At 43.8% G+C, this 71267-nt stretch overlaps 1 protein-coding gene, 2 long non-coding RNA genes and 3 pseudogenes across 43 annotated transcripts; 4 read left to right on the top strand and 2 right to left on the bottom strand.

Annotated features, from left to right (window-relative positions):
- Positions 1-6562: 6562 nt before the first annotated feature.
- On the top strand, positions 6563-10616 carry Gm46451. Its single transcript, XR_001781251.1, has 3 exons — positions 6563-6828; positions 9229-9308; positions 10585-10616. It is a non-coding gene; the product is annotated as a predicted gene, 46451 (long non-coding RNA).
- Positions 7062-7716, bottom strand: Ear-ps2 (eosinophil-associated, ribonuclease A family, pseudogene 2; annotated as a pseudogene).
- A 5711-nt stretch (positions 10617-16327) lies between the features above and the next one.
- Gm3287 lies at positions 16328-41154 on the top strand. Of its 40 annotated transcripts, none has more exons than XR_003951042.1 (10): positions 16328-17310; positions 17711-19878; positions 19968-20096; positions 20497-22879; positions 23294-23414; positions 24013-28468; positions 28892-28980; positions 37708-37856; positions 39641-39734; positions 40623-41154. It is a non-coding gene; the product is annotated as a predicted gene 3287 (long non-coding RNA). The 40 variants fall into 40 exon arrangements; XR_003951068.1 differs by lacking the exons at positions 28892-28980; positions 37708-37856; positions 39641-39734; positions 40623-41154 and having other exon boundaries at positions 20497-20687; positions 22751-22879; positions 23294-23382; ... (2 more) ...; positions 26086-26174; positions 28340-28695; XR_003951064.1 differs by lacking the exons at positions 28892-28980; positions 37708-37856; positions 39641-39734; positions 40623-41154 and having other exon boundaries at positions 23294-23382; positions 24013-24119; positions 25543-25671; ... (1 more) ...; positions 26805-26911; positions 28340-28695.
- Positions 32211-33138, top strand: Gm8194 (predicted gene 8194; annotated as a pseudogene).
- Positions 41155-43208: 2054 nt separating the features above from the next.
- Ang6 (angiogenin, ribonuclease A family, member 6) lies at positions 43209-53033 on the top strand. 2 transcript variants are annotated; one of them, XM_006519348.1, is made up of 2 exons: positions 43209-43230; positions 52410-52943. In XM_006519348.1, exon 2 carries the CDS (start codon positions 52428-52430, stop codon positions 52869-52871), a length of 444 nt encoding a protein of 147 aa, XP_006519411.1. In that variant the 5' UTR covers positions 43209-43230; positions 52410-52427; the 3' UTR covers positions 52872-52943. The 2 variants fall into 2 exon arrangements, with proteins under 2 accessions (XP_006519411.1, NP_001011876.1); NM_001011876.2 differs by lacking the exon at positions 43209-43230 and adding an exon at positions 48279-48368 and having other exon boundaries at positions 52410-53033.
- Positions 62517-62983, bottom strand: Ear-ps10 (eosinophil-associated, ribonuclease A family, pseudogene 10; annotated as a pseudogene).

Here is a 71267-nt window from a genome sequence, read left to right as displayed (position 1 = left end):
TATCATCCTGAGTGAGGTAGCCCAAGTGCAAAAGAAGTCACTTGATATGCACTCACTGATAAGTGGATATTAGCTCAGAAACCTAGGATACCCAAGATACAACTTCCAAAACACAAGAAAATCAAGAAAGAAGACCAATGCATGGATACTTCATTCCTCCCTAGAATAGGGAACAAAATATCCATGGAAGGAGTTGCAAAGAGAAAGTTTGGCGCTAAGACGAAAGGATGGACCATCCAGAGACTGCATAGCGGGGGGTCCGTCCCATAATCAGCCACCAAACCCAGACACTATTGCATATGCCAGTAAGATTTTGCTGACAGGACCCAGATAAAATTGTCTCCTGTGAGGCTTTGCCAGTTCCTGGCAAATACAGAAGTGGATGCTCACAGTTATCTATAGGATGGAACACAGGGCCCCCAATGGAGGAGCTAAAGAAAGTATCCAAGGAGCTGAAGGGGTCTGCAACCCTATAGGTGGAACAACAATATGAACTAATCAGTACCCCCGGAGCTGGTGTCTCTAGCTGCATATATAGCAGAAGATGGCCTAGTCAGCCATCATTGGGAATAAAGAACCCTTGGTCTAGCAAAGTTTATATGCCCCAGTACAGGGAAAAGCCAGGGCCAAGAAGTGGGAGTGAGTGGGTAGGGGAGCAGGGCGGGGGAAGGGTATAGGGGACATTTGGGATAGCATTTGAAATATAAATGAAGAAAATATCTAATATAAAATCTAAAAAAATATTTAAAACATGTCTAGTTTATGTTATTCTCTCATTAAGCTTTTTAGTTTATTGAGTGAAATTTGGCAGCTGTGGAGTGTTAAGGAAGTTATAGAAAGATTTTTTTTCCCATTCTCCAACCAGATTTCTTTTAAGTATAAGAGCTATGAATAAACCTAGCTTGCTGGGTGCTGTCAGATGCACAGGCTCAGTAGGTAATGCCCTGTTAGCAAAGGTTTATGAACACATGCCTAGGTATTTTATTTAGAAAACAATTGCTAGAGGCAAAACCACCAAAGCCCTGCTTTCCCTGTGCTCAAGCCATAGCCAGTACCCGAGTGAGCCCAGCCTTCCTGAGTATTCAGATTTAGGAAGGGTTTGAGAAGTGGGCTGCGGGTACCTGCTCAGCACAGGAAGAGCCATCTTTACTTCAGAAAACAGGCAGAGGGTTTTCAAATGCCCCTCATTAGAAAAGTTTCCCTAAGATGCTTGCCACCAAGACCGATAACCCAAGTTTTTGTTTGTTTTTTTGGTTCTTTTGTTTGTTTGTTTTTGTTTTTGTTATTTTGGCTTTTTGAGACAGGGTTTTTCTGTGTAGCCCTGGCTGTCCTGGAACTCACTTTGTAGACCAGGGTAGCCTCGAATTCAGAAATTCCCCTGCCTCTGCCTCCTGAGTGCTGGGATTAAAGGCATGTGCCACCACACCCAGCATGACGCAACTTTTATCTGGGGACTCACTTGGTAGAAGGAGACAACCTACTCCTACAAATCAATCATCCATCAATCATCAATCAATCAATCAATCAATAACATGAGTGGATGGTGCTGCAGTTTGAATTCAGTCCTGATATTTTTTGTACCAAGTCTGTTTGCTCTGTCATAAAACACGAAGCTGTTTAGAGTGAATCATCAAATTTCAGATAAAGCCTAGTGTCTCAGCAATAAACCATTCGAGAAATTGAAGACAAAGCTATCTGTGATTGCTGACTGTGCAAGGGCAAGACAAGAAAATCTCCCAGATCAAGGAATGGTGGCATGTAAGGAAGAAGATGACAGGCAATGTGAGGGGAACTTTGCCTGGAACACAGACCTTCAACTCTTTGAGAGTGTAATTCACTCTTCAAATTAAAGAGAGTAAGCAGCAATACCTAACAATACACATTGTAGTCATTTGCTATGAAGAAAGCAGAGGAAAACAAGAAATAGCAAGTTGGTGAGCAGCTTCCAAGGCGAGCTGCTCTGACGACCACACCTTCCTCTGATCTGTAAGAGTCAACCCCTGCGTGCGTCAGCACTGCCTGATTCTTCTCCTTCTCCTACGCACTGTTAGTAATGCTGCCTTCTGGGAGAAGGAGACCTGCCTCCCTTCACTTCAAGGTGACTGTGCTTTCAATGCCTTTCGCCTTTCCTCACAGCTACACACTCAAGGACATAATGGACAAATGGGAAACAATTGCCACCCTTTACTGACCACTTAAATCAGGGGTGACCCTGTGAACTTACATCAGGGGTGGCCCTGTGATAAGACCTTGATTAAGTTTTTAAAAATCTACTTCTTATAATATTTCTACAAAAAGGTGCTGCTGTAGTTCGGTAGCTTATATGGAAGTCCACTATGAGAGGCTAAGGAATCTCTCCAACTACACGCTGTACTAGTATTCTTCCCATTATTGTGAAAAAATGTTGAAACTAATCCACTTAAAAAAGAGGAAAGGTTTTGTTTTGATCCATTACTTTGGTACCTATGGAGGGGTGTTAAATTAATGCAGGAGAGCATGGCAGAGCAGGTACTCACATCATGGTATTAGGAAACAAAGAAGAACCAAGAAGCTGAGGTCATTTTAAGGACTCCCTGTGGTCATCCCTTCAGTGATCTCCTTGTTTGTCTGAGTCACCCTGCTCCCAGGCAGAAAAGCTGTGGCTATGGCTGGAGCATGTGACTGGAGAGGTTGGAAATGGCAGGCAGAAAGTGACCACAGATTTCATGCCATGGCCCACAGGGTTGGTGGTGGTGTTTGGTTGGTTTGTATTTTGCTTTTGCTTTTGTTTTTGATAGGGTTTCAGGGATTCAGTGTAGCCTCAAGTTAACAGTGTAGGGCAGGCTGGCTTCACACTTCCCATCCTCTGTCTCTACCTCAAGATACCAGAATTATGGGATGCTCTGTCTATGCAGTGCTAGGCACTGGACCCAGGATTCTGTACAGGGTAGGCAAGCACTGCAAACTGAGCTATGTTCCAAGCCCCCACATATCTGTTGTAACTCTGGACCACCATGCCTGCTCTAATCTATTGCATGGATCCAAGTCTTATTAGGCTTGGAGAATGAATTCCTGATTGGAACCCACAGTTCCAGTCCTGCCTCCCAACAGTCACATTCTGTACAACAGAGTGTGGACCTTAGGTTGTATCTGCCTCTGATTAACACTCTTCCTCTGAGCACTGCCAGGAAACCATTGCTTCTTAACCTCCCTAAGCAAGGGTCTGAACTTCATGGATTCCTGTCATTTACACAGTTGGTTCTGTCATATGCGGGCCTGGGAGATGCTTTCTGTACAAAACACACATTGGTTCCCCTATGTGTTATTATTTCTTTTCTGGCCCCTCACACACTGCAGAAAGCTTGACTTCTGAGTTTCTTGCTGTTTAAGTTCTGTTGGTAAATAGATAATTTAGCACACATTGATAGCTCTGTTCCTCCATTGTTATTTTTGCTATGCTTGATGGTAAATCTAACCATGACCTACCAGGAGAATTAAAGTAATTTTAAGATCTATACCAGACCTGAATGATTCTTGAACAAACAAAAACTTGTTTCTTACCAGGTCTTGAAAATAGCCTTAGGTAACAAAATTATCAGTAAAAATTGAAAAGTTTTTTTGTGAGTTCAAAACCAGCCTGGTCTACAAAGTAAGATCCAGGACATCCAGAGCTACATAATGAAGACTCTTAGACTGTACCCAATTTCATCTCAAATAACTACATTATGTCAATCCCTGAAGTTCCCCAAATGTAGTTTTATGTGAAAAGTGCAGATTCTGCCAAGGACCAGCCTCAGGTTGGTGATGGGTTCTGAGACAAAGAGTGTCTGAGAGCAGCAAAAACAAACCCCTCAAAGTCAAATCTTGGGTCTAAGCTGGCATCCTATGTTCTGCTGGAGACAGTTTTCCAACCTGCTTCCTCTCTGTTCTGATTTTTCTCTCTCTCTTAGATCTGCTTTCTCTGGAGATCTCTAGACAGCTCTCTAAGTTTTCTTTTGATTATACCATGATTCAGCATCCTGTGACCCCAGGACCTTAATTCTTAGGAAACAGCAAGAGCAAATTTTCTTTTAACACTGCAAAAGAATTCAGAGATCTGCCTGCCTCTGACAAACAGGATGGTAAACTAGCTGGGTGGGACCTGAAATTTCTAGTCTGAAAATTACCATTCTACCCCACCTGGGCCTAGACTTGCTGGGTCCCAGGCTGACTTTGAACTCTGGAATGTACCTGCCTTTGTGTCTTTCTGACAACCTGGTTTATAGTACAGCTGCCTTTGTTCCTTAGCATTCATGAAGGCCCTCATATAATTCATATTGCATCCTTAATATTCACATAGTTGAGAAATCATATAATATCACACTCATTTTTTAAGAATTCTTTTCTACAGCCTAAAACGCTGTACTAAATGTCCCAGCTTGTACCATTATGCTAAGACATTAGCCACACCTTAACTATCTCATGCTATCTCTGATCCTTATGGAGTCATTCAGGTTAACAGGGAGGACACTGGTCAAGGGAACATGAAAATATGTACATTATTATAAAAATAAGCCTTATGCCATGGCAGTCCACATCTGCTGGTCCTGTTCCAGGGGCAGGAACCCAGTCATTCTGTCCCCACTAAGGCCATGCCAGACTCAGCAAGGTTCCACACCAACCAGAAAGGCAGATTCCACAACAAATCCATTTGCTGCTCAAGAGTAGTGGCTTCCCTGCAGGCCTGACTGAGGAGAGGCTGAGTATTGCATCTGGGAGCCCAGGAAGGAACAGCCAAATGGAAGCTGGGAGTCCAGACTGAAAGTCAGAGGTATGGACCTGAGGATGTCACCCCTCTGTTCCATTCTGCATCTGACACTACAGGATGGCTCACGGCCACATCTGATGATGCCACGATCACCTATGTCCTTAAAGAGATGGCAACATCCTGTCTGAAACTGATTCCTGACTACAGTTCTGTCCTCAGGAGTCAGTGCAGGACCTCTCATTATTCTTCTCTTTTCTGTGTGGAATCCAGTTCCTCTATCTTGGAATCTGTCCTTCCTGGTTTGTGTTGAATGAGCTCACAATTAGCCTCTGAACACAGCTATGCAGGGAGAGGGCAAGGGAGAGCCTCACTAAGAGATCCCAGTTCCCTGGTCTCCTCTGCCAGCCACTTATTCCCATAGAGAAACTTCAGGGAAGATACCCATCTCCTCTCAGATTCATTTGTTTCTAGGGACTGCGAAGATGCCTCAAAAGGTATAAGACACTGCCTCAACACACACACACACACACACACACACACAAACACACACACACAAACACACACACACACACACACACACACACACACAGAGAGAGAGAGAGAGAGAGAGAGAGAGAGAGAGAGAGAGAAAGAGAGAGAGAGAATTGTCTTTGTGTTTGTCTCTCCCCCTTCCTCTCTCCCCACTTGTATCAGACACAGAGATACTACAGATGGAGATGAGTGTACAAAGGTATTTATTGCTAGAAAAATCTAGTTTAGCTAAATTAAAGGGAGTCGGGGACAGGTTTCATGAGGACAGGTTTCAAGCTAAAATCAGTGGCCTCAAAGCAGAGATGCCACCCGAGGACATAGAGGAATAATTCCCCACCTATGATCCAAGGAAGGCTCTCAAACTTCTCTCAATGGACCGATGAATTGACTCAGCAAATGAAAGCACTGCTGTCCCGAGTTTGAGCTGCAGAGTCCATGTGGTGGAAGAAGGGAACCAGATTCTTTAAGTTCTCCTTTGATACCCACATACATGACCACCACATACATGTCTTCCACATACGTGCTATGGTATGTGAGCCCCCACCAACACAATAAATATAAAGCATTAAAATAAAGCATCAAACAAAAACCTGGACAATAAACAAACAAATGAACAAACAAATCTCCAATCCCCCTGAAACGCCATCACCCCCTGTCCAGAATCAGATCATTGCCTGTAACATCATCTTCTCAGGGAGATGATAGTGTGGGAGAGCATGAGCCATGCTAGCTATACAGAGAAAATTGCCAACACCTATCTCAGAGACAAGAACTGTCACATGGATAAACATGACAAGGAATGTCTCTGTCTCCATTTCCCCTGCAATTTGTTAGCTTAATGGATAGAGGAAGACAAAACATTAGGATGCTGAGCCTCTGTCTTCTCAGATGGATGGGCCACCCCAGAAAGGACAGTTTGAAGATTTACTTCCTGCTTCTTGTCTGTGTAAAGGTTAGATACAAAGTACTGGTGTTCATCATGGACATTTCACTCACTTGTGTAATCATAATTTCTCCTTCATTCCTCTGCCTCTCTGAACTGTCTTGCACTTCCTCACCCTGTGTGGCTGGTTCTCTGGTTTCACACAGTCCCAGCTTCTGCTTTCCTATTCCATGTATTCTATTCCCCTATTTTACACTTTCCGTAAGATTTCATCTTTGCTTTTCATCTAAATCCATGTATGGTTACATATAAGTACACACACACACACACACACACACACACACACACACACACACACCACTTTTAAAAATCCATTGAGGTGGAGAGATATCTCAGCAGTTAAGAACTCTGACTGCTCTTGCAGAGGACCTGCTTGTTTCATTCCTAGTTCCCAAGTCGCTTACAATCATCTGTAACCCCAGGGCAGAACCTCTCATTATTCATCTCTTTCCTGTGTAGATTCCAGTTCCCTTATCTTGGAGTCTGTCCTTCTGGTTTCTGTTGAATGTTCTCACAATTAATATCTAAGGACAGCTATGCAGGGAGAGGGCAAGGGATAGCCTCACTGAGAGATCCCAATTCCCTGGTCTCCTCTGCCAGCCACTTCTTTCCCACAGAGAAACTTCAGGTAAGATGCTGTGTGGGAACTTTCGGGAAAGATGCCCATCTCTTCTCAGATTCATTTGTTTCCAGGGACTGGGAAGATGTCTCAATTGGTATAAGGCCCTGCCTCAACACACACGCGCACACACACACACACACACACACACACACACACACACACACACACTTCTCTGTGTGTGTCTCTTCCCCTTCCTCTCTTCAGAACACTATCAGACACAGAGATACCAGAGATCTAGATTTGTATGCAAAGGTGTTTATTAGTAAGTGAAGATCTGTTCAGCTAAATTAAAGGGAGTCAGGGACAGGTTTCAAGAGGACAGGTGCTGATATGGAGTGCAGACAGAGTAATAATCTCTTCAATACTATGTTCTCAGCAGTAGCAGATGAGCAAAGGTACAAAGTGCTGGCACTGGAGCTAAAATGTCCCATCCAAGTGAACTGGAACCACTGGATACATGGGACTGTCCTGTGGAGTTCTGGGGTCACAGGCAACTGTGTAGTACTCCAATGATCTTTTAGCTTGGTATCTGCATTGGGTTTAAGGTGTTCTCCTCCGACTGGTGATGTTACAGACAGTTATATGTACCCGAGATGAACTATTATGACAGTTTTGACTTATATTGTCACTGCACAAGCCACTTGGATTTCCACACACACCAACAGCATTAGCAAAACTTGTATGAAGAAAAGTATTTAAGCCCTTACATGTTCTTCTAGACCTGTTAATACGCAGCATTTCAACATTACATTGGAGGTTGGCATTATTATTGATATACTGGATGGCAAACCACTGGGAAGGGGTTTGTCCCAGGCATGAGGCAAGCATTAGGACAAGTCCTAGCAGCAGCAGGAGACAAATTCGGGACTCAAGCAGCTTTGGACCCATGTTTCCTGTGAGGACAGAAGAGAAGTGTCTGCTCCCACCTTGCCTTAGTTTTCCCTATATCTTCCTGAAGGCCCTTGCTGTCACTGTGGGTTCACAGTGCCACATTTCCTGGACACTGTCCCATCACCTGCCCACCCTGTCTCGGGCATAGACAGTCGGTGTCTTACCCTGTCTGCTTTGTTGCTCCTGTGGAAGTGAGTGCAGGATGTCCTGGAAATCAGAGATAAAGGGTGACTTCCACTTGGGGCCATAGATATACAGCAGGCTCTATGGGTGGTGTTGGTGCAGAACCCACACATTGGTACATTTTCTGCTTGTGCAACCAGCCTTCTGTTTCTTCACTTGGCCAAGCCATGGTGCTGCTGGCTCCATTGTAAGGAAGAAATTCCAAGCCCTCTTGTGCAGGGCAGTTTTAAGTCTGAATTGGAACTCTACACAGAAATCTCTGTATTGCCTTTTGATTGGCTGTAGGCTTTGCGACTGTTTTCAGTAAGGAACAGACAAGTTTATACCATAAGGGGCTATACACAGATGCAGGAAGTACTGCTGAGTTTTTGGTTCAGTTTTAAGGTTATGTGGGCACCTATACAAAGCATTTCTATTGCCTTTTATCATGATTTCCAAGGGCACAGAACATAAAAGAATATTTAATCAACTTGGCATGAGAAAGTTTTCTAGTTACAGCAGAAACAACACATGCGAAAGTTTCCTTATAATATTAGTAACAGCACAAAATAACAGGCTAGCCAGGAAACAGTTACCAAGGCCTGATATTTTCACTTAGGCCTTAACATTCCATCTTGGCTTTGCTATTATACCTGGGTCTTAACAATGTGAATCCTGCTACCAAGGAATATGGAGATAAGGATGAGGGTGGAGTGAGGTGGTGGAGCAACCAGCAAAGGCACTTGCTATTCCTGTCTTGCAACCCAAATTTGATTCCTAGAACCTATGTAAAGATAGAAAAAGAGAATAGATTCCACAAAGCTGACCTCTGTTTTCCACATCCCCCTATAACACTAAACAGACATTTAAGAGGGATTGGAGAGAGGACTCAGTGGTTAAGCGTAGTGGTAAATTGTTAATCTGCTCTGAGCTCCAAGTGGGAGCATTCATAGCTCTGTAGCTGCTCAAGAGACCTGGTTTCATGAATGAAAGATACACACATGCTGGCTGATTTTTGATATGCCTTACTAGCTCAGTGGCTGGGCACTTCCAAACCTCCCTGGGGCTAGCACACACTCCCTCTGGTATTCCTGAGTTAACAATTTCTATATCCCAACATCTCATCCTTACTGTTGGGAATTGGTTCTAATGCTTTGTCTTAATTAGGTTCCCCAAATCACACAGGAATCTGTGTGTCCAAACCCTGTGGGGGCACTGTCCCCAGTTGTTTTCAGAAAGTTGTGGAGGAGGTCTTTGAAGTTAAGTCTTGAGGCTCCATAGCTTATCCTCATGTCTGGCTCATTGTCTGTTTTCTGAGTGTGGATGTAATGTGACTAACTCTTTTCCTACTAGTGGGACATCCATGCCTGCTGTTGTAACTTTGACAGATGCTGGACTGTGTTCCAGTGTCTGCCTGGAGCTGTAAACCAAAGGTAACCCATTCTTATACAAGTTGGTTTTGCCTATTTTATCACAGCAGTGATAAAAGGCACTGCTAATGATCTGAATTTGAGCTTCAAAATCCATATGGCAGAAGGTGGGAACCAACTTCTGTAAGTTGTCCATTGACTTTCACATAAATGACCTCACACATTGTGCTGTGGTATGTGTGCACCCACCATAACAATAAACGTAAACCATGATAATAAAGCAAAACAGCAAACAAAAACATGGACAATAAACAACGAATCTCACCACCTCCCTTAAACCCCAAGAGCTCCTGCCCAGATTCAGATCATTGCCTGTAACATCTGCTTCTCAGAGAGTTTACAGTGTAGGAGAGCATAAGACACCCTAGATACATAGAAGAAAGAGAGCAAAGGGAGAAAATGCTAACACCTGTCTCAGAGATTAGCATCTCCACGGGGATAAACATGAGATGGAATGTCTATTTCTCACTGCCCCCCACACCATTTTTTTAAAATCTGTTGAGGTGGAGAGACAGCTTAGCAGTAAGAACACTGCTGACACTGGGCAACTTTCAGTCAGTAGGTCAATCATAGTCATGGCAAGAGGATCCCAGGGTTGAAGAAAATCCATGTTTTGGTCACAATCTCTCACCAATGGAATCTGCACAAATACATCTATCAATTGGGACAGAAAAATACTCAATGTAGCTTATAGGTCAAGTGTAGCACTATTTCTTGAGACAATACCATATTATATTCATCAAGTTTGGAAAGAAAAACCAAAGGACTTACTATTAGGGTATTACTCTGGCTGTACTTCACAGCAGAATTGTGAGCAGTTCTGGAGATGTGTCAGTAGATTGGAAAGCAAGGAAGGTTTGGATAACAAAAAACTTAATGAGGCATTTAAACTACTGAAGCCAAAACTCTTTATCTATCTGATGCTGTAAATGTAGCTCATTGACAGAGTACACAAGACTCCAGGTTCAAACTCCAGCACAAAGAAAAACAAATAAAAATTCTATTACATTTAGAATATCTTTTAAAACATTGGCTAATAGTAACTCTGGCATCTTAGATAAAGTGAAGTTCTCTTAAGGGTCCATGTTGTAAAACTAGACGATTAGTACTAGTTCTGGAGCAAATTGGGTTAGATGGAAATATAGAAAGGGATCTTTTACAGGAACAAATCAGAAAAATACTATGATCTATGCCATGAGTACAGTTTTTTTGTTATTGATTCTAAATGCAGTGTTTAAGGTTTATCTTTTAACTTTCTCATGTATGTGCACTCCTGTAGTCTCCCCTCCCCCAGCCTGAAACCTGCTTGCTCAGGGGTGGAGCTTCCCGCTCATCGCTCTGCCACGCCCACTGCTGGAACCTGCGGAGCCACACACGTGCACCTTTCTACTGGACCAGAGATTATTCGGCGGGAATCTGGTCCCCTCCCCCTTCCTTCATAACTAGTGTCCCAACAATAAAATTTGAGCTTTGATCAGAATGAATTTGTCTTGGCTCCGTTTCTTCTTTCGCCCCGTCTAGATTCCTCTCTTACAGCTCGAGTGGCCTTCTCAGTCGAACCGTTCACGTTGAGAGCTGCTGGTGGCTGCAACATTTTGGCGCCCAACGTGGGGCCTGAAGAATGGCAGAGAGATGCTAAGAGGAACGCTGCTTTGGAGCTCCACAGGAAAGGATCTTCGTATTGGACATCGGAGCAACGGACAGGTACACATGCTAGCGCTAACTTAAAATTTCAGTTTTGTAAAGTGTTGCTGAGGATGCGGTAGGATACGAATTAAGCTTAAATCAGTGCTAACCCAACGCTGGTTCTGCTTGGGTCAGCAGCGTGTTAATCGGAACTAGAAACGGAAACAGGCAGGTTAGCCGCAGCTTTTTAGGAAGCTGCTTAGGTGGAAGAAGAAAGGGTTTAAAGTCATGGATCAGGCGGTTGCCCATAGTTTTCAGGAGTTGTTTCAGGCCAGAGGAGTAAGGCTTGAAGTACAATTAGTAAAAAATTTTTTTAGGTAAGATAGATAGCTGTTGCCCATGGTTCAAGGAAAAAGAAACAGCCTCTTAGTTTTAGAGTAAAAAAGCTGATAAATGGTTCATGATTAATGTGTTTGACAATGGTAAAGTGTTTTTTATTCTATGATTGTAGCTACAAAAATTATTATTCTCTGATTGGTCTAAATGTAACTGCTTCATTTGGTTCTTTTTTAATTGATAATGTGCTCTGAGTGTTTTCACAATCAGCTCATAAGTTGTTGGTTAAGATTAATAATTGTTACATTGCTACAGATGGTTAGTGTTAAATTTGATAACTCAAGTTTAGAGTCTTTCTGACACGTGGCATAAGGCAGCCCAAGAGGCTGGGTCTCTAAAGATATTTCTAGGATAATAATTAATGTGGTTCTTATCCTAAATAGTAAAATTTAAGATAAGATTTAAAGCAATGTCTCTTTATTAAAGCAGTAAAGCTTGCTTTAATAGGTATTCATAGGTATTAATTGACATCCAAACTTCGTAATATGATAGTAATGCTTCTAATATTGATTTTAAAGATAATAAATTATTTTAAACTTGGGTTTTGCTTTCCCAAGGTTATAGGTATTATCCTAATCTTGCAAAAAACTTAAAAATTATGGTTAGAACTGCCATTATTCCATTGACTGCAGCTTGCAGTTTGATTACAAATTTAAGATCTTTAATTCACCTGTATACTGTAATTAAGATAATTACAAGAGTAATCATCTTATGAGTGCGCTCATACAGCTCACTTCATACAAAACTGTGACAGAGTTATCTAGTTATGTTTGTCTTTGTAAATAGATTAGACAAACAGTTTAACTATAGTTGCTGCCTGGCAGGAAACTGCAGTACGGACAATTTTTTCACAACACTAAAGTTGTGAAGAACGTTTTAACTGTAAGTCATCTTAAAAAAGAGTATCAAAATTTAGAGGCGTAGACAGTTATATTGTTTCTCTAAAATCGGTCCTTATTACAGGAGGGCCAGGATGCTCAGATTAAAAAGTATTTTACGTTTGAGTCAATGCAGGGCTCTGGGCAACCCCAGAGCGGCTTGTGGCCTTTCTTTTGTCTTCCAAACAGTGCCTGAAAAAGTTTTTTCCCTGTGTTCAAGAAAATTTCTTTTTAACAGTGTTACAGATCTATTCAGATGTTTAAAATAATGCTTAAATTCAAAGAGTTTTGCTTCTAGTGAACTGGTAATTACTAGAAAATTTTGCCTCTAGGTATGGCTAATATAGCTTTACATTATGTAAGAAAAATTTTTATTGTTTCTGCTTCTATACAAGAAGCCAAGAGTTTTAATCTTTCAGTGTATATTGTTTCCTAAGTAAAAAGTATTTTATTAACTAATGCTTCTTAAAGTTTACCATAAATTCTTGCTCTCACCCAAAAGATTCAAAGACAATATCCTTTTATTACTTAGGGTTTTAGTTTACTACAAAAGGTTTTACAAAAAATAAAGAAAGCTTTTATAATTGTTATTAATTGGTAATTAAAAATTGGTTGTGCCCAAAACAATTCTTTGGCCAGAAAAAACATTATTGTAAAGTCATTTTTCTCATCCTCCCAGCCGATCGTTGGCCCACGTGGGCCCAACTAGCTGCTATGGGGCAGAGTCTTAAGACACAGTTTCCCCTGTTCCAGCACAAATAATCTAGTTGTGTGCTGTAGATGGTGTTTTAAAATGCTAAGACCCCCTGACTAATGAATAAAAGGGTCCAGATCCAGTTCTAATTTGGGGTAGGGGCTCAGTTTGTGTTTTTTCACGAGATGAAGATGGAGCGCGGTGGCTGCCAGAAAGATTAATTCGTCAGATGAACACAGATTCTGACTCTTCTGGTAAGTATCATTCTAAAGACTAAAATTCCTTTTGTGCTTAAAATTCAGCTGAGAGCAACAGCTCTCAAAGCTGTTCTCCAGCTACTCTCTGAGCCAGACAGGAGGCCGGAGACTAGCCTCAGCTTTACAATTTGCATTTGAATAAAGTACCTAGACTTCCCCGAAAGAAGTTCTGCTTTCCTACTTTCTCACTGTCTTTCAAGATTTTGTCTTTCAAGCAGGTAAATCAACATTCTCGAGGCGGACCAGCGGATGTGCATCCCCGCCCCCCTAGAGCACGCAGGTGGCAGCTGTTATCCCCAGTCTCAGGACATTCCAGCATGTGGCCTTCGGTCTGAGTTAAAAATTAGGTTTACCCAGAGGACTAGAAAAGTAGATATTTCTATATTAATAAAGATTGGTTTTTATTTTGATAGACAGGCTTAGCCCCTTAGCTGACCTCTGGCTTTTCACCCTTGCTGTTACTGCAAGGTGTCTTTAGCTCAATAAGGCTGTGGAAAAAAACAGGGATGAGGAGGAACGACTTCCAGCTCCTATTTTAGCCACAATTCGTGGTGTTACTAACGACATAATTCTTGCTTAGGCTTTGCTAAATCTGAGGTTGATAATTCTCCTTTAGGAGCTGCACAGCGCTCAGAACTGTGCATACTGGTTTGTGATTGTACAAATTCAGTATGGGCATCGCTTGGTGCAGAGGTACTGCAAGAAAAGGTCCAGCTTGACCATTTCTGAGTTTCCTGTGAGATAAACCCGGTTTGAAAGAGGTTGGTACAAAATTTTGGCTAAAAATGAAAAATATTTTTCGGCTCTGCCTCACCTCCCCAAAAGGTACCAGAGCCACAGGTGTGGGTCTTAACAGCATCCACGGGATGAATCGGGTCCATGTCCACCCAAGCCAAGGTTAAAAGCCCACTCATCTACGGATGAGAAAATCATTTGATCACCTCAGTTAAGCGCTGCCTTATTTAACTTAATTAATAGGGGGGAGAGAGATTGGAGACGTACTATTGAAAGTGCAAGCCCTTCACTGCCTCCCACCCAAATAAAAAAGCCAATTGGCCTTGTACTACAGAACTGGCCGAACCCCCTTCTCCCTGTTTCCCACCAATCATCCAAAAATGCGGAGGAATATCAACTTAGTGTTATTCTTATTATAGTGTATTTCACATTTGTTCAATCAAACCTAGCCAGAGTTCCAACGCCCTACTTAAAATTCAACTAGAAAGTTACCTACCAAGTACTAATTAGCATCTTAAAGTCAGAGCCTGCAGCCCCAGGTTTTTCAGTTACTTGTTTACTAAGATTAGAAAGGACAGTCTTAGCCAGATACAGTTTACCATAATGAAAGTTAAAGAATCCCAGGGAAGCAAGTTTTTTCTTTTAGCCCTAGATTCCAGGCAGAACTATTGAACATAGATAATTTTTCCCCCTCAGGCCAGCTTTTTCTTTTTTTAAATTTTGTTAATGAAAGGGAGGAGATGTAGTCTCCCCTCCCCCAGCCTGAAACCTGCTTGCTCAGGGGTGGAGCTTCCCGCTCATCGCTCTGCCACGCCCACTGCTGGAACCTGCGGAGCCACACACGTGCACCTTTCTACTGGACCAGAGATTATTCGGCGGGAATCGGGTCCCCTCCCCCTTCCTTCATAACTAGTGTCCCAACAATAAAATTTGAGCTTTGATCAGAATGAATTTGTCTTGGCTCCGTTTCTTCTTTCGCCCCGTCTAGATTCCTCTCTTACAGCTCGAGTGGCCTTCTCAGTCGAACCGTTCACGTTGCGAGCTGCTGGCGGCCGCAACACACTCCCATGTGCCACGCATGTACAGGTCCTATAAAAACCAAACATGCATCTGATTTCTCTGGAGCTAGAGTTATCTGCAGTTGTGGACTCCCGGTGACAAACTGCTGTCCTCTGCAAGGGAAAGAATATGGAAGAGGGGAAGTTCTCTTAATCACTGACATCTCACTGACACCTAAGGCTTATTTCTAATAATGAGTCTCTGTGTGTCTGATCACATGTGTATGAACATGCCAACAGATGCTATTACACGAGACCAGGTGCCCTGGAATGGAGTTACAGGAAGTGAAAAGCTACCCAGCATAGGTGCTGAAACCAAACTTGATTCTCTGGAAGAGTACCATGTGGTTTTAACAACAGAGCCATCACTGCAGACACCAACACCATTTAATTTTAGAAATGAAATGCAGAAATATAAATATCTCTTATGATTGTGGATTTCCAAGACTTTGTTCCTAAGTATGTATCAAGGCTAACAGAAAACTTGGTCTGTTCCCTGAGGATGATGCTCACTTGTCCAGAAAAGACAGACCTTAGATGCTCTGTGGCCTAATGCTTCTGTCTGAGAAGAATATGCTTTAACAAAAAGAACAGCAACAATACAAAACACAAAGAGAGGGGGAGAGTGCCACATGTGTTTGTTCTGGCATTCAAGGGAAATGATGGCAGCCATGACTTTGAAGTAGGCTGTTTTCTTCTTTCAGGCCCACTGAGATCCATCTCCTGGCTTCTCCTCTGCCCACAAGCATGCAGTTGCATTTATCCCCCTGCTTCACACAGACTCATCAAGTCTCCCCAGGGTTTTTAAGGTGCTGAAATGATTCTCACACTTCCACAGAAAACATTTACACACACATACATACTGGGAGTGGGGAATAAAAAAAGTGAAAAAAGGAAGCAAAGAAGAAAAAAAGAAAAGGAAGGAAGGAAAAAGAGAAGGAAGAAAGGAAAAAAGGAAGGAAGGAAGCCCTAGGAAGGCAAATTCTTCAAGCACAACTCTTTCAGAAGACTTCCCAGGATGGTTCCATCTGGGAAATTAGATCTGGAGGACAGTGGGCAACCCCTAGTCACTGAACACCCTCCATCTACTGCATTCCTTCAGTTCACCATTAGCAAAATAGCAGCACAGAAGAGCTTCTTGCAAATGGAATGGAAGGCACTTGAGGCTGCAGCCACCTGAGGGGCTCAATGCAGAAGCACACAGAGAGCTCGCCTGGCTCCTTTGGTAACATGGATCCTTCTATTAAGCAATAACTTCAGTCTGGGCCATCTGTGCCCATAGCTGCTTTGAGCTTTAGAGTCCTGATAACTTTCCTTGTTTCTGTCCCCTGAGGATGACTCTCACTTCTCTAGAAAAATCAGTCCTCAGTTGCCCTGTGGCTTACTGCTTCTGTCTGAGGAAATCTCAAAATCTTCTCTCTCTTCCCTCTACCCTGCTAAAAACAAATAAGTTTGGGGTCACAATAAAAGAGACCACCACTCTAACTGAAGTTTCTGGACAAGGCAGTCCAAACATTTCTATGTAAACACTATCTAATGATTATAACAATACATAGAAAATCTTTCACTACAGCTCACCATAAAGAGTACGGAACAATTTCTGAGCAATAACACAACACATCAAGAGGACAAAGGGAAGGAGATGTGTGGGCATCTCCATCTTAACATCCCACCTTCTGAGAATTGATGCCCCTCTCCCTACCATTTCTGGTCTCAACAGTAATGGCATTCGGGGTAGATATAAGAGCTTTGACTTTTAGTCACTAAGAAGAATAGAGGTGGACCATTTTCTGTGGAAGTGTGAGAAGCATTTTGGTACCTCCAAAAGCTCTCTGGGGAGACTTGATGAGCCTGAATGAGAGGGACAAGAGGCCTGCAGGCCTGTGGGCAGGTGAGAACCCAGGAGATGGATCTCAGTGGGCCTCAAAGGAGCAAACAACCTACTTCAAATTCATGGCGGCCATCATCCCTCTTGATCACGCCCATCGAATAAGACTTCCCCCACCTCTCCTCTTAACCCTCTCCACCCCCTCCATCAACTCTGAGAAGAGATGGTTCAAACATCCAAGCCCTGGGTTGAGATCAAGCAGGCACACAGTCCCCTTTTTAGATGGTTGTTCTGAGATGCCTATGAGTTCAGGAGGTGCAGTCACAGCCCTATCTCCAAACACATGGGCCTTATCTCCTACCCCACCTCAGACTACTAACTCTATCAATTTTCTTCAATTCCAGCTGCAAGGTGCTCAGTGTTGTGACAAGCTGTGGGTCCTCAAAGCTGAGTACTGAAGGCTGATTTCTGCTTCTGTTTTCAAGCCTTTCTGGACCCACTGAGGGAAGACATTTTGTTGCTTGAATTCAGAGGTCAACGTTTGTTTGTCTTTTTTCATACTGACCTTTTTAAAATGACATTCCTGCACTGCAGTAAATTTCCTTTTCCTTTCTCATTAACACTCATCCCTGTCACATGCAGACATTTGATATGTGTTAAGTGTACAGTGCACATTGTGAGTGCTTCTTCTAACTTTTTCTGTCCAAATTCTCCTATCTTTGTCATTAAACTTTATTTTAAGTGTATAGGCATGTTCTTTTTCTGTGAAATTCTCCTCAACATGATTTGCTCTAAAATTTCCCCTGCTTCACTCGCTCTCCTTCTGCTTTTTAAGAGCTGTTATGGATTCTGCTCTAGCTCCCAACAAGGTCCAGTTGTGCTCTATTGCTTAGAATTCTCAACCTTATTAAGTCTTACATTCTGTCTTCTCAGGAGAAAGACAAGGGTGTTCCAGTGGCCAGCATCCTCCTTCCTCCTGATTTTTCATAACAAGTGGTCATTTCACACAGAAATCCTGGGAGGTGAGCTGTAAAGAATAAGCTTGGATGGACAAGTGAGTGGCCTCTCGGCTTTGGGTGGGGGACACTGGTCCCTACTCTGGAGGAAAAAGCTGACATAGACAGGTAAAATTTCCCTAAAGTGACTTAAAGAGAACTGGGAACATCTATGTTGAAAGATAATTTGGTCTGCTGTAGCATCAACAGCCGCAGCAGCAGCAGCAACAACAATACCATACACAAAGAGAGACAGAAGAGTGCCACATGTGTTTGTTTTGGCACACTGGGCAATATTTAATCCATTTAGGGAGACTCAGAACTGATAAAGTGGGAACGGGGATCTGGGGATTGAGACTCTTTCCTAGGAACTGAAGAAAACTGATAGTAGTCTGAGGTAGGGTAGGAGATAGGCCTGTGTGTTCTGGAGACAGGGCTGTGACTGCACCTGCTGGACTTGCCAGTCAGGTTGACCATCTGGAAAAGGTGACTGTGTGCCAGTTGATCTCAACCCAGGGCTTGGATGTTTGAACCATCTCTTCTCAGAGTTGATGTAGGAGTGGAGAGGGGCGAGAGGAGAGATGGGGAGTCTTACTAGATGGCGCATTCAAGGGAAATGATGGCAGCCATGACTTTGAAGTAGGCTGTTTTCTTCTTTCAGGCCCACTGAGATCCATCTCCTGGCTTCTCATCTGCCCACAAGCATGCAGTTGCATTTATCCCCCTGCTTCACACAGACTCATCAAGCCTCCCCAGGGAGTTTTTAAGGTGCTGAAATGATTCTCACACTTCCACAGAAAACATTTACACACACATACATACTGGGAGGGGGGAATAAAAAAAGTGAAAAAAGGAAGCAAAGAAGTAAAAAAGAAAAGGAAGGAAGGAAAAAGGGAAGGAAGAAAGGAAAAAAGGAAGGAAGGAAGGAAGCCCTAGGAAGGCAAATTCTTCAAGCACAACTCTTTCAGAAGACTTTGGAGGATGGTTCCATCTGGGAAACTAGATCTGGAGGAGAGTGGGCAACCCCTAGTCACTGCACACCCTCTGTCTCCTGCATTCCTTCACTTCACCATTAGCACCATGGCAGCACAGAAGTGCTTCTTGCAAATGGAATGGAAGGCACTTGAGGCTGCAGCCACCTGAGGGGCTCAATGCAGAAGCACACAGAGAGCTCAGCCTGGGCCTTTGGGAACATGGATCCTTCTGTTAACCAATAACTTCAGTCTTGGCCATCTGTGCCCATAGCTGCTTTGAGCTTTAGAATCCTGATACCTTTCCTTGTTTCTGTCCCCTGAGGATGACTCTCACTTCTTTAGAAAAATCAGTCCTTAGTTTCCCTGTGGCTTACTGCTTCTGTCTGAGGAAATCTCAAAATCTTCTCTCTCTTCCCTCTACCCTGCTAAAAACAAATAAGTTTGGGGTCACAATAAAAGAGACCACCACTCTAACTGAAGTTTCTGGACAAGGCAGTCCAAACATTTCTATGTAAACACTATCTAATGATTATAACAATACATAGAAAATCTTTCACTACAGCTCACCATAAAGAGTACGGAACAATTTCTGAGCAATAACACAACACATCAAGAGGACAAAGGGAAGGAGATGTGTGGGCATCTCCATCTTAACATCCCACCTTCTGAGAATTGATGCCCCTCTCCCTACCATTTCTGGTCTCAACAGTAATGGCATTCGGGGTAGATATAAGAGCTTTGACTTTTAGTCACTAAGAAGAATAGAGGTGGGCCATTTTCTGTGGAAGTGTGAGAAGCATTTTGGTACCTCTAAAAGCTCTCTGGGGAGACTTGATGAGCCTGAATGAGAGGGACAAGAGGCCTGCAGGCCTGTGGGCAGGTGAGAACCCAGGAGATGGATCTCAGTGGGCCTCAAAGGAGCAAACAACCTACTTCAAATTCATGGCGGCCATCATCCCTCTTGATCACGCCCATCGAATAAGACTTCCCCCACCTCTCCTCTTAACCCTCTCCACCCCCTCCATCAACTCTGAGAAGAGATGGTTCAAACATCCAAGCCCTGGGTTGAGATCAAGCAGGCACACAGTCCCCTTTTTAGATGGTTGTTCTGAGTTGCCTATGAGTTCAGGAGGTGCAGTCACAGCCCTATCTCCAAACACATGGGCCTTATCTCCTACCCCACCTCAGACTACTAACTCTATCAATTTTCTTCAATTCCAGCTGCAAGGTGCTCAGTGTTGTGACAAGCTGTGGGTCCTCAAAGCTGAGTACTGAAGGCTGATTTCTGCTTCTGTTTTCAAGCCTTTCTGGACCCACTGAGGGAAGACATTTTGTTGCTTGAATTCAGAGGTCAACGTTTGTTTGTCTTTTTTCATACTGACCTTTTTAAAATGACATTCCTGCACTGCAGTAAATTTCCTTTTCCTTTCTCATTAACACTCATCCCTGTCACATGCAGACATTTGATATGTGTTAAGTGTACAGTGCACATTGTGAGTGCTTCTTCTAACTTTTTCTGTCCAAATTCTCCTATCTTTGTCATTAAACTTTATTTTAAGTGTATAGGCATGTTCTTTTTCTGTGAAATTCTCCTCAACATGATTTGCTCTAAAATTTCCCCTGCTTCACTCGCTCTCCTTCTGCTTTTTAAGAGCTGTTATGGATTCTGCTCTAGCTCCCAACAAGGTCCAGTTGTGCTCTATTGCTTAGAATTCTCAACCTTATTAAGTCTTACATTCTGTCTTCTCAGGAGAAAGACAAGGGTGTTCCAGTGGCCAGCATCCTCCTTCCTCCTGATTTTTCATAACAAGTGGTCATTTCACACAGAAATCCTGGGAGGTGAGCTGTAAAGAATAAGCTTGGATGGACAAGTGAGTGGCCTCTCGGCTTTGGGTGGGGGACACTGGTCCCTACTCTGGAGGAAAAAGCTGACATAGACAGGTAAAATTTCCCTAAAGTGACTTAAAGAGAACTGGGAACATCTATGTTGAAAGATAATTTGGTCTGCTGTAGCATCAACAGCCGCAGCAGCAGCAGCAACAACAATACCATACACAAAGAGAGACAGAAGAGTGCCACATGTGTTTGTTTTGGCACACTGGGCAATATTTAATCCATTTAGGGAGACTCAGAACTGATAAAGTGGGAACGGGGATCTGGGGATTGAGACTCTTTCCTAGGAACTGAAGAAAACTGATAGTAGTCTGAGGTAGGGTAGGAGATAGGCCTGTGTGTTCTGGAGACAGGGCTGTGACTGCACCTGCTGGACTTGCCAGTCAGGTTGACCATCTGGAAAAGGTGACTGTGTGCCAGTTGATCTCAACCCAGGGCTTGGATGTTTGAACCATCTCTTCTCAGAGTTGATGTAGGAGTGGAGAGGGGCGAGAGGAGAGATGGGGAGTCTTACTAGATGGCGCATTCAAGGGAAATGATGGCAGCCATGACTTTGAAGTAGGCTGTTTTCTTCTTTCAGGCCCACTGAGATCCATCTCCTGGCTTCTCATCTGCCCACAAGCATGCAGTTGCATTTATCCCCCTGCTTCACACAGACTCATCAAGCCTCCCCAGGGAGTTTTTAAGGTGCTGAAATGATTCTCACACTTCCACAGAAAACATTTACACACACATACATACTGGGAGGGGGGAATAAAAAAAGTGAAAAAAGGAAGCAAAGAAGTAAAAAAGAAAAGGAAGGAAGGAAAAAGGGAAGGAAGAAAGGAAAAAAGGAAGGAAGGAAGGAAGCCCTAGGAAGGCAAATTCTTCAAGCACAACTCTTTCAGAAGACTTTGGAGGATGGTTCCATCTGGGAAACTAGATCTGGAGGAGAGTGGGCAACCCCTAGTCACTGCACACCCTCTGTCTCCTGCATTCCTTCACTTCACCATTAGCACCATGGCAGCACAGAAGTGCTTCTTGCAAATGGAATGGAAGGCACTTGAGGCTGCAGCCACCTGAGGGGCTCAATGCAGAAGCACACAGAGAGCTCAGCCTGGGCCTTTGGGAACATGGATCCTTCTGTTAACCAATAACTTCAGTCTTGGCCATCTGTGCCCATAGCTGCTTTGAGCTTTAGAATCCTGATACCTTTCCTTGTTTCTGTCCCCTGAGGATGACTCTCACTTCTTTAGAAAAATCAGTCCTTAGTTTCCCTGTGGCTTACTGCTTCTGTCTGAGGAAATCTCAAAATCTTCTCTCTCTTCCCTCTACCCTGCTAAAAACAAATAAGTTTGGGGTCACAATAAAAGAGACCACCACTCTAACTGAAGTTTCTGGACAAGGCAGTCCAAACATTTCTATGTAAACACTATCTAATGATTATAACAATACATAGAAAATCTTTCACTACAGCTCACCATAAAGAGTACGGAACAATTTCTGAGCAATAACACAACACATCAAGAGGACAAAGGGAAGGAGATGTGTGGGCATCTCCATCTTAACATCCCACCTTCTGAGAATTGATGCCCCTCTCCCTACCATTTCTGGTCTCAACAGTAATGGCATTCGGGGTAGATATAAGAGCTTTGACTTTTAGTCACTAAGAAGAATAGAGGTGGGCCATTTTCTGTGGAAGTGTGAGAAGCATTTTGGTACCTCTAAAAGCTCTCTGGGGAGACTTGATGAGCCTGAATGAGAGGGACAAGAGGCCTGCAGGCCTGTGGGCAGGTGAGAACCCAGGAGATGGATCTCAGTGGGCCTCAAAGGAGCAAACAACCTACTTCAAAGTCATGGCGGCCATCATCCCTCTTGATCACGCCCATCAAATAAGACTCCCCTACCTCTCCTCTTAACCCTCTCCACCCCCTCCATCAACTCTGAGAAGAGATGGTTCAAACATCCAAGCCCTGGGTTGAGATCAAGCAGGCACACAGTCCCCTTTTTAGATGGTCGTCCTGACTTGCCTATGATTTCAGGAGGTGTAGTCACAGCCCTATCTCCAAACACATGGGCCTTATCTCCTACCCCACCTCAGACTACTAACTATCAATTTTCTTCAATTCCAGCTGCAAGGTGCTCAGTGTTGTGACAAGCTGTGTGTCCTCAAAGCTGAGTACTGAAGGTTGATTTCTGCTTCTGTTTTCAAGCCTTTCTGGACCCACTGAGGGAAGACATTTTGTTGCTTGAATTCAGAGGTCAACGTTTGTTTGTCTTTTTTCATACTGACCTTTTTTAAAGGCAGTTTTTTAAATGACATTCCTGCACTGCAGTAAATTTCCTTTTCCTTTCTCATTAACACTCATCCCTGTCACATGCAGACATTTGATATGTGTTAAGTGTACAGTGCACATTGTGAGTGCTTCTTCTAACTTTTTCTGTCCAAATTCTCCTATCTTTGTCATTAAACTTTATTTTAAGAGTATAGGCATGTTCTTTTTCTGTGAAATTCCCCTCAACACGATTTGCTCTAAAATTTCCCCTGCTTCACTTGCTCTCCTTCTGCTTATTAAGAGCTGTTATGGATTCTGCTCTAGCTCCCAACAAAGTCCAGTTGTGCTCTATTGCTTAGAATTCTCAACCTTATTAAGTCTTACATTCTGTCTTCTCAGGAGAAAGACAAGGGTGTTCCAGTGGCCAGCATCCTCCTTCCACCTTATTTTTCATAACAAGTGGTCATTTCACACAGAAATCCTGGGAGGTGAGCTGTAAAGAATAACCTTGGATGGACAAGTGAGTGGCCCCTCGGCTTTGGGTGGGGGACACTGGTTCCTACTCGAGGAAAAAGCTGACATAGACTGGTAAAATGTCCCTAAAGTGACTTAAAGTGAACTGGGAACATCTATGTTGAAAGATAATTTGGTCTGCTGTAACAACAACAGCAGCAGCAGCAGCAACAACAATACCATACACAAAGAGAGACAGAAGACTGCCACATGTGTTTGTTTTGGCACACTGGGCAATATTTGATCCATTTAGGGAAACTCAGAACTGATAAAGTGGGAACGGGGATCTGGGGATTGAGACTCTTTCCTAGGAACTGAAGAAAACTGATAGTAGTCTGAGGTAGGGTAGGAGATAAGGCCTGTGTGTACTGGAGACAGGGCTGTGACTGCACCTGCTGGACTTGCCAGTCAGGTTGACCATCTGGAAAAGGTGACTGTGTGCCAGTTGATCTCAACCCAGGGCTTGGATGTTTGAACCATCTCTTCTCAGAGTTGATGTAGGGGTGGAGAGGGGCGAGAGGAGAGATGGGGAGTCTTACTAGATGGCGCATTCAAGGGAAATGATGGCAGCCATGACTTTGAAGTAGGCTGTTTTCTTCTTTCAGGCCCACTGAGATCCATCTCCTGGCTTCTCCTCTGCCCACAAGCATGCAGTTGCATTTATCCCCCTGCTTCACACAGACTCATCAAGCCTCCCCAGGGAGTTTTTAAGGTGCTGAAATGATTCTCACACTTCCACAGAAAACATTTACACACACATACATACTGGGAGTGGGAAATAAAAAAAGTGAAAAAAGGAAGCAAAGAAGTAAAAAAGAAAAGGAAGGAAGGAAAAAGGGAAGGAAGAAAGGAAAAAAGGAAGGAAGGACGGAAACCCTAGGAAGGCAAATTCTTCAAGCACAACTCTTTCAGAAGACTTTGCAGGATGGTTCCATCTGGGAAACTAGATCTGGAGGAGAGTGGGCAACCCCTAGTCACTGCACACCCTCTGTCTCCTGCATTCCTTCACTTCACCATTAGCACCATGGCAGCACAGAAGTGCTTCTTGCAAATGGAATGGAAGGCACTTGAGGCTGCAGCCACCTGAGGGGCTCAATGCAGAAGCACACAGAGAGCTCAGCCTGGGCCTTTGGGAACAGGATCCTCCTGTTAACCAATAACTTCAGTCTTGGCCATCTGTGCCCATAGCTGCTTTGAGCTTTAGAATCCTGATACCTTTCCTTGTTTCTGTCCCCTGAGGATGACTCTCACTTCTTTAGAAAAATCAGTCCTTAGTTTCCCTGTGGCTTACTGCTTCTGTCTGAGGAAATCTCAAAATCTTCTCTCTCTTCCCTCTACCCTGCTAAAAACAAATAAGTTTGGGGTCACAATAAAAGAGACCACCACTCTAACTGAAGTTTCTGGACAAGGCAGTCCAAACATTTCTATGTAAACACTATCTAATGATTATAACAATACATAGAAAATCTTTCACTACAGCTCACCATAAAGAGTACGGAACAATTTCTGAGCAATAACACAACACATCAAGAGGACAAAGGGAAGGAGATGTGTGGGCATCTCCATCTTAACATCCCACCTTCTGAGAATTGATGCCCCTCTCCCTACCATTTCTGGTCTCAACAGTAATGGCATTCGGGGTAGATATAAGAGCTTTGACTTTTAGTCACTAAGAAGAATAGAGGTGGACCATTTTCTGTGGAAGTGTGAGAAGCATTTTGGTACCTCCAAAAGCTCTCTGGGGAGACTTGATGAGCCTGAATGAGAGGGACAAGAGGCCTGCAGGCCTGTGGGCAGGTGAGAACCCAGGAGATGGATCTCAGTGGGCCTCAAAGGAGCAAACAACCTACTTCAAAGTCATGGCGGCCATCATCCCTCTTGATCACGCCCATCAAATAAGACTCCCCTACCTCTCCTCTTAACCCTCTCCACCCCCTCCATCAACTCTGAGAAGAGATGGTTCAAACATCCAAGCCCTGGGTTGAGATCAAGCAGGCACACAGTCCCCTTTTTAGATGGTCGTCCTGAGTTGCCTATGAGTTCAGGAGGTGCAGTCACAGCCCTATCTCCAAACACATGGGCCTTATCTCCTACCCCACCTCAGACTACTAACTATCAATTTTCTTCAATTCCAGCTGCAAGGTGCTCAGTGTTGTGACAAGCTGTGGGTCCTCAAAGCTGAGTACTGAAGGCTGATTTCTGCTTCTGTTTTCAAGCCTTGCTGGACCCACTGAGGGAAGACATTTTGTTGCTTGAATTCAGAGGTCAACATTTGTTTGTCTTTTTTCATACTGACCTTTTTTAAAGGCAGTTTTTTAAATGACATTCCTGCACTGCAGTAAACTTTCTTTTCCTTTCTCATTAACACACATCCCTGTCACATGCAGACATTTGATATGTGTTAAGTGTACAGTGCACATTGTGAGTGCTTCTTCTAACTTTTTCTGTCCAAATTCTCCTATCTTTGTCATTAAACTTTATTTTAAGTGTATAGGCATGTTCTTTTTCTGTGAAATTCCCCTCAACACGATTTGCTCTAAAATTTCCCCTGCTTCACTTGCTCTCCTTCTGCTTTTTAAGAGCTGTTATGGATTCTGCTCTAGCTCCCAACAAAGTCCAGTTGTGCTCTATTGCTTAGAATTCTCAACCTTATTAAGTCTTACATTCTGTCTTCTCAGGAGAAAGACAAGGGTGTTCCAGTGGCCAGCATCCTCCTTCCACCTGATTTTTCATAACAAGTGGTCATTTCACACAGAAATCCTGGGAGGTGAGCTGTAAAGAATAAGCTTGGATGGACAAGTGAGTGGCCCCTCGGCTTTGGGTGGGCGACACTGGTTCCTACTCGAGGAAAAAGCTGACATAGACAGGTAAAATTTCCCTAAAGTGACTGAAAGAGAACTGGGAACATCTATGTTGAAAGATAATTTGGTCTGCTGTAACAACAACAGCAGCATCAGCAGCAACAACAATACCATACACAAAGAGAGACAGAAGAGTGCCACATGTGTTTGTTTTGGCACACTGGGCAATATTTGATTCATTTAGGGAAACTCAGAACTGATAAACTGGGAACGGGGATCTGGGGATTGAGACTCTTTCCTAGGAACTGAAGAAAACTGATAGTAGTCTGAGGTAGGGTAGGAGATAAGGCCTGTGTGTACTGGAGACAGGGCTGTGACTGCACCTGCTGGACTTGCCAGTCAGGTTGACCATCTGGAAAAGGTGACTGTGTGCCAGTTGATCTCAACCCAGGGCTTGGATGTTTGAACCATCTCTTCTCAGAGTTGATGTAGGGGTGGAGAGGGGCGAGAGGAGAGATGGGGAGTCTTACAAGATGGCACATTCAAGGGAAATGATGGCAGCCATGACTTTGAAGTAGGCTGTTTTCTTCTTTCAGGCCCACTGAGATCCATCTCCTGGCTTCTCTTCTGCCCACAAGCATGCAGTTGCATTTATCCCCCTGCTTCACACAGACTCATCAAGCCTCCCCAGGGAGTTTTTAAGGTGCTGAAATGATTCTCACACTTCCACAGAAAACATTTACACACACATACATACTGGGAGTGGGGAATAAAAAAAGTGAAAAAAGGAAGCAAAGAAGAAAAAAAGAAAAGGAAGGAAGGAAAAAGGGAAGGAAGAAAGGAAAAAAGGAAGGAATGAAGGAAGCCCTAGGAAGGCAAATTCTTCAAGCACAACTCTTTCAGAAGACTTTGCAGGATGGTTCCATCTGGGAAACTAGATCTGGAGGACAGTGGGCAACCCCTAGTCACTGCACACCATCTGTCTCCTGCATTCCTTCACTTCACCATTAGCACCATGGCAGCACAGAAGTGCTTCTTGCAAATGGAACGGAAGGCACTTGAGGCTGCAGCCACCTGAGGGGCTCAATGCAGAAGCACACAGAGAGCTTGCCTGGCTCCTTTGGGAACATGGATCCTTCTATTAACCTATAACTTCAGTCTTGGCCATCTGTGCCCAGAGCTGCTTTGAGCATTAGAGTCCTCATAACTTTCCTTGTTTCTGTCCCCTGAGGATGACTCTCACTTCTCTAGAATAATCCGTCCTTAGTTGCCCCGTGGCTTACTGCTTCTGTCTGAGAAAAGTCTCAAAATCTTCTCTCTCTTCCCTCTACCCTGCTAAAAACAAATAAGTTTGGGGTCACAATAAAAGAGACCACCAATCTAACTGAAGTTTCTGGACAAGGCAGTCCAAACATTTCTATGTAAACACTATCTAATGATTATAACAATACATAGAAAATCTTTCAATACAGCTCACCATAAAGAGTACGGAACAATTTCTGAGCAATAACACAACACATCAAGAGGACAAAGGGAAGGAGATGTGTGGGCATCTCCATCTTAACATCCCACCTTCTGAGAATTGATGCCCCTCTCCCTTCCATTTCTGGTCTCAACAGTAATGGCATTCGGGGTAGATATAAGAGCTTTGACTTTTAGTCACTAAGAAGAATAGATGTGGGCCATTTTCTGTGGAAGTTTGAGAAGCAATTTGGTACCTCCAAAAGCTCTCTGGGGAGACTTGATGAGCCTGAATGAGAGGGACGAGAGGTCTGCAGGCCTGTGGGCAGGTGAGAACCCAGGAGATGGATCTCAGTTGGCCTCAAAGGAGCAAACAACCTACTTCAAAGTCATGGCGGCCATCATCCCTCTTGATCACGCCCATCGAATAAGACTTCCCCCACCTCTCCTCTTAACCCTCTCCACCCCCTCCATCAACTCTGAGAAGAGATGGTTCAAACATCCAAGCCCTGGGTTGAGATCAAGCAGGCACACAGTCCCCTTTTTAGATGGTCGTCCTGAGTTGCCTATGAGTTCAGGAGGTGCAGTCACAGCCCTATCTCCAAACACATGGGCCTTATCTCCTACCCCACCTCAGACTACTAACTCTATCAATTTTATTCAATTCCAGCTGCAAGGTGCTCAGTGTTGTGACAAGCTGTGGGTCCTCAAAGCTGAGTACTGAAGGCTGATTTCTGCTTCTGTTTTCAAGCCTTTCTGGACCCACTGAGGGAAGACATTTTGTTGCTTGAATTCAGAGGTCAACATTTGTTTGTCTTTTTTCATACTGACCTTTTTTAAAGGCAGTTTTTTAAATGACATTCCTGCACTGCAGTAAATTTTCTTTTCCTTTCTCATTAACACTCATCCCTGTCACATGCAGACATTTGATATGTGTTAAGTGTACAGTGCACATTGTGAGTGCTTCTTCTAACTTTTTCTGTCCAAATTCTCCTATCTGTGTCATTAAACTTTATTTTAAGTGTATAGGCATGTTCTTTTTCTGTGAAATTCTCCTCAACACGATTTGCTCTAAAATTTCCCCTGCTTCACTTGCTCTCCTTCTGCTTTTTAAGAGCTGTTATGGATTCTGCTCTAGCTCCCAACAAGGTCCAGTTGTGCTCTATTGCTTAGAATTCTCAACCTTATTAAGTCTTACATTCTGAATTTAATTGCTTCTCAGGAGAAAGACAAGGGTGTTCCAGTGGTCAGCATCCTCCTTCCACCTTATTTTTCATAACAAGTGGTCATTTCACACAGAAATCCTGGGAGGTGAGCTGTAAAGAATAAGCTTGGATGGACAAATGAGTGGCCCCTCGGCTTTGGGTGGGGGACACTGGTTCCTACTCGAGGAAAAAGCTGACATAGACTGGTAAAATTTCCCTAAAGTGACTGAAAGAGAACTGGGAACATCTATGTTGAAAGATAATTTGGTCTGCTGTAACAACAACAGCAGCATCAGCAGCAACAACAATACCATACACAAAGAGAGACAGAAGAGTGCCACATGTGTTTGTTTTGGCACACTGGGCAATATTTGATTCATTTAGGGAAACTCAGAACTGATAAAGTGGGAACGGGGATCTGGGCATTGTGCCTCTTTCCTAGGAACTGAAGAAAACTGATAGTAGTCTGAGGTAGGGTAGGAGATAAGGCCTGTGTGTTCTGGAGACAGGGCTGTGACTGCACCTGCTGGACTTGCCAGTCAGGTTGACCATCTGGAAAAGGTGACTGTGTGCCAGTTGATCTCAACCCAGGGCTTGGATGTTTGAACCATCTCTTCTCAGAGTTGATGTAGGGGTGGAGAGGGGCGAGAGGAGAGATGGGGAGTCTTACTAGATGGCGCATTCAAGGGAAATGATGGCAGCCATGACTTTGAAGTAGGCTGTTTTCTTCTTTCAGGCCCACTGAGATCCATCTCCTGGCTTCTCCTCTGCCCACAAGCATGCAGTTGCATTTATCCCCCTGCTTCACACAGACTCATCAAGCCTCCCCAGGGAGTTTTTAAGGTGCTGAAATGATTCTCACACTTCCACAGAAAACATTTACACACACATACATACTGGGAGTGGGGAATAAAAAAAGTAAAAAAGGAAGCAACGAAGAAAAAAAGAAAAGGAAGGAAGGAAAAAGGGAAGGAAGAAAGGAAAAAAGGAAGGAAGGAAGGAAGCCCTAGGAAGGCAAATTCTTCAAGCACAACTCTTTCAGAAGACTTTGCAGGATGGTTCCATCTGGGAAACTAGATCTGGAGGAGAGTGGGCAACCCCTAGTCACTGCACACCCTCTGTCTCCTGCATTCCTTCACTTCACCATTAGCACCATGGCAGCACAGAAGTGCTTCTTGCAAATGGAATGGAAGGCACTTGAGGCTGCAGCCACCTGAGGGGCTCAATGCAGAAGCACACAGAGAGCTCGCCTGGCTCCTTTGAGAACATGGATCCTTCTATTAACCAATAACTTCAGTCTTGGCCATCTGTGCCCAGAGCTGCTTTGAGCTTTAGAGTCCTCATAACTTTTCTTGTTTCTGTCCCCTGAGGATGACTCTCACTTTTCTAGAAAATTCCGTCCTTAGTTGCCCTGTGGCTTACTGCTTCTGTCTGAGAAAAGTCTCAAAATCTTCTCTCTCTTCCCTCTACCCTGCTAAAAGCAAATAAGTTTGAGGTCACAATAAAAGAGACCACCACTCTAACTGAAGTTTCTGGACAAGGCAAAACTTTTCTCATTCAAAAGAGTGCGCTCTGAAGAGCAAGCACACCAGGCAAATTGGTGAGTGTGTTAGAAAAAAAAATATCAGGTACATTCTCACATCAACTACTCTTAAAAGCATCGTCTGTACAAAGAAAATGAAGGAAAGGGGAAGGAGCCAGCTTCTTTAGTTATTTAAATTCAGAGAATGTAGCTGGGCCTTTGTGTAAACAAAGGAGGGGGTATTTACCTTAAAGTCTCTAAAGCTGTGGGAAATTAAAAATGAATTCCTTGTCATTAAGGTAAGTTTAACAGTGTTTGTTTAAAAAGACTAATAGTTGCTGTCTCTTACACCCACTCCCACCCACCTTCCCTTCCTCCCTGTCTCCTCCTTCTTCCTGTATTTATTTCTAATCTCACAGAGGACTGGGAAAGCACAGCTCAGCAGGGATCTGATATTTTCCTCACAGAGCAAACTGGCTCTCAGGGCCTTTGTCAGAGTTCTTGTAGTGACTTGGCCAAATCAGTGTCCTCTCTGACTTCATCTTGTCTTCTGCATGCCAGTGTGATCCCTTTCAGCTAACCCTCCACATGCTCTGCTGTCTTCCTAGACACACTGAAAACAGACAATCTCTTAAGGTTCCTCTCTAAATGTTGTTTTTTGGAGGTTTGTTTTTAAATGATATTTTCCGTTCACTTTTGTATTAGCTTTAGGTTTTTGGTTGTTTTTGTTTTGGTTTGTTTTTGTCTTGTTTGAGTATCTGTCTGCTTTCTGATGTCATCTTATCTGAGCCTCCTTTGCTGAGCTACACTCTCAGCCCCAAGATTTTCCTTTCTAAAGCTCTTCCTCTCAGTTATGATGTTGTATCTCAGCAGTAGGGTTCTGCCTAAGACCCTGACCTGACAAGAAAAGGAAGAGGGCAGAACCTGAGGAGGCAAGCCAATAACAGTAAGTAGTTAGAAAGGACTGCCTTTTGACAAACCTCTGGACACTGTTGGGAGCAGATGAAGTCCTGAGTGAATATGTGTTGCAGAAATATCCAAGACCTATGGAAATAGAGGAACCATTGTCCTTTAGCTGAAACCTCTGTAAGCAGAAACTGTTAGCCACAGCCTCCTCTTGCAATATGACTGCTCCCCTATACAGACCTCCTGCCCAGATTGGCTACCCTCCCTCCTCTACAGCTGTCTACAATCAATGCACACTGTTTCCAGGATGCTGCTGGTACATCTGCATCAGAGCCCACTGGCACTTGAGCCCAGCTTTTCTATACAGGGGTCTGTGAACCTGATCTTTCTCCATTCCCTCACAACCCTGGTCAGGTTTCCAGAACCAAGTCATTCAGGTCAAACAGGGCATGCTGTGAGGGAGCTTCTATATTGGGTTGAGGTAAGAAGACAATTCTCATTAGAGTGACACCATCCCATGGGCTGGGGTCCTAGGCTGCACAGGAAGGAGGAAAAAAGGGAGGCCACCAGCACTCTCTGCTTCCTGTGAATGAGATGGGACTGGCTGCCTCAAGCTCCTGTCATCAGATGTGTCCAGAGGGAATCCTGACAATATTGTGTTCATTAGTATATTGGTTACTCCTATGATGTGGGGGGAGGGGCATATAACACCAAAAATTAGTATTGAGTTGGCAGAGGACTAAGGAGGCAGGGAGGTGTAAACAGAAGGGGTAAGGATGAAATATGCATAGAAGAGCAATCCTGCACTTTGGGCTAAAAGGAGAGAAGAAAAGGAATGCAGTTAGGGGGTCCAGGGCAATCCTGTCCATCAGGGAAGTGAAGCACAGAGACTGTGAAAACCAGACCAGCTCTTTTGCTTCTTCTGGAAAACACCAAATGGTTGATGGCGCTTGTATAGGAGGAGGGCCATGGGGACCCGGGGACCCAGGATTAGGAGGCTGCAGAGGATTCCACAGAGGTCTTATGGGCCTCAATCTTGATCAAGGCTATTGCTGTGATCGATGCTATGGGGCTCATGGAGGTAAAGCTGAAGACAAAGAGTGGATCCCCATCACCAAGCTGGCCCACCTGGTTAAGGACATGAAGATGAAGTCCTTGGAAGAGATCTACCTATTCTCCCATAAAGGAGTCTGAGATCATTGACTTTTTTCTGGGTGCATCCCTAAAGGATGAGGTTCTGAAAATCATGCCAGTGCAGAAGCAGACTCAGCAGACTCGGGCTGGCCAGCGGACAGGCATTTGTCCCCATTGGGGACTACAATGGTCATGTTGGTCTTGGTGTTAAGTGCTCCAAGGAGGTTGCCACTGTCATCCAAGGGGCCATCATCTTGGCCAAGCTTTCTGTTGTCCCTGTGAGGAGATGCTACTGGGGGAACAAGATTGGCAAGCCCCACACTGTACTATGCAAGGTGACAGGCAACTTGGCTCTGTGCAGGTGCCTCTCATCCCTGCCCCCAGAGGCACTGGCATTGTCTCTGCTCCCATGCCCAAGAAGCTCCTGATGATGGCTGGTATAGGTGATTACTACATTTCAGCCAGAGGCTGCACTGCCACCCTGGGCAACTTTGCCAAGGCCGCCTTTTGTGCCATTTCTAAGACCAGCAGCTACCTGACCCCCACACTCTGGAAAGAGACTATGTTCACCAAGTCTTCTTATCAGGAATTCACTGGTAAGCTTGTAGAAACCCAGACCAGAGTCTCTGTTAAGAGGATCCAGGCTCCAGCTGTGGCTACCATGTAAGGGTTTTTATACAAGAAAAATAAATGAATTAAGTCCAAAGAAAAAAACCCATAAAAGAAAAAAAGAAAACCAGACCAGCTGTGTTCTTAGGATAGAAAATGAAAGAAGAGGGAATAAGGAGAAAGAGAAGGGGTAGACAAGACAGAGCTATCAGAGGTGCCCTGCTAAAGAGAAGGGGTGGACAAGGCCAGGGGTAGGCAGGGTTGCCCAGAGAAGCTGACACTAAAAGAGAGAAGGGGTGGACGAGACTAGAGCAGAACAGATGTGCTCAGCTAAGCTGACATTGCCAGTGAAGCACAGATAAATGTCAGAAAAGCTCACATTCATGCCCTGAAGACAGACTGGAGATGATGGGGCCCTGCATGCAGGCCTCTATGTCATGTGGCACACTGCTCAAATCTTTCTCCTTTTCATCACCAAGTGCCATTTTAATTGGCTCTTTGTGGACAGGTAGCAAGAAACTAGTCTGTAGGAAAGATCTTTGGCTCTAAAACTACAGTGACAAATGACTGGGGGTGGTTCACTGGTTGAAGCCTTTGCTATACAAATGTAAGCATAAAACATACCACTTGTAGGCATGATGGTTTTGTGCATGGTGTAAAGGTTATCCTTGTGTTATTCAAATGCTGATTTCTCTGCTCTAATAACGTGTTTCAACCCAGACAGGGCCTTGCAATGCTTAGAGCAAGAATCGCAAGTCTCAAGTTTGAGTAAACAATGCTTACCATTTATTCTATGCATTGTCCATAAATGCTGATCACCCAATGGCTGGATAAAAGAAAGAATAGGGCTGGACTTCTCCCATCTAGGGGAAGGAGGAAGGGAGGAAGGGAAGGAGGGACAGAGAGAGAGGGGAGGGAGGGAGGAAAGGAGAGAGACAGGGAAAGAGAGGGGGTGGGAGAGGAGGAGGAAGAGGAGGAGGAGGAAGAGGAGGAGGAAGAAGAGGAGGAGGAAGAGGAGGAGGAGGAAGAGAAGGAGGAGGAAGAGGAGGAGGATAAGGAGGAAAAGGAGAAGCAGGAGGAGAAGGAGTTTTGGAGTTGGAGCCACAAGGAAGGGGTCTAGAGAGTGTCCACGGAAACAATCCTGAATCCCAAAGAGCCAGACCAATAATGAAATACAGAATTGTGGAAACTAGGCTGGAAGGTAGTCAGACTAGCTTAGGGGTTAATTTAAATTATTAAACTTCCCAGATAGTAAGGTGAAGTCTTAAAATAAATCTTAGTTTTTCCATGTGGTTATAGGGAAGTAGCTAGGATAAAGAAATACAGCCACTATAGTAATTCACTGTTAAATTTGTATTAAAAGAATTAATTTTACAACCACTATTCAGATCTCCAGCACCTATGTAAACACTGGCTGGGACTGTACCTCTGACATCCCTGTTACATCCAAAGGGAAAAAAAATCCATCTCTTACATTCTGTCTGCTGCTTCTTGCACAATGCTCCCTGAGCCTTGACAAGGGTGAGCCATCTGTGGGCTTTCTTTGAGCACTGGGTAACCATGCTACCTCAGCAGTGCCTTTGTTTCTGAGTCATCCCACCAGCAGGCACCATCCATTGTCCGTTTTTCTCCATAACTAAGGCAGGCAGCAGCAGTACTAGCAGTGATGGTCTATGTGCATAGGAAGCAGAAATGCTTAGCAGGTAACTTGACCAGTCGATCGCATCCATTGAAAAAGACAACCACAGTTGTTTACCTAGTCGGTCCCCATGAGCCTCCTATCTAGAGGTTTTCCTACTAGCCTAGTGTACCAGATATGAATTCTCACCTATGGAGAGGACCTTAAATCCAATTGTGAAGTTATTGACTGTTCCTTTAATAATCCATGCCACTATTGTATAGGCTGACACATATTCTCTCTCTCTCTCTCTCTCTCTCTCTCTCTCTCTCTCTCTCTCTCTCTCTCTTTCTGTCTCAGTTTTTTGACACAGGGTTTCTCGGTATATCCCTGGCTGTCCTGGAACTCACTCTGTAGACCAGGCTGGCCTCGATCTTAGAAAACTGCCTGCTTCTGCCTCCCAAATGCTGGGTATTAAAGGCATGCGCCTCCACTGTCCAGCTCAGTTGGCACATCTTACCAGATATGTCAAAAGTGTATTAAGCAGGGTCCACAGCCAAGCAGGACAGCTGGCATCAATTCTCCTCCAGCAGCCAGAAGAGATAGCATCTCTGGTACTATGAATATCAGTCAGGAGGGAAGGAGCTTCTAGCTCAGTCCCGTTTTTTTTCCCATGTCCTATAACCAAAGTATGTGGTGCCTGCAGCTATAAGGTCCTACCACTAGTTCTGGTATCCAACTGTATCAGCAATAGTTTTTATTGTTTGGGGCGCATCTTTTGCATCTCTGACCAACAATTCATAAGGAATTAACCCAACGCTAGCACTGAGATTATCAATTAAAAACTACATGGCTTCTGGGCACCCCTTCCCTTGCCCAATGTTAAGAAGCCTGCCTAAAAGAGGAAGCATTATTTCTCCCATGGTTGTTTGAGATTATGTTCAGTCCTTGTCTCTGTTGTTTCTGTGCCCATAGGCAGGAGAAGACAGTGGTGAGAGTAGGGAAATGATGTTACTATGACCCCATAGTTGACAGGAAGCACAGCACACCGAGGGGGCCCAGGGACTGGTCCCCATGGACACACCTTCTGTAACCTATTCCTCTCACTAGGTATGCTCCATGTCCTCCTTTTCACCACCAGATTATGACTCCATCAAGGCTTTAATCCATTCAGTAGGTCAGAGCCTCAGAATCTAAGAGTCTCTAGAAATGCCTTCACAGACAGCCCTGGAATATCTTTTTACTAATCTCTGAGTATTTTTCAATCTTATTAAATTGAAAATCAAGATTAGCCATAGCAAGCTGCTTTATTGTAACTGTCAACATCAGAAGGAAAACAAGACAGTCTTGAAAAATTAACTGTGGTACATCAACAGGAAAATAAATGAGCCACCAAGTCATGGAAAACACAGGGGAATCTTAAATGCATGTTTATATAGTAAAAACAAACAAACAAACAAACAAACAATCTGAAGAAGCAAAGTGTGTAACTGTACTTTTGGCTACTTTATCAGGTTCTTTTCCCTACTACTTTTTTTCTACTCTTATCCCTTCCCACCCCCTAAAACTAGATAGGAAAGGGAGAAGGTTAGAGGGGAAAGAGGACATTGATATCCTTAGACTACTTCCCACTAATTTGGGGCATCCAGTTCCTTGGGGGCAAGTCCAATCTTTCCCTAAGTCAGGATATCTCCAACCAGCAACCAGCAACCAGCAACCAGCAACCAGCAACCAGCAACCAGCAACCAACACAGAACAGCAGCAGCAACAATGGGAGCAGCAACTGCCATCCCCTCTCAAGGCTCTGACATTCTCATACCTTCTCAATAGTACCCATTATTCCATATGCAAACTATTTCCAGCTGGCACAATCATGCCACTGCCAGAGCACAAGACAAATCCTTGTCAGCTGTTGTGGACAATATAAAGCATACCTATATCCCACACCTGGGATTAAAACATAAACATATTTACACAACACTTTTGTGTTTTTAAAGAAATCAAAAATTTCACTACAAAACTCCTATATGCTTTCAACTCTATGATACTCTGGGAAAGGGCAAAATAAAGGCGATAATAAATACATTAGTGGTTGTCGATGAGTTTGTGGAGAAGAAGCGAAGAACCAGAGAGGAGGATTTCTAAAGCCATGGGATGATTTCAAGCATACAGTAATAGAGCATCACACATCCACCAAAATCACTTGTGACACCGAGAGCAAACCATAGATCTCAAAGGTGACTGAGGCTCCACCATGCGAGCACACATACCATGCTGCTGGGATACAGTGGTAATGGGGAAGACTATACAGTTCAGGACATCTGCACTTTCTACTGAATTTAGCTCAGAACCTAAAACTGTCATTTAAAAAATACAAAGCCCAAGCTGGAGAAATGGCTCAGAGGTTAAGAGCAATGGCTGCTGTCAGAGATGACCCAGGTTTGGTTCCCAGCATCTACAACACAGAAGCTCACAATCAGTTCCCTCTTCTGGCCTGTGTGGATGCCCAGCATCCATAGCAACATGCAGGTGAAATATCCATAAGAATAAAATATAGATAATAAATCTTTTCTTAAGAGCTACTTAAAGGAGGAATGTTTCTTTTGATGGTGTAGGTGGGCTGTGTAGCTTTCCAATTTCATTTTTGTTACTCTATACATATTTACAGTTTTATGTGTCTGATTCACTGTGGCCATGCGCATTTCTACTACCTCTGTCTTCCCACTCCTCTGACCCCTTCCTATTTCCCAACTGGTCCCCTTCCTACTTCCAGCTCTTATGATCTTTGCACCAGGTCTTCTGTGCTGGCCCATGGGCATTGGAGGGGAGATAGAGATGCCTCACTTAGGGCTGGAAGGTTCATGTGATTCCCTTTTTATTTTCTTTTGAGTCAACTGTGTAGTCCTGGGTTACCTAGGACTTGCTATCTAAGGCTGGAGACAAACTCACTGAAATCCTCCTGCCTTTGCCTCCCTCTGTAATGAGCTAAGGTTACAGGTTTATCCAAGCATAGCTACATCTCTCTTTTTACAATTTCTTTACAGAGAGTCTACAAACTTGGCTGAGCAGGTAAGAGCTCTTGCTGCTCTTCCAGAGGATCCTGGTTCCATTTCCAGATGCCACATGATGGTTCACGATTGTCTTTAACTCCAGTTCCAGAGGCTCTGACACCTTCTGGCCTTACTGGGGACATGTATGTACTTGCTGCACAGCCAAAATGCCTAAACACACACACACACACAGACACAGACACAGACAGACACAGACACAGACACAGACACACACACACACACTTATAAAATTAAATCTTAAAAAAACAAACAAACAGAGACCTTTTTCACCAAAAGGTTGGGGACACGTTCCAGGTTAAAGTCAGTTGAGGAGATCCTGTAGCCAAATGCAGTGCTGGGCATTTGACTCGCCCTACTCCAGGGGAAATGGGCCATAATATACCATTGCTTGGTCAGTTGTCAAGTTAGAGCAAAACAACATGTTCACAACAATATTGCATCAGTGTCAATCTTGCTGTACCAGCCCAATTTTCCTGTGTTCTGATGGCTAAAGTTTTTTTTTTTTGAGTGACTTTTCCCCACAGCACAGAGTAACTCCCCCCCCATCCAAACTCTGATTACCTCCAAGATTAACAAACACACCCAGAACCTTCCAGAAAAACTGTGCAGGCATTTCAGAAATGTGACATCCACTGAACTGACCAACCCTACTGCCAGATGTTGGGCTGTCTGCTTTCGTAGTTCTGTACTCCCAGGGCTCTCTGTATAATATAATCACACATCACCGGGATCTGGCCTCTAAAATGTCTTCACGATAATTGGTGTGTCTAATGAATTTTCATTGATCAGTTACACTGTACTATTCATACATGAAGATAAATAAAACATGGCTTCTGCCTTCAGGAGGCTTATACTTCTCTTTTAAGAAGCCTGGTTGCAAGGTTTTAAATGCCCAAAAATACAAAGGCACAGGACCTGTTCCAAAGTAGACTGGTTTTAAATTGAGGCCTGTAATATGAATTTACAGCGAAACGTGGACAAAGACTCACTCTGCTACACATCTGTCAGAGTGGATTACACAGACAGCTGCTGCAGACCACTTGTGGGTCTTGTATGTGAAAGCCATGCTCCTTACCATACCTTATTCCTACTGCTGGAATAAAGGCAGGGAAGGGCAAGCTCAGGAGATTCAAGCCTCTCCTGAAATAGAGGAAGCTACAGTAGAGCAGGGTAAGTTGCAGAGGTTGCCAAGGTCAGATAATGAAGAAAAAGATTTTGATGTATTCAGGAGTATGTGTACAGTCTGTGAGAGGGGAACATACTGTCGGAGGGTCATCCAAGGGTCACAGACCCAGAGTGTGGGTTGTGTGCCCTCTTATCAACTCAAGTTGATCATGGTAAATGATGGGAAGGCTTAACCCAGACCCTTCCCATCACTCCAACAACCTCCATTTTAAAAGAAACACAAAGACTTTTATCCAATGAAGAGAAACTAAGTTTTCATGCTTAGCCTGGGGAAACAGAGTTGGAAGAAGTTTCTCCAGCTCATTGTGCTATGGAGGTAAATAGTCCCATGACTCCATGGCTTACTAGACATCTAGCAAGGTGTTTGTGACCTTAAGAATCAGGTCACAATTCTCACACACTCAGAATTGTGTCCCCCATCTAGTATGCCACAAAGATTACATTGACACCAAAAGAAATACAAAAAAATACAGGATGCTCACTCTCAGAACAATGTATAAATGGTTCAAGAGCATTTTTCAAAGTTTGTGAGGTATTATGGGAAAAACAGTCCAAAGTCCCAAACATATAGAATAAAGACTGAAGTGGAACAAACAGAATTTACTGCAGAGTTTGTATGGTTTAGCACATCTTGCAAATGTCTTAGAACAATGTGGCAGACAGATTTCCTAACACTTGACTCATAGAAACCATTCTTTCTTCTCACTATGGCACCTCATAGGATTCTGTTCTCAATGTACTAAAGCTCTCAGATACCAGAGGAACAGAGCTCTTAAGTGATCTTCAAAAGTCACTTAAAGGAAAAGAAATAACTGGTAAGAAAGAAGAGACAACCAATCTTACCTCCTTTGACTAGATTCAACAAAAGCAATTTGATTTTCCTTCCTTCCTTCCTTCCTTCCTTCCTTCCTTCCTTCCTTCCTTCCTTCCTTCCTTCCTTCCTTCCCCTCCCTACCTCTCTCTCTCTTTCTTTCTCTCTCTCTCTCTTTCTTTCTTTCTTTCTTTCTTTCTTTCTTTCTTTCTTTCTTTCTTTCTTTTTTTATCCTTCTAAAAAGTACTAACTTTTGACTAATGTAAAATCAGTATTATATCTTTCTCTTCTAGAACAGTGGGTCTCCGCCTTGCTGATGCTGTGACCCTTTAATACATACAGTTCCCCAAGTTACAGTGACCTGCAAGCATAACATCATTTGATTGTTACTTCATAACTGTAATTTTGCTAATATTATGATTTGTAATGTAAATCTCTGGTATATAGGATATCTGGCATGTGACCCTTAAAGGGATAGTGACACACAGGTTGAGAAGCACTGCTCTAGATCACCTGGTGGGAACAAGGGTCCTGTAATATCGATGTTCTAAGATAAAGGGGATTGAAGAACATTGAGAATGTAGTGGATGTGGCTATGAGCCTGCATTTGGGAGGTGGAGACAGGAGGGCCAGGAGGAGTTTAAGGCTATCTTAAACCTAGATCCCTGTTTATATAAGACCTTATCTCAGAAAATGATTGAAATAAAAAACGTAAAGAACTTAGAAATTTCTATTTAAAAGGAGAATGTACAGACCAAACTAGATGGAGACAGATGGTTCCCTGGCTTTCTAAATGGTCCTCAAGGCTTTTGAAATTGATGATGTAAAGCCTTCCTGAGTGTAGAAACTGTAAGCCATGTGGATTGGGGTCTAATTCTCTTTCATGCCTCAGTGTCACAGGATTTATCAGGACTCCTCATGAACTTAGGAATTCATTTCCAGCCCTCCTGCTGTGTCCCTACTGGAATTGAGTTTCCCCTGGATGGTTCAGGATAGAAGCTCACAGCTTACAAGCAAGATTCCCACTGCTTTCACACACCAAGGCTTGTGCTAGTAATGTCAGCCCGGGTCTGTCCTTTTTAAGGTATTATTTTATGTGTATAGGTACTGTACCCTCCTATATGTTGTGAACCAGGTGTGCGCAGTGCCGTCAGGGGCTAGAACAAGGCAACAAGTGATTGTGAGTTGTCATGTGTGTGCAGGGAGTGGAGCTCGAATCCTCTGGAAGAGCAGCCAAGTGCACTTAACAACTGAGCCATCTCTCCAGCTCCACTGTCCTCCCTAAGATGGAATACTAAAAACCAAAGAGGGAATCAATGATGCAGACTCTTGTAGAAAATATTGAATCCAAAATAGAGGCCCCCTGGATGTTGTGTTTTAACAAGCAGTCATCCAAAAAATAAAGAGAATTTTTCAGCTACCCAAAGGTAGTGCCTTGTAAAAAGAAGGTGTTTTCTTCAATTAAATAAGCAGGCATTCTCTGAGGAAACCTTGGATTGACCCAAAACAATTAACAAGGTGATGTTATTCCTAGAAGTATTGACTCCAGGGGCTGCAAATGACCACACAATGACTGACTTAAGAAGTTGACAGTTAAGAGAGTATTAATTTTTTTTAATTAGAGAAACAATATATATTCAGTATAGACACTTTGGAAAATCAGAAAATAAATCACACTTTTTAATTTGTTTGTTTGTTATTCAACATAGGGTTTCTCTGTGTATCCCTGGCTGACCTGGAACTGGCTGTGTAGACCAGGCTGGCCTTAAACTTATAAATGTCTGCATGTCTCTGCTTTCTGAGGGCTGGGATTAAAGGCATGCAGCATTAACACGATGAACAAACTTTGTTCTAAATATATTTTCAAGGTAAGCATAAAATAAAAGAGATACATTTTTTTGAATCTTTTACCTCCTTTACAGAAATACCGTCATCTCATCTCCTTCTAGCTTTCAAAAATGCCACCGTGCCTTCCTCTGTAGGACATGCACTTGGTAAGGGAATGTTCACTGTTCAGTTTCTCCATCAGTAAGGCACAGGACACACCTCTGTAAGCCATCAAAATCCTTCTCCAGTATTTCCTGTGAGCTAATGACTAGGAGCCAGTTCTTAATGAAACCTGGCCATCTCAGGCTGTGCTACCCACTGAGCAGAAGACTTATTTAAAATAGGGTATTGCCTCAGCATTAAGGCACAATGAGTAAAGGAGAGTGGGGGAAGGGGCGGTCATTATACATGATGTATGTGATGTGTCTGTTTGTAAAACTCTCACTCCCCACAGAAGTGAATTTATTCCAGCACTTTTCACTTGAGTTTGTTAATCATTTCTCCAAGACCATTCTGGTCTTAGGTTTTGTAACCACAAAAAGAGTGTGTTTCTACACAATAGTTTTTGAGATGATATCCTTTTTTTTAAATTTTTTTATTGTTTTTTTTCTTCTTTTTTAATTTACATTTCAAATTTATTACATTTCAAATTTACATTTCCTGGTTTCCCCTCCAAAAACTCCCTATCTCTCTCCCTCCCCCGGTTACCAACCCACCCACTCCCACTTCCTGGCCCTGGCATTCCTTTATACAGTGGCACAGAACAACCTTCACAGGAAAAATCAGTTACAACTTGTAAAAGCAACTTTGTGCCTACCCAAGACAAGACTATGTTTTCCAAATATGTTATGATTTCATCCTCTACAACCAAACTTGTTCTTGTCCCCACTTCCTCTAGGATCCAGTCCTCTATTTTATTTTTTTTAATTAGGTATTTTCCTCATTTACATTTCCAATGCTATCCCAAAAGTCCCCCATACCCCCCACCCCCCCCTACCCACCCATTCCCACTTTTTGGCCCTGGCGTTCCCCTGTACTGGGAGTGCAAGCTTGTACAACCACTCTGGAAATCAGTCTGGTGGTTTCTCAGAAAATTGGACATGGTACTTCCAGAGGATCCCGCAATACCTCTCCTGGGCATATATCCAGAAGATGTTCCAACTAGAAAGAAAGAAACATGATCCACTATGTTCATAGCAGCCTTATTTATAATAGCCAGAAGCTGGAAAGAACCCAGATGCCCCTCAACAGAGGAATGGATACAAAAAATGTGGTACATTTACACAATGGAGTACTACTCAGCTATTAAAAAGAATGAATTTTTGAAATTCCTAGGCAAATGGTTGGACCTGGAGGGCATTATCCTGAGTGAGGTAATCCAATCACAAAAGAACTCAAGTGATATGTACTCACTGATAAGTGGATATTAGCCCAGAAACTTAGAATACCCACGATATAAGTTACAATTTGCAAAACACATGAAACTCAAAAAGAACTAAGTCCAAAGTGTTGACACTTTGCCCCTTCTTAGAATTGGGAACAAAACACCCATGGAAGGAGTTACAGAGACAAAGTTTGGAGCTGAGACAAAAGGATGGACCATCAAGAGACTGACATATCCAGGGATCCATCCCATAATCAGCCTCCAAACGCTGACATCATTGCATATACTGGTAAGTTTGTGCTGATAGGACCCTGATATAGCAGTCTCTAGTGAGAATTACGCCAGGGCCTAGTAAACACATAAATGGATGCTCACAGTCAGCTATTGGACAGATCACAGGGCCCCCAATGGAGGAGCTAAAAAAATACCCAAGGAGCTAAAGGGATCTGCATCCCTATAGGCGGAACAACATTATGAACTAACCAGTACCCTGGAGCTCTTGACTCTAGCTGCATATGTATCAAAAGATGGCCTAGTCGGCCATCACTGGAAAGAGAGGCCCATTGGACTTGAGATGATATCCTTAAAGTGAACATTGAGCATAATAACCCTGCCGTTTTGGTGAGCTCTGAGGAAGCACAGAAGAACTGGTTAAGAAGAACAGGCCACTATAGTGACCCACAATCCCTAGTCAGAATTTTAGCAGAAAATCTTGAGTACCATCAGTGAACTCGGGGGTTGGAACACCCCCTAAAGGGCAGTGCTGAACTACCTCTCCTCAGACTGAGACTCACTTTTTGTAGTGCCTGAAGCCACCTTGTACAGAAATAAGGAAAAACAACAACAACAACAACAACAACAACAACTTGCAGACGGAAATTGTTAAAGAACTAGTGGGCAGGAGGAATTGGTCAGCAGTTAAAAGCACTTGTTGCATAATCTTGAGGACCAAAGTTCAGATCCCAGCACACATAACAAGTCAGATATCTCCCCCACACCTGTCATCTCTGCTCTAAGCATCAAGGAGACAGGCAGGCCTTCCAGTTTGCTGGCTTCCAGCCGAGTCAAGAGACCATGAGTCTCAGGTTCAAGAGACCTTACCTCAGAAAAATAGGTAGAGTGATAGCAAAGGGTACCTGATGACTTCCTACACATGGACACACACACGTGCACACACACAGGGGCACACACAAACACACACACACGCACTTGCACAAGCACACACACACACAGAGAGAGAGAGAGAGAGAGAGAGAGATGCACTTGCACAGGCACACACACACACACTCACATGCACTTGCACAAGCACACACACACAGACATATGCACTTGCACAGGCACACACACACACACACACACACGTTATTTTAAAAATCCACTGAGCTAGAGAAATGTCTCAGCAGTTAAGGACACTGACTGCCCTTCCAAGAGGACCGAGCATCATGGATTTGTAGCACCACTGTAGCTAACAACCATCTGTAATTCCAGGTCCAGGGAACCAAATCCCTCTTCTGCTATGTGCTGACCCCAGCCACATATATTGTGAATATATCATGTAGGAGAAACAAGCAAGAGCTACAGAGTGAGACCCTCAGGCTGTACCAAATTTTATCTGAAGTCAGGAGATTATGTCAACCCCTAAATTTTCCCAAATGTAGCATTCATGTTGAAAAGTGCAGATTCTGCCAAGGACCAGCCTCAGGTCAGTGAGTATTTTCTGAGACTAGGAGTGTCTGAGAGCAGGAAAAAGAAACCCCTCAAAGTCAAATCGTGGGTCTAAGCTTGCAGCCTGTGTTCTGCTGGAGGAAGCTTTCCAGCCTGCTTTCTCTCTGTTCTGCTTTATTTTCTCCCCTCTGGCAGATCTGATTTCTCTGCAGATCTCTAGACAGCTCTTGAGGTTTCCTTTTGATTATACTTTGAATCAGCATCCAATAACCACAACCCCTTAATTCTTAGGAAACAGGAAGAACATATTTTCTTTTAACATTGCAAAAGAACTCAGAGATCTGCCTGCCTCTCTCGAGCTGAGATGGTAAATTAGCAAGATGGGACCTGAAATTTCTAGTCCTAAAATTACCATTTCTGCCCCACCTTGGACTACTCTTACTTTGTCCTAGCCTGACCTTCAACTCAGGAATGTGCCTGCCTTTGTGTCTTTCTGATCAATCTGGTTTATAGTGTACCTGCCTTTGTTCCTTCACATTCATGAAGGCCCTCATATAAATCATTTTGCATCTTTAATTTTCACATAGTTGAGAAATCATATATGATCACACTCATTTTTTTAGAATTCTTTTCCACAGACTGTAAGGCTGCACTGAACGTCTCAGACTGGACCATTCTGCTAAGGCATTAACCATAACTTTGCCACCCAGACTCATGCTACCTCAGTTCCTTATACAGTCATTAAGGTCAATAGGAAGGACACTGGTCAAGGGAACATGAAAATATGTCCATTATTATACAAACAAGCCTTATGCCATGGCAGGTTTTTTTTAATTGGTAGTTGTTTTATATGAACTAAAATTTCTGAAAGATACAATATTCATGACTGGGGATGTGGCTCAATGGTAGTCTATGTATCATATGTGAGGTCCTGGGTCACCACACACACACACACACACACACACACACACACACACACACACACACAAACACACACACACACACACACACACACAAACTGTTTTTCCTGGCAACTTCATAAACTGCAATTTTTTTAAATACCCATTTCTGTTTCAGTATGTGTCAAGTTGGGCAAATACATTTTACGAAGAGCCCTGGCCTCTTGTCAGGGATGTGAACAGGTTCTAAATCCCCTGAGATGTTGGGTGAGGGGCCAGCAACTTCCAGACAGAGTCCTCATTGCTTAGAGTCTTTGCCTGTTCCCTGGCACTCTGGCATTGCTCTAAAAATGGAATCTGCTGTGTTTGAGCAAGTTAGTGGGTCAGACTAGGGGATTTTGTGTCTGTGTCTGTGTGTGTGCTGTGGGTGAGGTTGAAGTACCTCTGTTTTGTGGTGGTTTATCAAAACAGGGCCACACTGATGTGTCTTCTCTGGCTATGGGAGTTGGCTGATATCCCCCTGGGGATTGATGAGGCCATCTGGGTTTTGCAATGGACTGCCTGCTCTCTTAAAAATGAGAGGTTGATGACTCTAGAACTCAGTCCTTCCACATCTGTATGCTTACACACTGAGCTTTTCGGTGCCAGGTTGGATACCAGTAGAGTGGCCTCACCCTAAAGACCCTGAGTGCTATCCTTCTCTGCACATCTGAAACAGTTTAAGTGTTGGCATTTGTCAGAAAAAAGTTTGTCACTTGTCTAATGGATGCCTGGTCACATGTGGCTAGGTCTCCCTTTCAAGAGATTCTAGTACCCCCAACCAGGCTATAACAGCTAAGTTATCTTATCACATCCCCAGCCTCGTTTTCTTTCAGCTCACAGTTTGGTTGAGTGCAGGAGGGAGAGGGAGCAGACAAGGACAAAGGGGACCTTTAAGCTGGGCTGTGTCTCAACAAAGCTGAAAAGTGTTGAGGTTTGGGCCCTTTCCAAGTCCACATGCCACCCACTCTTCCTCTTCAAGCTGTCAGGCCCAGTTCTTAGGAAGTGTATCCATTGTGATGTGCACATTCTGGGCAGCTTTTGCTTGTTTGCTTGTTTGTTTGTTGAGACAGGCTTTCTCTGCACAGCCTTAGCTGTTCTAGAACTAGCTCTGTAGACCAGGCTGACCTCAAACTCACAGAGATCCACCTGCCTCTGCCTCCCAAGTGCTGGTATTAAGGGTTTGATTTTTAAAGATATTTCACTCCTAGAGTGTACTGTATGGTCATGAACAAAAGCTCATTGGAGAAGGCAAATTAGCTGATTTCAGAACTTTTTGCAGGCAAGAGTAGAACACTTGCGGGTCAATTGCAACAACCCTAAGACCTCATCAGACCCCAGGGGAATTTTCTGCCAGCACCCATAGCCAGAGATTGCTTGGATTAGCGATCAAGTTTTTAAATAACTGCTACCAAATCTTGCATCTCTGAACCTTTAAAAAGAATCCCAGAAAGTTTTTCGTGCTTAGAGGATCTAGATCAGTTGATAAATATCGAAATGAGCAAGCAAATATTCTTCTCTGGAAAGGATCCACCCAATGGAGAGACAGCGAGATTAACTAACTCAAAGGAATGTTGACAGCCTGAAGAAACAGGTTACACCAACCTACATAAATCCAGATCCATCCGGACCATATTGTGGGTCCTTGATTTCAGTATAGTCTTCTCTGAGTGTTCCCAAGTCCAGGTGTGAGAATACCTGCAAGTCAGTGCCCCAAAGCTGCCTGCTTGCATCTTTCCTGCTTTCTGAGGGAGCCCTGTCCCTGCAACTCAGAGAACCTGCCTTGCTGATGGTGTCTGAAGATGCTCAAGTGCTGTATTCCTCCTCCTGCTACAGCGAGTCAGCTGATGCTCTAGTTCATGTGCCCGGACTCACCTCAAACATCCCCAGCACAGTTCCCACACAGTGAGAGATGCTTTGCCCCTGCCTCCACCTCTACTCCTCTGGCAACCTGTAGGTCTATTTTTTTCTACTTTTGCTTTTAGAAATTGGTACAGCTTAAATCATACACAAATATCTACACAATGATGGAGGAAAATCTAGAAATTGACAAAGAGCTAAAATAATGCAATCATGCCCTAGATATAAGATGAATGTATAATAATTTTAAATTATATTATATATATACATACATATGTATATGCATGTATGTTTGTGTACCACACATATGCGATGCCTGGAGAGGACACAACAAAGCATCATTACAGATAGTTGTCAACTGCCATGTGGGTCTGAGAACTAAACCTGAGGAAGTGCCTGCAACCACTGAGCTATCTGTCCAGCCCTGAAGATGTATATGTCAGAACAATTCTCGTAGACTTCTTCACTATCCTGCTGTGTAGTGTCTGGGTATTCAAAGTCTGACCCCGTGGCTTGTCTACTGTTCGATCTTGGCATTACCTCATAAGCAGAGCAGACATCCATAATTCCTTCTGTACATGGTCCCCATAATGCTTAGATGTAGACAGCTTTAAAGAACAGGAGGTTGAGTAGCCATATTTTGTTTTCTGAAGATGAATGGAGGGAAGATGAACCCAGGAAGTACTCCTTTTCTTTCCTGAAAAAAATGTGTGGTTACTATTTGACCCAGGTATGCTCAGGGGAAAGGTGAGTGACTCGTTGTTTGTCCAGGATTCAGGTCTTTGGTTACAAGTCTCTGCCAAAGTAAAGATCCTTAGATAGGTTCTCCCTACCCTGTCACAGGAGCACTATATATTACCAGCCTGTGAGGAGCCTCTAGCTTCACACTGCAGGACTCTGTCTCCAGGAGCACACAGCTAGACTCCCCCCCCACCCCCCGTTGGAGGAAAGCTGGCCAGCTTTTGCAAGATTCTTCCCTGTGGGTGCTCAACTCTCTGCTTCTTTTCCTCTCTGCTCTTTCTAGCAGTTCATCTATTTTAGTGAAACCGATTAACACCCCCCCCCCTTACACTTTCTGGACCCAAACTTGCACAAATTAAAAGGAAACAAGCAAGAGTCAAAATTTAAAATGAAAACAGGTTTCTTTGGGGTGGTATCTGAGGAAAAAAATAATGGGATTTCCAGCAAGGAGATGGAGATATAGGAAGGTTTCTTCAATTGTGGTTAAAAGCCCCCAGAGGCTTAGGGAGCCATTTGCGGAAGGGCATGTGATCTGTCGTGTTTCCTTCCATAACAAGCATGTGGCTTGGCAGGAACAATAAGAAAAACCCCAAGTCTGGTGATGGTGGCCCACATCTTTAATCTCAGCACTGGGGTGGTAGAGGCAGGCAGATCTCTGAGTTCGATACCAGCCTGGTATCTAGAGTGAGTTCTAGTACAGCCAGGGATACACAGAGAAAACCTGTCTCCAAAAAGAAAAATAAAACCCTAAACCAGGAAGTGCTTTCATCAGTACTTTCTCCTTTCTTCTTTCCTTTTAAAAACAAAATATGGATGCTCTTTAAAAACAAAGTGGAACATGAACCAAGATCAAAAGATGGTAGGTTGAGGGAAGAAAGGAGGAAAGGGGAGGAGGAGGAAGACCAGTCATCTGGTGTTCCATCAGCTAGACTGTTGAGAGGATTCACAGAGAATAAACAAAGTAGCAAGAGTATACCTAGGAAAAGGGTGTTTATCACATTGCCACCCCTGCTACAGGTAGTTTGCTATATGTGTATAGGCTACAAAGCACTGCCAACCCAGAGAAAAAGAGGAGGTCCATTCCTGTGAGCACTACCAGGTTAAGAATGGGTAAACTAGTTTGCACAAGTGTTGGAACTATTCCACTGCAGAAATACGAATGACAGTCATTGTTGTGTATGTGACTAAGGTTCAGCACCTTTGGCCATGGCAGATTTACACCTGCACTCCCTAACAATAACACTCTCGCTTGTTTTCTCACAATTATACCTTGCCTGGCTTTGAGGGGAGTTTTACAGTTAAACACACAGTGAGACGGTTTCAAGGGAGTGGACAATAGACACTGGTGGTTGAGGTGTTTTGCTGGAAGTTGCTTCCTCGGTGTTTTAGAGAAACCGTAATGAGAGACTGCATTGAGTGAGTTGGTAAAAATTAATGTGGAATTTCTGCAAATTAGAAACAAGTAACCCCTTTCCTGGTCACATAGGCCTGAGACTTTTCAAAGCCTATGTAGCAAGTGACTTTTTAGCATGAAACACCCCCTGTGTAGTGTTCATGGTGCACAGGCTTGGCTTACCCAGAGATTCTTCAGGTAAGATGTATTTTGGTGAGACTGGACCAAGGTCACCCATCACCGATTTCTTCCAGTTGGTACCTTGTACCATCAACTAAGGTTATATAAATATGCCACTGCAACTCCAGTGTTGCTAGATTTGGCTCCTTAAATCGGTAAAGAATCCATTAGCTTAGTAAGAGCCACAGACTTTCAAAGCTGGAACCCCTCTCATTTATGGATGGTAAAGCAGAGGCCGAACTATCAGAGAGATATTGAGAGCCTGCTGTGAAGCCAGCACTATAATTCAAGTAAAGAATACAGATCCCTCTCAGCTGTAGATTATAGAGCAGCAGGAAATATGGACAGGTAAATGGTTGTTTCCCTAAGATCACATGGTGTGTTTGAAAACAGCAGCCATGAAACCCAATAGCTGGTAAGTATTTGCTTTATGATAGCCTTAGCATTAGATCCTCCACATTATGGGTTTTGCTTTGACTCAGTAGAGCCTTAAACCTCCAGCCTCCTAGATTCCAAGCTATACTCCTGATCCTACACTACTGACCAGATTATAGGCTGAGGGCCAGGACCTCGACCTTCTACACACATCACACACAAACACACTTGCACATGCACATACACCCAAACACACAAGCACGTGCACACCCGCACATGCACATACATGCACATGCTCACACACACAAGGTAAAAGTAAAATGTTCAGACCTACGCATGAGCAAAACACAAAATAAAATCAATGGTTAACTTAATGCAGCTGAAAAACAAAATGCAGGGTTAAAACAAGGCAAAAATTATTTACGGCTGTTTTTCTCTTAAACTAATATTTCCTTAGGCTGGCTGGAAGATGCAACGTTCTTTTATTTATTTATTTACAAACAAGGTCTCTTGTATTCCAGGCTGTCCTTGAACTGGCTATAGAGCCCAAGATGGCCTTGAACCTCCAATTCTCCTGCCTCTACCTCCCTAGAACCACATTAACTAGGTGTGGTAGTTCCTAAGGAAGATCAAGAGTTTGGTCTCAGCCTGGGCTACATAGCAAAACCCTGTCTCAAAGTAAAACAAAACAGAAAATCAAAACATAAAAGTTGATTTTCCCTGTTAAATGTGGGGTCTCTCAAGGTCATCTGATATGATGGGGTTCTGTGTGGAGGTGCAGGTTTCTCAGAAGCCTGTACCATGCTTTCTGGGACCTGAACCTCACCGATTACAATGCTGGCTGGTAGGGATCCTCATGTTTCTACCTCCACAGCACCGGGAATACAAGTGCTTGTCATTGAGCCCTACTTTTTACTTACTTGGCCATTTCCTCCCTGTAGCTGCCTTTTTTTTTTTAAGTTTTTTTTTTAAGTTAAGTGTATGCATGTGTGTCTGTGAGCAGGTATGTCTAAGAGAGTTCCTGTCACCCACAGAGGCCAGAGGCACTAGATCCCTTGGAGTCTGAGTAGCTAGTGGATGTGAGCAGCTTAGTGTGGGTGCTGGGACCGGAACTCAAGCTCTCTGAAGAGTAATATACACTTTTAACTGCTGAGCCATCTCTGCAGCCCCACCATGAAGAGGGTTTTTATGTCTCAGGATGATCTTTTTATATTTTCTCCAAAGAACTAAGGATATGATCAGAAATTGCTTGATATCTCCCTGTTATCTCCCTTTTCTCAAAATTTCAAATTTCCTAAGGGGGGAAAAAACATTTTAAAAGTCCATAAGAGAAGATCGAGCAGTACCACTTTTGGGCATATATTCAGAAGATGCTCCATCCTGTAATAAGAACACATGCTCCACTATGTTCATAGCAGCCTTATTTATAATAGCCAGAAGCTGAAAAGAACCCAGATGTCCCTCAACAGAGGAATGGTTACAGAAAATGTGGTACATTTAACCAATGGAGTACTACTCAGCTATTAAAAACAATGAATTTATGAAATTCTTAGACAAATGAATGGATCAGGATGATATCATCTTGAGTGAGGTAACCCAGTCACAAAAGAACACATATGATATGCACTTAGTGATAATTGGATATTAGCCCAGAAGCTCAGAATACCCAAGATACAATTTTTAAAACACATGAAACTCAAGAAGAAGGAAGACCAAAGTGTGGATACTTCAATCCTTCTTAAAAGGGGGAACAAAATACCCGTAAAATGAGTTACAGAGACAACGTTCAGAGCAGAGACTGAAGGAATGACCATCTAGAGACTGCCCCACCTGGAGATCCATTCCAAAAACAACCACCAAACCCAGACACTAGTGCAGATGTCAACAAGTTTAGCTGACAGGAGCCTGATATAGCTGACTCTTGAGATGCTCTGTCAATGCCTGGCAAATACAGAAGTGGATGCTCACAATCATCCATTGAATCCCTTGGTATATCTTGAAGGTCTTTGCGCCCTAGGATCTAGCACAGTTTTTGGGCCCAATAGGGACTTGGGTTACGTTTGTTATCAAGTTAAATAATAGGTGAATTAAGAATGTATATAGATTTTGTTATACTATGGATGATGGTGAACCTAAGGAATAGAGGAAGATGACTGCACCATGGAGTCAGTTAGGAAGGCCAAGGCAAAGATGGAATTAGGTAGCTGAGGACACTCCTTTAACATGCTCTTTCAGAAAGGAAAGTCTTCACCCACTTAGTCTAAGTTAGAATGTATTTCTATGGCCTAACCACTAATGCTCTTTTGCCCTTGGCAGGAATCACTGTTGGAAGAGATGGTGATGAGCCCAGGTTCCTTGATGTTGGTCTTTGTGCTGAGTCTGGTTGTGATCTCTCCCACTCTGGCTAAGGATAACTACAGGTACATAAAATTCCTGACTCAGCACTATGATGCCAAGCCAACAGGCTGGGATCACAGATACTGTTATCTGTGTATGATGAAGAAAAGAATCCAAGAAACCTTGAAATGCAAAGAAGCCAACACCTTTATCCATGACACCAAGAAAAACATCAAGGCCATCTGTGGAGAGAATGGAGGCCCTTATGGAGCAAACTTTAGAATAAGCAATTCTCCCTTCCAGATCACCACTTGCAATCACTCAGGAGGGTCTCCCAAGCCTCCATGCCAGTACAGAGACTTTAAAGATTTCAGATATATTGTTATTGCCTGTGAAGATGCCTGGCCTGTCCACTTCGATGAGTCTTTTATCAGTCTGTAGACAGCAGGCCCCTGGCACAGGCCTAGCTCTGTGTTCTTTTTATCTCCCCTCACAGCCATGATCACTGGTTCAGCATTCGGTGTCAGTGGCCAGAAAATCTATTATCTGAAACATGCGTCTCCTGATTTATAGTACACAGAAATAAAGATATCTCAAAAACCATTAAGACTCAGTCTGCAAGATCACTAGTTCCCAGTAAATTTAGCTTTTCCTGTTTTCTCTCCTTGCTGTACACCAGGGGGAAGGGGCTGGGGCACAGAGAGATATTCTTTGTTACCTGCTAGTCAGTGGGAGGGTAGATTTCATCTTTCTATGGTGCTGAGGATGATAAATTGATTTATAGACAGGACAGGGAATTTTCAAAAGAGCCAAGTTGCCTATTTAGTAATAGGTCACTAATGGAGCCCTTTGGAAAGGAGTTTAGGATCAAGAGCCAGCACACCAAGGATATCCACCTGCCCTCTCTTCCTGTATAGCCGGAGACTGTCAGCACCTATGGGACAGCACCAGCTTCAGACTGTCATCCTCAGCAACCTAATTCATACTTTTTTTTTTAAAGGTCCTGAACTCTGGCCAAACCTGATTCATAGTTTCACATAGAAATAAATTTCAAGACCAGCCTTCAGGAAGCAGAGTTGGAGACTTTTATCAGTGATATTTCTGACATGGGCTGTGAACAGAAATGTGGTAGACAAGGCATACCCAAATGTGGGTATTGGGTCCCCAACAGAGAGTCATATATAATTGTCTTAATATTAGTCATATGCACAATGCTACTCAAGCCACACATTAAAAGTTCATAAGGAAATCCCTCCGTTTTTCTTTCTCTCTGTCTAAAATATTACTTATTTTATTTTATGTGCATTATCTATTATTATATGTGCTTGTCTGCATGGATGCATGGGCACCACATGTGTGTCTGGTGCCCAGGGAGGACAGAAGAGGTGTTGGAGCCCCTGGAGCTGGAGTGACAGATGGTCATGGTTAGAGCTGGGGTCCAAACCTAGGTCCTCTGCGAGAACAGCAAGTGTTCCTAAGTGCTGAGTCACCTCATGGTCCCTTTTTATCTTTTGATAGGTGGGATCATCGGGTGGCTAGAGAAGTGTCTTGGGTGGAATTATAATTTTCATCTCCTTGAAAAGAAGGTTTCTCCTTTATTTTTGAAAAGTGCAGGCTTACTACTGACAAAGGGGTGGAAGCCTTAAGAAGTTGTTCATTATGATGGAATATTTGCTTGCCAGATTGCCAAGTAAGGGGTTTCTTCCCCTTCTCATAGGCCATCAAATTTCCCTTTTTATCCATTGAGTGTCTCTCTCTGGTCTTAAGCAAGGAATAGTTCTCATGGGATACTCCCAAGGCATTCATTTGTCATAGCTATTTTATTTAAAAATTAAAACTTGTCTATTTTATGTAATTCTCTCATTAATATTTTAGTTTATCGAGTGCTATTTGACAACTGTGTGGTTTTAAGAAAGTTATAGTAAGAATATTTTCTTTCCATTCTGCAACCAAATTTGTTTCAAGTATAAATGCTCTGCATAAGCCTAGCTTGCTGAGTTCTGTCAGATGCACAGGCTCAGTAGGGAATGCCCCATTAGTAAAGGTTTATGAACACATGCCTAGGTATTTTATTTAGAAAACAATTGCTACATGCAAAACCACCAAAATCCTGCTTTCTCTGAGATCAAGCCATAGCCTGTACCCGAGTGAGCCCAGCCTTCATGAGTATTCAGATTTAGGAAGGGTTTGAGAAGTGGGCTCCGGGTCTGTGCTCAGCACAGGAAGAGCCATCTTTACTTCAGAAAACAGGTAGAGGGTTTTCAAATGCCCCTCATTAGAAAAGTTTCCCTAATATGCTTGCCACCAAGACCGATGACCCAAGTTTTATCTGGGGACTCACATGGTAGAAGGAGACAACCTACTCCTACAAATCAATCATCCATCAATCATCAGTCAATCAATCAATCAATCAATCAATCAATCAATCACATGAGTGGATGGCGCAGCAGTTTGAATTCAGTCCTGGTATTTTTTTGTACCAAGTCTGTTTTCTCTGTCATAAAACACAAAGCTGTTTAGAGTGAATCATCAAATTTCAGATAAGGCCTTGTGTCTCAGCAATAAACCATTCGAGAAATTGAAGACAAAGCCATCTGTGATTGCTGACTGTGCAAGGGCAAGACAAGAAAATCTCCCAGATCAGAGAATGGTGGCGTGTAAGGAAGAAGATGACAGGCAATGTGAGAGGAACTTCCCCCTGGAACACAGACCTCCAACTCTTTGAGAGTATAACTCACTCTTCAAATTAAAGAGAGTAAGCAGCAATACCTAACGATACACATTGTAGTCATTTGCTATGAAGAAAGCAGAGGAAAACAAGAAATAGCAAGTTGGTGAGCAGCTTCCAAGGCGAGCTGCTCTGACGACCACACCTTCCTCTGATCTGTAAGAGTCAACCCCTGCATGCTTCAACACTGCCTGATTCTTCTCCTTCTCCTGTGCACTGTTAGTCATGCTGCCTTCTGGGAGAAGGAGACCTGCCTCCCTTCACCTCAAGGTGACCCTGCTTTCAACACCTTTCCTCACAGGTACATGCTCAAGGACAAAATGGACAAGTGGGAAACAATGGCCACCCATTACTGACCACTTATATCAGGGGAGGCCCTGTGATAAGACCTTCCATTAAGTTTTTAAAAATCTACTTTTTAAAATATTTCTACAAAAAGGTGCTACTGTAGTTCGGTAGCTTATATGGAGGTCCACCATGAGAGGCTAAGGAATCTCCCCAATTACACACTGTGCTATGATTCTTCCCATTATTGTGAAAAAATGTTGAAACAAATCCACTTAAAAAGAGGAAAGGTTTTGTTTTGACCCATTACTTTGGTACCTATGGAGGGGCATTGAATTTTCGCAGGAGAGCATGGCAGAGCAGCTGTTTGCCTCATGGTCTCAAGAAACAGAGGGAGAAGAAAGAAGCTGAGGTCCTTATAAGGACTCCCTATGGTCACGCCCTCAGTGATCTTCTGTTTGCCTGAGTCACCCTGCTCCCAGGCAGAAAAACTGTGGCTATGGCTGGAGCATGTGACTGGAGAGGTTGGAAATGGCAGGCAGAAAGTGACCACAGATTACAGAACAGGAAAATGCATGGCCCACAGGGTTGGTGGTGGTGTTTGGTTGGTTTGTAGTTTACTTTTGCTTTTGATAGGGTTGCAGGGATTCAGTGTAGCCTCATATTCACAGTGTAGGGCAGGCTGCCTTCACACTTCCCATCCTCTGTCTCTACCTCAAGATACTAGGATTATGGGATGCTCTGTCTATGCAGTGCTAGGCACTGGACCCAGGATTCTGTACAGGGTAGGCAAGCACTGAAAACTGATTACACCCCCTGGCCCTCACATGCCTGTTGTAACTCTGGACCAACATCCCTGCTCTAATCTATTGCATGGATCCAAGTCTTATTAGGCTTGGAGAATGAGCTCCTGATTGGAACCCACAGTTCCAGTCCTGCCTCCCAACAGTCACATTCTGTACAACAGAGTGTGGACCTTAGGTTGTATCTGCCTCTGATTAACACTCTTCCTCTGAGCACTGCCAGGAAACCATTGCTTCTTAACCTCCCTAAGCAAGGGTCTGAACTTCATGGATTCCTGTCATTACACAGTTGGTTCTGTCATATGCGGGCCTGGGAGATGCTTTCTGCACAAAACACACATTGGTTCCCCTATGTGTTACTTTTTCTGGCCCCTCACACTCTGCAGAAAGCTTGACTTCTGAGTTTCTTGCTGTTTAAGTTCTGCTGGGAAATAGATAATTTAACACATATTGATAGCCCTGTTCCTCCGTTGTTATTTTTGCTATGCTTGATGGCAAATCTAACCATGGCCTACCAGGAGAGTTAATTTTAAGATCTATACCAGACCTGAAAGATTCTTGAGCAGACAAACCTTGTTTTTTACCAGGTCTTGAAAATAGCCTTAGGTAACAAAATTATCAGTAAAAATTGAAAAAGATTTTTTGTGAGTTTAAAACCAGCCTGGTCTACAAAGTAAGTTCCAGGATATGCAGAGATACATAGTGAGACCCTTAGGTTGTACCAAATTTCATCTCAAATAACTACATTATGTCAATCCCTGAAGTTCCCCAAATGTAGTTTTATGTGAAAAGTGCAGATTCTGCCAAGGACCAGCCTCAGGTTGGTGATGGGTTCTGAGACAAAGAGTGTCTGAGAGCAGCAAAAACAAACCCCTCAAAGTCAAATCTTGGGTCTAAGCTGGCATCCTATGTTCTGCTGGAGACAGTTTTCCAACCTGCTTCCTCTCAGTTCTGATTTTTCTCTCTCTCTTAGATCTGCTTTCTCTTGAAATCTCTAGACAGCTTTCTAAGTTTTCTTTTTAATAGACTATGAATCAGCATCCTAGGACCCCAGGACTTTAATTCTCAGGAAACAGGAAGAGCAAATTTTCTTTTAACACTGCAAAAGAATTCAGAGATCTGCCTGCCTCTGACAAGCAGGATGGTAAACTAGCTGGGTGGGACCTGAAATTTCTAGTCCTAAAATTACCATTCTACCCCACCTGGGCCTGGACTTGCTGGGTCCCAGGCTGACTTTGAACTCCGGAATGTGCCTGCCTTTCTGTCTTTCTGACAACCTGGTTTATATTACAGCTGCCTTTGTTCCTTCGAATTCATGAAGGCCCTCATATAATTCATATTGCATCCTTAATATTCACATAGTTGAGAAATCATATAATATCACACTCATTTTTAAAGAATTCTTTCTACAGCCTAAAACGCTGTACTAAATGTCCCAGCTTGTACCATTATGCTAAGACATTAGCCACACCTTAACTATCTCATGCTATCTCTGATCCTTATGGAGTCTTCAGGTTAACAGGGAGGACACTGGTCAAGGGAACATGAAAATATCTACTTTATTATAAAAATAAGCCTTATGCCATGGCAGTCCACATCTGCTGGTCCTGTTCCAGGGGCAGGAACCCTGTCATTCTGTCACCACTAAGGCCATGCCAGACTCAGCAAGGTTCCACACCAACCAGAAAGGCAGATTCCACAACAAATCCATTTGTGGCTCAAGAGTAGTGGCGTCCCTTCAGGCCTGACTGAGGAGAGGCTAAGTATTGCCTCTGGGATCCCAGAAAGGAACAGCAAAATGGAAGCTGGGGGTCCAGAATGAAAGTCAGAGTTATGGACCTGAGGATGTCACCCCTCTGTTCCATTCTGCATCTGACACTGCAGGAAGGCTCACAGTCACATCTGGTGATGCCAGGATCACCTATGTCCTTAAAGGGATGGCACCTCCCTGTCTGAAACTGATTCCCGACTACAGTTCTGTCCTCATGAGTCAGGGCAGGACTTCTCATTATTCATCTCTTTTCTGTGTGGATTCCAGTTCCTCTATCTTGGAATCTGTCCTTCCTGGTTTGTGTTGAATGATCTCACAATTAGCCCCTGAAGACAGCTATGCAGGGAGAGGGCAAGGGATAGCCTCACTGAGAGATCCCAATTCCTGGTCTCCTCTGCCAACCACTTCATTCCCATAGAGAAACTTCGGGGAAGATACCCATCTCTGTGGGAAGCCATTTTGGACTCCCTGGCCAGCCTGGACAGAAATCTGTGCCAGGCAGTAAACAAGACCATATTTGGTGGATGGCTCACCATTAATCCCTGTTTGGCTGAGCAAGCCTGCCTGGGGAGGTGATGTGACCTGTGGTGATTGGTTGAGGCATGGTTGTGGCTTGAGTGGATAAGCTTGTACCCCGAGGTGCGGGGGATTTGAAGAGAGAAGCTGCCTGAGTAAACTGCTTTAAGTAGAACCAGTGGTTGCGTTTTCCTTGCTGGTCAAGTTGGATGCGACAAGTGGTGTCGAAGAAACCCGTGAACCAATTCCCCCACCAAAGAGGTTCAGAACTTTCTGCAGTCAGGGTCTGTTGACAGGATGAGTACAGTAAGTAACTCACCATCCGGGGGTTTGGATTAGGCTCTTGGTAAAGAGACAATAAGGCTCTTGGTAAAGAGACAATAAGGCTCTTGGTAAAGAGACATTTAGGCTCTCGGTAAAGAGACAATAACGCTCCCGGTTCTGGAGATGAGAAAGTGTAAGTAAGAGGGTAGTGAAAGTAAGAGGGTAATAGGGACAGTCTATGGATTACTTTCTTTTTCTAGCTATTTGGATAATTTTTCTTACTGCCTTTTGGTTTAAAGACTGGCCAAAAGGATGGCCGATTCAGGAGTCAGAACAAATATTACCAGGCCTGGGCTATGCAAAGAGCCCAGACATAAGTGCCAGGATGCTCCCTTGGAAAGATAAGGAAGGGCATGATAGGATGTTTCAACCATATGCTTGAGCTGCCCGTTACCTTATGGGGTAGAGATTTGTTAAAAATAGTTTCCTATTTAGGAGCAAGGATTGCCCCTACGGTCGTTTGGCCTCAAAAGATACAGTTGAGGGTTGATTCCTTGCATACTTCAAATGATTTTCAAAAATTGTTAGGTGATATCAATTGGATTCGGCCCTATTTGAAGATCCCAAATGTTAAATTAAAACCTCTGTTTCAAATTTTAGAAGGAGACTCAGAGTTAAGTTCCAAAAGGGAATTAACACCTGAGGCTAGAAAGGCCCTTACCCTAGTGGAAGAAGAATTGATTAAAGCCCAACTTCAGCGTTGTAGAGAAGGGTTACCCATCATTTTGATATTACCTACTGAGATGCAACCCACAAGATTATTGTGGCAAGAAGGCCCATTGTTATGGATCCATTCCAAAATATCCCCTGGGAGGACATTAGATCGTTACCCTACAACAGTGGCTTCTTTATAGCCTTGTTGGGAATTCAGCATTGTTTACAAATTTTGGTATAAAACCCAGCTCTATTGTAATCCCTTGTGATGGGTATCAGCAAAAGGTCCTAACAGCAAATATTGATGAGTGGGCTATTTTAGTCTGTATTAATGAGGGCCCATTTGATAATCATTATCCCAAACATCCGTTAATGACCTTTTCAAAGGAACATCCAGTCATTTTTCCTCAAGTGGTGAGGAAAACACCCATTAAGGATGCTGTTAACGTGTTTACTGATGGATCAAAAACCAGATGTAGAGTATATATGGTAGAGGGGAAAGATCCTGTGGTCAGGCAGTATTATCCCTGTACTCCGCATCGGTAGAATTACAAATAGTTATTGAGGTCATTAAGGATTGTGATTTTCCTTTTAATCTAATTTCAGATTCACAATATGTAGTAATTTAGTTTTATCCTTAGAAGTGACTGGCCAAATAAAAGCTCGTAGTACCATCCAAGCCTTGGCCTTACAATTACAGAAATTGCTGTGGGAAAGATGCCAACCATTATATATTGGACATGCCCGTGCCCATAGTGGGCTTCCAGGACCCTTAAGTAGGGGAAATGATATTATGGATAATTGTACTCGTATGGAGTTCATATTTTTAGCATCCCCTATGGAATTAGCCTCACAATTTCATTCTAAATTTCATGTTAATGCTAAAACTCTGCAGAGAAAATTTGGAATCTCTAGAGCACAAGCTCGGAATGTAGTCACTACCTGTGGACGTTGCCTTGAGTTTCAACACCTGCTTTCTTATGGAGTGAATCCTAGAGGATTGCTCCCTCTACAGGCGTGGCAGATGGAAGTGACACATTTTTCAGAATTGGCAAATTGAAATACGTTCATGTAGCCATTGACACATGTTCAGGAATAGTTTATGCATCTCCCATGGCAGGGGAAAAGGCCTCCCATGTTATACAGCATTGTTTGGAGGCCTGGGTAGCTTGGGGTAAGCCCCAACAACTTAAAACAGACAATGACCCTGCACATACTGCCAAAACCCTGGTGTCTTTTTGTCAACAGATGGAAGTACAAGTTAAACACGGCCTGCCATATAATCCTCAAGGCCATGGAATCATTGAACGAGCACATAGAACCTTAAAAGAATTATTAATAAAACAAAAAGGGGAAATAGGCTATGGCCATACCCCAAAGATAAGACTCTCCTTAGCTCTTTTTACCTTAAATTTTTTGCAATTGGATAAGGAAGGTTGCTTTGCTGTTGAACGACATGCTAATACCAGCCCCAGTAAACTGGGGTATGCTAAATGGAACCATGTGCTTTCAGGATCATGGAATGGTCCGGATCCCGTGTTGGCCTGGGCGAGAGGGTCTGTTTGCATGTTTCCACAGAATCGCGCAGAGCCAGTGTGGGTTCTGGAGCGGCTAGTGCGACACTGTCAAAATGAAGAAGCTGATCTTGCTGGTGATGAGCATGTGTCTGCCCCTGATGGGTGCGGAACCCAGATGGGGGATACTGTCGGTGTTTACTGCAAATTTTGATGGCAAGATGAATGAGCTTCTCTTGGCGATTATCACGGTGAATTCTACCCGAGTGGATCCTGGCTTGGCATTGGGAAAGAATGGGCTGGGATAGGTGCCTTTGCTGTGGCCCTTGTTTTGGCATGCATGTTGTGTGTATGGTGTATGTGTCGGTTGTGGAATGCCCAGGTCTGCACTGCCGCCATGGTGGTGCAAGCTTTTGCCGCAGTGGAAGCAGGGCAGTCACCTCAGATTTGGCTTTTTGCCATGAAGAATGAACAATGAAGCCATCGCTCCACAGGGTTGTAAGGCTAAGCACTGCACAGAGGTTAGTCTGGAAGCTGTTTGACAATATCTGGGAGGTATGTCTGACTGCATGAGGGTTGAGTGTCCTAGTGCCCTTCCCCCAGGAAAAACGACACGGGAGAAGGTCAGGGTTGCTCTGGGTAAAAACCTGTGAGCCTAAGAGTCAATCCTGTACATGGCCCCTATTTCTGCACACTGGGGATCAGACCTCTATCTTCACCCACCGAGCTTGCTTCAAAAGAATATAAAAGGGGGAATTGTGGGAAGCCATTCCAGACTCCCTGGCCTGCCTGGACAGAAATCTGTGCCAGGCAGTAAACAAGCCCATATTAGGTGGATGGCTCACCCTTAATCCCTGTTTGGCTGAGCAAGCCTGCCTGGGGAGGTGATGTGACCTGTGGTGATTGGTTGAGGCATGGTTGTGGCTTGAGTGGATAAGCTTGTACCCCGAGGTGCGGGGGATTTGAAGAGAGAAGCTGCCTGAGTAAACTGCTTTAAGAAGAACCGGTGGTTGCATTTTCCTTGCTGGTCAAGTTGGATGCAACACATCTCCTTTCAGATTCATTTGTTTCCAGGGACTGCGAAGATGCCTCAAATGGTATAAGACACTGCCTCAATACACACACACACACACACACACACACACACACACACACACACACACAGAGAGAGAGAGAGAGAGAGAGAGAGAGAGAGAGAGAGAGAGGGAGAGAGAGAGACAGACAGACAGACAGACAGATAATTGTCTTTGTGTTTGTTTCTCCCCCTTCCTCTCTCCCCACCCATATCAGACACAGAGATACTACAGATGGAGATGAGTATGCAAAGGTATTTATTGACTAGAAAAATCTGTTCAGCTAAATTAAAGGGAGTCAGGAACAGGTTTCATAAGGACAGGTGCTGATATGCAGCGCAGACAGAGGAATTGGTTCTTCACTACTAAAATCTCACCAGTCGCAGATGAGGGAAGGTTCAAAGTGCTGGCACTGGAGCTAAATTGTCCCATCCAAGTGACATGGAACGAATGGATACCTGGGACTGTTCCGTGGAGTTCTGGGGTTGCAGGCAACTGTGTAGGACTTCATTGCTACTGTTGTTTTGTATCTGCAATGTGTATGTTGGTTTGACCAAGTTATGAGATCACAGATTATTACAGGTATCTTAGATGAACTATCATGACATTTGTACTTCTCCTGTCTTTGCAGATCTTACACTAATTGCAACACACAGGGACAACATTAGCAAAAGTTGTATGAAGAAAAGTATTTTTGTCCTTACATACTCCGCTATAACCGTGAATGACCCTCATTGCATCATCACATCTGGGATAGGCGCTATTATATATGTGCTGGATTTCAAACCACTGAGAAGGGGTTTGTGCCTGGCATGAAACAAGCATTAGAAGAAGTCCCAGAAGCAGCAGGAGACAAAGTTGGGACTTAAGCGTCTTTGAACCCATGTTTCCTGTGAGAACAGAAGAGAAATGAATACTCCCACCCTACCTCAGTTTTCCTTATGTCTTCCTGAAGGCCCTCTGCTGTTACTGTGTGTCCATTGTGTGACTTCTCCTGGACACTGCCCTATCACTGCCACACAATTGTCACAGGCCTACATAGTCAGTGTCTTACCCAGTCTGAGTTGTGGCTCCTTTGGAACTGAGTGCTGGTTGTCCTGGAAATCAGGGATAATGGGTGAACTAGACTTGGGCCCATTGATATACAGCAGGCTCTGTGGGTGGAGCTGGTGGCTCAGAGTCTTCAACATGCAGAACTCACAGATTGGTACATTGTTCAACCAGCCCTCTGTTTCTTCACTTGGCCAAGTCATGTGCTTCTGACTTCATTGTAAGGAATCAAATTCCAAGTCCTCTTGTACAGGGCAGTTTGAAGTCTGAAACTGAACTCTACATAGAAATCCTTTTGATTGACTGCACACTTCATAACTGTTTTCAGTAATGGACAGACCAAGTTTTCTATTAGCCTGGGTACATGGTTAGAAACAAAAAGCCTTGGAAAGCCAGAATCATAAGAGTCACTTATATTTCTGTCTTTCATTTTTAAACTTATATGATGTTGGGGTGTGCAGAGATAGCTCAGTGGTTAAGAGCACCTGATGGTCTCCCAGAGCACCCAAGATTGGTTTCAGCACAGATGCTAGGTTGCTTACAACTGCCTGTAACTCCATTCTGGGACATCTTATGTCTTCTAATAGCATCAGTTGGCATGTTCATACACATGTGCACAGACACACAGAGACACATAAGTAAAAATAATCCTTAGGGAGGTGAGATGTCAGTGATTATGAGAACCTCCCCTCTTCCAGATTCCTTCCCTTCCAGAGCACCCCAGTTTGTTGCCTGGAGGCCACAACTGCAGATAACTCCCACTGAAGGGGAATTGGACACCTGCATGGTTTTTGTTAGTACCTGGACACACACGGCACATATCAGTCTCAACACATGGGAAAATTAAAAATTAAACTATTAAAATTGCACTTAGAAACAATAAGAAAACACTGTACTCCTATTGCACAGTATCTTTCTTATTGGTTCCTGTAAAAGATTCCTTTGTACATTTCCATCTACCCTCATGTGCTCCAGACCTAGTACTAATGAACTATTTTACACCATGGATGCTCAGGAGAGCACCACTTTATCTAAGATGCAAGACTTACGATAAGCCAATGTTAAAACAGATGCACTAAATGTAATAGAATTTTTATTTGTTTTTCTTTGTGCTGTGGTTTGATCCTGGAGCCTCGTGCACTGTCACTGGACTACATTTGCAGCATCAAATACTTTAAGATATTTGGCTTCAACAGATTAAATGCCTCTCTCAGTTTGTTGTTATCCAAACCTCCCTTGCATTCCAATCCAGGGACACATCTCCAGAATGCTCACAATCCTGCTGTGAAGTACAGCCAGAGTAATATCCTAGTAGTAAGTCCTTGGGTTTTTGCTTTCCAAAACTTGATGAATATCATAAGTTGTTGTCTCAAGAAATACTTCTGCACTTGACCTATAAGCCACAGTGAGTATTTTGCTGTCCTAATTGATAGATGTCTTTTGTGCAGAATACATTGTTGAGAGATTGTGTCCAAAACTTGGAATTTCTTCAACCCTTGGATCCTCTTGCAATGACTGCTCTTGACCTACTGACAGATGCACAGTGTCAGTGTAGTATTTGTCAGCTCTGCCAAGTGCTCCGGTTGTCTATGGAAATGACACTGCACAGCTCTTATAAAATTGTCACAGTAACCTGTTTTATAGGGAGTGATTTTTTTGGGAGTGCTAAGGAGTGTTGAGACAGGGTGTCACTCTGGAGCCTGGGTTTGGTTTGATCTTGCTTAGAAATCCAGATTGGATTCATTTTTTCTGTCCTTCTGCCTCAGGCTGGAAGTTGTAGGGTCCCAGACTTGCACTTCCAGACCCAGCTTATGAGCCAGGTTGTAAGCAGCCTGTGCTGCTGTGAGTGGATGTTCAGCTTTAGGAAGTAAAACTCAGCAGCAAGAAGCTAGGATGCCCTGGGCTTGCCCCTGAAGGATGTTTTGGGTCACTATGCCCTTTCCTGTCCTCCTTTCTTCTGCCATGACCTGGAACAGTTTTGCTTTAATACCCAATTCCCATTATGGGCTTTTCTGTACCACAGACCCCCAAACATGAAAGCCAACTGACAGGATGATATCTTTGACACTAGAATCAAAAGAATCTCTGTTTCTTTCAAACCATCTATTTGTCTCATGTATTAATCATGCCTTCGAAAGTTGATTTGTAGCAGATCAGATTTCTGCAAGTACATAGGGACTGCAGAGAGACCTCCCATGCAGACAGGGCTCTGGGTTGGTTGTGTCTGTGAAGGGTTATGCAGCTCCTTTTTGCACTCAGGATTCTGCAGAGTGATTCATATATGTAACTTCAGGGGGACACTGTGGAACTCTACCTCCCTGCCATTCCATACTTGCTGTGCGTGATTGGAACCACGTTGTTGCCTCTGGTCTGGTACAGCATGTCTTCATTCCTGGAGCCATGATTGGCACCACTAAATGTGTTCTTGGGGTACTCATTGAGGGCAGACTGTCACACCCCATGTACTGGATGCATATAGAATGAATAGTGTGATACTCTGGCCTCAGTGTGGAAGTCAGCTCCTTTGGTTGGGATTTTAATTGGAATTAAATTGACTCTGTAGGTCAGTGTGAAAAAAGCAATTCCATGTAACTAAGAACTGAAGCTTCCATTCAATTCTTCCAGAGCCAGAATTGTTGGGGTCCAGAGGGCCTACAGTGCCTTTTGCAAACAGCAACATAGATGTGGTCCCCTGACTGAGGGAACACTGCAGGTACAAGATCTAAATCCTGGGAGGTTGTCCTCCAGGGCACAAAAAGGCCACAAAGGCAGGGAAGTGCAGAAGGAAATCTCAGCAAAGGAGGCAGAGATACTGTTTGCTCAAGCTCTGCTTGCACTGATTGTCTAGTAACTAGCTAGCCTGTGTATCAACAGCATTGGTTAAAAAAAAGTTGTTCTCTCATAAGGAGTCCTCAGAGTTCTGTCTCTCACCATCATTACCCCTCTCCCAGGTCCCTCAGATGCCCACAGCTGTGCCACTGAGGGCTAAAATGATGCCCTCAGTGTTCCTAGGAATATTCTCTAAAGGCCTCATGATGCTCCTCATAAAGTCACCTCACAAGGTTGTTTGCTGATAGAGCAACAGGGCCCCAGAATTTAGGATTCCTCCAGATCTTAGCATAATGGACTCCATTCAGGCTATAAAACTCAGCATGCAGACAGCACTACATGCAAAAATGGAAGCAAAGATCTAATCCGTCAGCTTCCATAGTTATGGGCAAGATTCTGTCTTAGGGTTTTATTGCTGTAAAGAGCCACCATGACCAAGTCCACTCTTTTTTATTTTTATTTTTTTGTTTTTTTCCAGACAGGATTTCTCTGTATAACACTAGCTGTCCTGGAACTCACTTTGTAGACTCGGCTGGCCTTGAACTCTGAGACCTGCCTGCCTCTCCCTCCCAAGTGCTGGGGTTAAAGGCATGTGCCTCCACTGTCTGGCCTAAGTCCACTCTTATAAAGGAAAACATTTATTTGAGTGCTGTGTCCTGTATGGTCACCAGGAAAGGAAACATGCAGGACATGGTTCCTGTTCCTGTAGCAGGGCCAGCCGTGTGTGGGCCTCCACAAGTGCTGATGGTGTAAGGCTTGTTTGTTAAGTTAGTGGTAGGTGTCCCCTCCCTCACCAATACCACACTGAGTTTTCTGAAAGCTGCTCTACTCAAGTGTCAGAGGAAAGGAACTATAAAGGGTGCAGGCAAAAGGAACCCACCCATAGACTCACCCACCCATCCTTCTGAAATCCCCCAGAGGAAGAAAGCATGGAAGTCTTGAAATGTCACATGTCAACAAGAACAGAGAGAAACGTTAAAGGTATGTATATATGTATGTACACATATTATACATGTATATTTATATGTGTGGGGGGTGTGGTGGATGTATGGGTGTTTTGCCTGCATCTGTCAACCTCATGCGCAGTGCCCATAGAGGCCAGAAGAGGGCGATAGATTCTTCTGGAACTGCAGTCCCTGACTTGCTAGCTGCCATGTGGATTCGAGGGCACTCAAACCTGGATCCCCTGGAGGAGCAGCCAGGGCTTTTAGGAGCTGAGCCATCTTTTCAGCCTGCTCAGAAACTTTCTTATCAATTCCCCTACCAGTGAGACACAGACCTGCCACCAGAACAGCTGACCTGATCGTGAACTTTCAGTAACTGCGGTGGGCTCAGGGTTTTTCCAGAGGAGACTCCACAGCTCTTTTCTGATTTGTTTCATTTCTTTTTAAACCCTATTTGTACACCACAATGAGCCCATTAGAACCCAGGTGGTCTGGGCTTGGAACTCGGAACACAAAATGTGAAAGAACAGGAAATAAAAGAAATGAAACGAAGATTTCAAAGCCCATCTGTGCACACCAGTGGGAAGGAGCTTGCTTGCCCTTCGTTCCCCTCCAACTCCTGTTTTCTGGAGAGGAGGAAGCCTGAAGACTACAGGTCTAGCTCCCAGATCTCATTTGTTGGAAAACAAAGACTGCCTTCAGAGATCAGCAGGGACAGACCAGCTGGAGCTCCCTCATCTAAGGCTTCCATCCCGGAGAGAGTGCTCTCTCAAGTCATCGTCCAGGACTGACTAGAAGCTGCAGAAAGAGGGCAGCTCAGTCCCTCTCCAGCATCTTAGACTCTGGACTTGAGCTGTGGACAGGAGCTCTTTCCAGCCTCAGAGACCTGCCGCACTGGTTCATTTAAATCCTGTGTGATGATTCGTTTTAACTTGTTGGATCCAGTTAAGGTGGTTAATTCTGAACTGACAGGTAAGCACATTGCTGCTTGGAGTGTTTGATTTCTCTCCGTTCCATCCTTTGAGGAGGGTGGGACAAGAAGCCAGTTGGTGTCAGGTGAAGGCAAGCCGCCTCAGTCACTGCAGTTTATTTCCAGAGATTTTCTTTCAGTGACGTTTCCTCTTCTGTGTACACCAAGACACTGTGGCAACCGTGTAGAGCTAGATGAGTGTTAGGTATGTAGACGGCATTCGCAGGCTTGGAAGCTGTTGAAGATGGATTTTTCTGTCATGGTTAGTTTTGGATCCCACCGCTCATTAACCAGAAGGGGCTTTTTCAGGCCCATTAAGGAAAACCTGGTTCAAAAAAAAAAAAAAAAATGGAATCTGACTTCTTCCTCTAGCTCTGGGTTGAGACTTGACCCTTGGATCTGCTCCAAAGATCAGATGGCCTCCTGCTCCATCTCCTTCCCCTCTCCCCAGGCCCTCTTCTTGGCTGCCTATGGCCATGGTGCCCCACCTCTCCTAATCTCCCATTTCCAGGCCCAATCATGGCTGCCTGTGGCTCTGAGGCTCTGCTAATAAAGATCACCTGAAGGGTGACTGACCTCAGTTGCTTTCTCTGAACCTGCGCTGTTTCCTAAAATACAGCAGGGATTATTCCTTAGGAAAGTTGAATCACAAGACTGCAGAGATGGAAGAATAATAACCCTTAATGATAATTCAAGGCAGTTACGCACACATCTCCACCTGGAAGCCTGCCTTCTTTCCCAAGTTTTAACCAAAAGATAAAAATAAAAAAAATAAAAAATAAATAAAAAAACAAAAACAACAACAACAACAAAAATACCTTTTCCTTTGGCTACTGACCTCCCACACACGCCTGAGTGTTCTCTCTCTGCCTGGACACTACTGACCTCCCACATGCTGAGCTTTCTCTCTCTGCCTGGACACTTTTTTTTTTTTTTTTTTTTTTTTTTTTGCAGACGCTTACTGACATATGTTGCTGTCTCATACTTAAAAGGCAAGACTTTTCTGTCTCCTTCATTTCCCTCTTAGTGGATGTGCTGGGATGGCCAGTTTGCCTGCCTCTCTGTGTTTTGTTTTTTGTTTTGTTTTTTTTTTTCCTAAATTTTGATAAAATGAGCTTTCTTCTGAGTATATTTAAAAATTCCTTTATTAGGGAGACCAGTAGAAACCTGTAGAAAGGAACCCAAATTGCACAGTAATAAGCATCTTTCTCAATCTGTTTTCTGAGATGCAGAGAACTTGGGTATTGCACCAAGGGACAGCCTGAGACACCCCCCCCACACACACACACACCTTGCAACTTGTCAACTGAGGGAGCTGATTAAGGAGAAGCAAGCAGTCTTAGCTCTCACTCCAATGTATTAGGAAGGATTTATGAAGGAGATAATGGCAAATGTTCTAAAAGCTAAAGCCTTTAAGAAACAGTCTCTCTCTCTCTCTCTCTCTCTCTCTCTCTCTCTCTCTCTCTCCCTCAATCTCTCTCTTTGACAGCCTCTCACAGCAGAGGTTGAGTCTGGCCTCCAGTCCTTTAGCCCTCATATGTAAAAAGGGAGTGTGCAGACTAATCCTCGTTAGTGGTCCCCAGTTATACATCTGTTGATTGCATGAGTCCGTGTGTGGATAAGTTGGTTTCTACATGTTCTCTAAAGGGGACACACACACACAGGAGTTATTGACTTACAGGGTACAATAGTCTAGGTATTTCGACAAATGTCTGTCTTGCTTTGGAGAGGCAGAGAACCCGAGAGACTCTCAGTCCACAAGCCTGCATGTCTCTGTTAGCATTCCTTCTAGGCTCTGCCCAGAAGTTACCTGGAAATAGCATGGTAGGCCTGGCTTACTTACAAAGAGGCTGCTTGCCCACTCCTTGATCTCTTATTCTCTCTAACTGACTTCTCTCCCTGACTCTTTCTTTCCTCTCCGATTCCCCCTACCCCCTCTCTCCACATGTTCCTGGCTGGCTGTGACTCTTCTCATTCTATCTCTGTCTCTGACTCTGACTCTGTCTCTGTCTCTGTCTCTGTCTCTGTCTGTGTTTCTCTCTCTCCCTGTCTTTCTCTGTCTGTACTCCCTTCTCAAGTCCCCTTCCCTAAATAAACTCTATTCTACTCTATACCTGTTGTATGGCTGGCCCCTCAAGGGGAAGGGATGCCTCAGCATGGGCCCACAGAGGCACCTCCTCCCACAGCCCCATACCTGGCTCTACAGACATATTCTGCTCTCTTTTAAATAAACCACAACAGTCTCAGCAGCCCCAATTGAAGCTGGAAGCCTAAAGTATTCCTGGAGATCCGTCTACGTTAGAAACTGTAAGAAGGTGATTCTTAGAGTGTCAAAGGAATGTTTTAGCAACAGGATAGAAGAACTTGTCAGTGAGCGTGGGGACAAGCAGGCAGGAAAGAGTTTCTTTCTTCCCTGACGTTTTATTAGAGTTCAAGCCAAAGGTGCCTGCCTGCCTGCTTCAAATAACATGATCTAGAAAGTCATTCCTGGGAATGCCCAGGGTCTACTCTAGCTCCACTCCCTGCCCTGGTCATGTCTGTCTGTGTTCTGCTCTCAGGGTCTTTCTGCCCTACCTTCTTCTGCTTCTATGTTTCTGCCCCCCCCCCGCACCCCCCCCCCCCCCCCAATCCTTTAGTATGCAGCCTGGCACAGCAAGAGAGCCAGGCCACTACACCTCCAGGGAGTTGCTGCTTTGGCCAGCAGGGGGCGCACCTTCACCTGGTTCCAGCCCACAAGGAGTACAGAACTGAAGCATAAACGTGGTCTAACTCTCAAAGAGCAGATTTCTGAGCTTATTATTGCCATCACAAACCCAGACGTTTTAGTGTTGATCTTTCTCTCTTCAGACTTACACTGTGGCACTTTACAAATGCAGAGAAGGAGTAGGTTGTGTTTGCTGATGTGACCAGCTTTACAGTTTGGCTGCACAGGAAAGAGCTTTTCTGGAATCAAGAATCTAGAATCCAACCAAGCTTCTCCCGGGAATGAAGTTCTTGCAACCGCAGCAGGGCAGCTGATAAGTGGGACAGACTGCATCTATTCCTTCATTCCTAGATCCATGGTCCTGTCTAAATAGGCTACATGGGAAGGTTTGATAACCTCACTTCAGAGTATGGCCCTTAAACTGCCCCTTCAGCTTCAGCTATACTTTTGAAACCTCCTGTCACCTCTCTCTGCTGAAGTGGCTCGCCTACTTTTCTATTCTTAGTTATCTGTTCTATTAGTAGCTCTATTTCTAGAGCACGGCCACTTCCCATTTGGCATTCTAGTTTCAACCACAGACAGGTAAAGTAGTTACAATAGAAATTATGTTGAATGCCAGCTTGACATCCAGGTAAAGTGAGGAAGGCAGCAAGGGATGGCAATGGGGTCTGT

This window comes from Mus musculus, chromosome 14, assembly GCF_000001635.26.
Source record: "Mus musculus strain C57BL/6J chromosome 14, GRCm38.p6 C57BL/6J".
Classification (NCBI taxonomy): Eukaryota; Metazoa; Chordata; class Mammalia; order Rodentia; family Muridae; genus Mus; species Mus musculus.
This window is presented reverse-complemented; position numbering and strand designations above follow the sequence as displayed.

Bases quoted from the DNA above. Each gene is read 5' to 3' on its own strand.
- Ang6 (NM_001011876.2), top strand. From the start codon at position 52,428: ATGGTGATGAGCCCAGGTTCCTTGATGTTGGTCTTTGTGCTGAGTCTG.